This window comes from Photinus pyralis, unplaced genomic scaffold, assembly GCF_008802855.1.
Source record: "Photinus pyralis isolate 1611_PpyrPB1 unplaced genomic scaffold, Ppyr1.3 Ppyr1.4_LG8, whole genome shotgun sequence".
NCBI classification, from domain to species: domain Eukaryota; kingdom Metazoa; phylum Arthropoda; class Insecta; order Coleoptera; family Lampyridae; genus Photinus; species Photinus pyralis.
Genome location: NW_022170819.1, coordinates 10,798,821 through 10,862,768, shown reverse-complemented (window position 1 = coordinate 10,862,768; position 63,948 = coordinate 10,798,821). Strand labels below are relative to the sequence as shown.

At 35.8% G+C, this 63,948-nt stretch overlaps 3 protein-coding genes across 5 annotated transcripts in view; 2 read left to right on the top strand and 1 right to left on the bottom strand.

The window, feature by feature from the left end:
- The window catches only part of LOC116178417, a 3,137-nt gene extending 550 nt beyond the window's left edge, over positions 1-2,587 (top strand). The window contains exons 2-3 of the mRNA XM_031497903.1: positions 747-1,439; positions 1,490-2,587. Coding sequence (XP_031353763.1) covers positions 747-1,439; positions 1,490-2,434 — 1,638 coding nt within the window. The 3' untranslated portion in view covers positions 2,435-2,587. The remainder of the gene's footprint in view (positions 1-746; positions 1,440-1,489) is intronic.
- A 6,215-nt stretch (positions 2,588-8,802) lies between these two features.
- On the bottom strand, positions 8,803-11,192 carry LOC116179202 (insulin-like growth factor-binding protein complex acid labile subunit). Its single transcript, XM_031498922.1, has 2 exons — positions 11,039-11,192; positions 8,803-10,886 (listed from the first exon to the last, which is right to left on the bottom strand). Exon 2 carries the CDS (start codon positions 10,847-10,849, stop codon positions 8,915-8,917), a length of 1,935 nt encoding a protein of 644 aa, XP_031354782.1. The 5' UTR covers positions 10,850-10,886; positions 11,039-11,192; the 3' UTR covers positions 8,803-8,914.
- A 5,446-nt stretch (positions 11,193-16,638) lies between these two features.
- LOC116179770 (venom carboxylesterase-6-like) lies at positions 16,639-19,438 on the top strand. 3 transcript variants are annotated; one of them, XM_031499602.1, is made up of 9 exons: positions 16,639-16,755; positions 16,808-16,965; positions 17,112-17,214; positions 17,259-17,990; positions 18,037-18,221; positions 18,269-18,425; positions 18,470-18,599; positions 18,800-19,014; positions 19,069-19,438. In XM_031499602.1, exons 1-8 carry the CDS (start codon positions 16,722-16,724, stop codon positions 18,996-18,998), a joined length of 1,698 nt encoding a protein of 565 aa, XP_031355462.1. In that variant the 5' UTR covers positions 16,639-16,721; the 3' UTR covers positions 18,999-19,014; positions 19,069-19,438. The 3 variants fall into 3 exon arrangements, with proteins under 3 accessions (XP_031355462.1, XP_031355461.1, XP_031355463.1); XM_031499601.1 differs by lacking the exon at positions 19,069-19,438 and having other exon boundaries at positions 18,800-19,055; XM_031499603.1 differs by lacking the exon at positions 19,069-19,438 and having other exon boundaries at positions 16,640-16,755; positions 16,801-16,965; positions 18,800-19,055.
- The last annotated feature ends 44,510 nt before the right edge of the window (positions 19,439-63,948 follow it).

Here is a 63,948-nt window from a genome sequence, read left to right as displayed (position 1 = left end):
ATCAAGGTGAGAATCTAGCGGTTAAAAATGCGAATTAATGTGGTTTTAGTGTAAACAATTTCGCAACATAGGTATTGTAATGAGTATGTGACCAAGACAAACATATTTTGAACTGAAACCAGTTTGTCTTGCATTAGATCAAGGTAAACCTCACCCTTTCCTTGAACGTCCGGAAGCTTTTTCTCTTATGCATCAGCAATGAAACTATGAGTCACGTTGATTCAATCATCTGCGGGTGAACCATTTTTGTGCAAAACCGAATTTTACGCTTCCAAGTCAAAGCAAAAGAAAGATCAGCCCAGGAGCTGGCGTGGGGGAGCTTTTTTTAAATATTGCATCATAAAATATTTTTATTCCACGTCAAAAAATTTCAAATTTAATGTTGTTTATTACCCTCATTTATGCACACTTCTCTAATTAAAATAAATTGATATTCCTATGATATAATCCAAACTACCTTCATTAATTTATGCCATAATAATTTTAATAATTTGACCAGAAGACCTACAAGTGGAACACAACTAATGATACCAATCTGTTTACGTATGAGATACGGAATGTGTTACGAATTGCATATATTATGGTATACTTGACAGCCGGTGGCACTTTCTACTTTTTAACCAAGTGATCTATAATTTGAATTTATGTTTCAAGCAAATTTCTGGTCTGATCTAGATTAATGAACGATCAAAATATTAGTGCGTTGTCATAATCGTCTGAACTAATTTTTTTCCTTCTCGTTTTAGTTGTGGTTGTTTTTTTCAATCGCCATCGCCTTGGTGTGCTGTGAAGGGCGGAGAATTCGCGTTCGTCCCGAGCCCCAAGAAGATGAAACAGTGGAGTATTACGCAGCCGAAGCGAGGGACGGAGAGGACGCCAGAGTTGTCTACGTTTCGTCCGCTGATCAGTACAATGGACTTTTTGGACAATCCACGGCGCCGGCTAGAAACGTCCAGGACAATTACATACCTCAAGGCAGAGTTTCGTCTTCTCATCTGAAATCTAGAGGCAAAGAACCGGCGAAGGCGCCGCCGGTGCAAACCATCAGAAATTATAATAAAGTCAACGATGATGGTTCGTTCACTTTCGGTTATGAGGCTGCCGATGGTAGTTTCAAGGAAGAAACGCGAGGTACCGATTGCGTTGTGCGAGGAAAGTATGGTTATGTAGATCCTGATGGCAACAAACGAGAATTTACGTACGTTTCCGGAAATCCTTGTGATCCCAACGCGCCTAAGGAGGAGGAGGATGACCTTCCGGAAGAAGACAGCAACGAGCCTGAGAATATACCGGCTAATTACCCCACAAAACCCGTTCGTCCCCTGAGGCCAGTGACGCCTGCCCCAAAACCCGCAGTAACTCTCTTCCATAACACTTATAGTCAGCAAGAGGATGAAGAACCCGAACCTGAACAGGTGCTGAAACCGCACCCAATTCAAGTAAGCTTGGGATTTGCGCGTACGTGTGTTTTAATACGTCTTTGTTTCAGTCACTGCCCGTGCGGCCCCAGTATATAACTCGTCCTCAAATTTACCAACAGCAAATAAATTCGGAAGAGGAGATCGCGTCCTATCATCATCCACGAGGTTCAGCACATACCACCCCTGCATCAGTAGTATACAAACAAAGCGCGACGCCTATTAATATAACCCCGCGACCAGTTCCTTCCGTGACGCCTCGTTCGGAATTGCCAGCGACCACCTACCGGCCCCAGTTATTGCAAGTCGCTGTAACTCCACGACCGGCACTACTCTACACCAAGGAGCTAACGCAAACAGCGCGACCGTCCTTTATCTCTTCAACCCCGTCCTCGATTCCTCTATCTGTGACAAGGGGCGGAATAGACTTTGAATCCGAATTTCAGCGCTTCCAACACGACAATCACGTCTCACCGTCTCCAAGTCCGATATCAGCGCTAGCGAGAACCACTCCAAAAACCCACAAAACCTCAGCAGCACCACCACCAAACTCCTCTCCCGTATACTCATCGGAATTAGTCTACGACCCCGTATCTGGTTTATATAACACCCAGCTCTATCAGACCTTACCTCAGACCGAAGGCGAATTCTCGTTGAGCCACAGAATACAGCCGTACGTGCACCAACCCCAGCATCAGTTACTAAACATTCAGCAACTACAGCAGCAGAGCCCATTATACAGAGCGCTCAGACCTCAACCCACTCAAACGATTTACCAACAGCAACAAGCCGATTTGCAATTCCAAAACTCCGCGCAACTGTTCGCTCATCAGCAACAGCAACGCGCCAGAGCGCAACAAGCGTCGCAGAGCAGAATACAGCTAAGGCAATCGAGCCCTCCACCCCAACCTCAACAGTTTTACTACATTCAGCCATCGTCGTTTCAACACCCCCAAGCACTAGTCCAGGGAAGTCCGATCGACGCGTTTTTAAGGGGGCAGAATATTCAATTTTAGTGTTATAAAATGTGATAGAACAATGGGTGAACGTTAACGAAGAACGTTTAATAAACGTGACGCGTTCCGGATAGTGAAAGTGTTCGTGTTTTGATTATCCTTAAGCGTATCACACCCAATTTATGCAACACGCAGGCTAAGAGGCAATTTTTTAAGTCAACAATTTCGTTTCACGTTACAAAAGAAGCCGATTGTTGATATACCGTTAACCACAAAAATATAGAGTGACATTCGCAAGGTCGATTTTAATTTCCGTTATGAACGTCCTTGTTTTCCAATATCATGATTCACCCATTTTCTTACCTTTAATTCGATTGAACTAAAAATGTGCCGTAAGTTGATAATTAAAATTGCGAAATGTGCGATATGTCATTTAAAAATATGTCTATTTATACGTAGTATAGGTGATGTATATACATTTTTGTAAGTTAATTGTTTATTAATTTTGTATGAGTTATAACCACTACACTTATTAATAAAAATGTAAACAAAACTACGAAACGATCCCAATGTTCTCCAATTCCATTTAGAATTTTAAGTACGGCTACTTTCAGTTTCATTTTCTTGTAACTTTCATTAAACTAGCCATAGACGGAGTGAAATGTATTAACGGTTATGAGTGCATTAACATGTTTTAACCAATTAGATCGAATTACGCATGAACCACCTGTTCGTTCATTACATGCTCGGAATTTTCAAGCTTCATGGAGCGTTACCGTTATCGAGAAAATTGATTAACTTACGTAACGAAATGGGATTAGAAAATGTAGTTTTTGCGAATTTAAGGAACTCGATCTAATAGCCGCATCTTTAATGCTAACTCACGTTTATTGTTTAAAATAAAATAATTTATCAATAGCGTTTTGAAGCGAAAGTGATTAGAAATTTATTTTTTAAATGGCCGCTTATGGGTTGGTTAAGTGACATAATAAAACTTTCATTCTTTATTTTTTTTTGCAAAATTACGGTAATACATGCGTTATTTCTAGATTAGAATTATACGGTAGCAATAAGTACTTATTATATTACGTTTCCTGTCTTTTACCAGTCAGTCAAAATGTCAGCTTTGAGTAGGTTTTTTTTATTGAAATGATACCGTTTTTCTTAAAATCTATAACAATACCGTAATTATTTCGCATTTATAGCAATTTCACCGAAAAATTTAACCTAAGCTTAGCTTATATGTATAGCTTAAACCTACAATGGTTACTTTGGACTTTAAGTTGCGCTTACGCTAAGCCTTAGCTTGAATTTTTCGTTACAAATGATCATTAGGGATATTCTTCGAATGGCACTTTGCGAGATTTTCCTTTATAGGACACAATCAATATTCCCCGGGTATCTATTTAGTGTTTGATCTAATATACGAGAAAATAATTAGATCTAACCGATCGGAATTAGAGGCATTCCCCTGCAATAGTGCAAAATTCCAAAAGGTCTAAACAGTGAAATAAAGCGGGGTGCCTCAAGGCTCGGTTTTGGGTCCCATTCTATTCTTATTTTTTGTGGACGACCTAATCTCTGGGTTTGTTACATTCTTTGACGGTGATTTACTTTTTTTAATTTATTGTCCCTCTTGTTCTAGGCCCTCAACAAGCTTACGCCCAATTACAGAGTGACACAGAGTGGCTTTTTAAAGGTTCCCCTGCAGAAGGTCTTAAGTTGTTCTATACGACTCCTGTATTTACCTTACGAATTAGGAAAACTGCAGGAAAACCTAATTCGGAGTAGCCGGCAGAATGCTCGAAACTGATCGAAGGATATTCCCATCTCTGCCACAGATGAAAAATTCACCTCAACTCAGGTTCGAACAAGGAATTGACGAGGGTTTTAATTTGTTTAACCCTCATATCTTCCACGATATCTTTGGATAAAATAAGATTAGATGTCACTGTGCAAAGCTAAACGGAACAAATTCTATTAAATACTTAGCCGTTTGCTTTGATAGTGGATTATATAGGGGGTTAAACAACTCCTTCTATCATTTAATATCTGTTTGTGCCGTAGTAATATTGAAACACGTATATTTTGCGCTCTCTATACCCTTATGACCTAGCCTTTTGGGGAGGTGGGTACTGGGAGATACTCCCACCTTCATTTTATTCTGGCACTGCAGAAATGGTACATGAGATTTACGGTAAAAGTCATTTTTTCCTTTCCTTTATTGTTTCTCTTCGTGGGCTACCTCTACGTTATTTATATTTTCAAAAACCTTGACCTTTTTTATCAGATGAGTGATGGTTTTGGCACTTTTGAAAAAAGAGCTAGAGTATTTTTATCCACTAATCCACCTACTCAGTTAGAAGACCAGATTCTAAGTTAATTCTACATTTTGTTTAATTTTGATTGGTTTGTATTCTACATCTGAATTTATACCAGTGGTACATTCTTTTTAATTATTTGAACAATCCTATAATTTTAAGAAATGCAATTAGCTTTCTTATGCTTTATTTCGGTCGTCTCCCAGTACTTACTTCTTTCATATTTCTCCCTAATAGATGATGTCTTTATTAAATGCTGTACTTACAGGGTGAGTCAACGATTGCGCGGAGTAACTTAATACTGTGAAGATAAGATTTTTCGATAGAGCGTTTTTGTATTATGATATGGTTAAATATTTTCCACATTTGAAGCATATTTGGAATTATACAGGGTGCGCTCACAAAGTAAGACGGTAAAATGGTACATTTTAAATTAATTTTTCAAACAATTCATTTTAATTCTACAAACTGGAGTATATATAAAAACACTTGACTACAAAACAAAGTTTACTCTTAATGTCATCCAGTCAGTGACATTAGTTTCATTTTTTTCCTAGTTATTACGTAAATTATAACCTATTTAAGAATAAAATATAAAAACTAGGAAAATCAAAATATGTATAATATAATGTTTTCACTATCAAATTTATTCTGCAGTTTTTAAACTTAAAAGAATTATTTGAAAAACGAATTAATCGATATGATTTTTGGTTTGGACGAGGCGGAAAAAAAATGTCTTTTTTTGCATGGCCACTTTGTTATTATGTACTCGTAACTTACATATAACTAATAACTTATTTAAGATTAGAATTTAAAACCAGGAAAACCAGGATATATCGAATACTATCAGAGATGACAGAAAAATATACAGGGTGTTCCATTTAAAAAAGTGAGATTTTTAATATGAAGTTTTGTAACTTTGGACCTACGTAAAAAATACCCTCTGTAAGCTATTTTTTTATGTTTCATTGTAGATCAATTTATTCGACGTTTACTTTACCCAGGATAAAAGATATAGAGCCTGGAATCAAAACTTAAGTAATAATTTTGAGAAGAAACTGATGCCAAATTTTTCTTACAAATCGAATTATCTTTAACTAGTTTTTCGGATATTCACCATGTAAAAAATGTTCTACAATTACACGTAGAATTAAAAAACACATTTATATACGGGTGGTTCCATTTAAAAAAATGCACCATTTTGGTGCCCTACTTTGTGAGCACACTTTGTATAATTCCAAATATGTTTAAAATGTGGAGAATATTCAACCATATCATAATACAACAGCACTCTATTGGAAAATCTTATTTTCAAAGCATTAAGTTACTCCGCGCAATCGTTGACTCACCCTGTACTGTATATGGAGCATCGCATGTGGTTTTCCTAGTACCTACAATCACGGTTTTTCCTATACATAGTCGTATATATTCCTTCTTCCCTCTTATCAATGTTGGAGTCGTTCTTCTATCCCTTGTAGTCTTGGTCTTGTGGTTGACGGAGAGTACGGCCAACAGATCTGACAGTTTAAAAATAAAAACAACACAAAAATTAAAAGTGGTTAGTACCAATTGTTGATGTTAATGTAAATGAATGAAAATAACATCAGAACAACCGATTTCCTCCGTTAAGGTCTGAAGATAATGCCCTTTAAATGATATCCTTTTTTGAATAAGCATTCTTCCAGTTTTGGACTGAAAATGTCAAACACTTTCTTTGCAGACAGAGACAGGTTGGCGATTTCTTTGCATATGTCCTCTTTCAGTTCGTCCAATGTAAACTTTTTCCTTAAGGAACCCCCAAAGGAAAAAAAAATGACAAACGCTAAATTCTTGAGAGCGAGCCGGCGATGCAATGTCCCGAAAACGCGAGATGACTCGGCCACGGAACTTGCTTCTCAAAAAGTCCATCACCCCATTGGCTGTATGGGCAGTCGCTCCATCCTGCTGGACTCACAAGCTCCTGCGCACTAAACGATTGCTCTGAAGATCAGGGATCAGGAAGCTCTCCAACAAGTATGCTACAGCACACAATATAGTAACCTCGGGACTATGCAGAGGACGTTCATGTAGTTCTTTAGGATTTGTAGCCGATTAATATCGAAAGTTAGGTTTACATATGGTTTGAGAACCATAAAAGGAGGCGCTACACCTGGAAAGCACCAGGATAAAGATAAACTATTTAGGAAACATATAGATTTTATATTGGTAGAAAGTACATACATATAGTAATGGAGTAAAAATCGTTTGTGGGCTACCAGGAGCTGATATATTCAGCGAGCACATTGCAGATTTAGGGATAAGACTGAAAAGAATGAGGAAAGCTGTGACGAAATAGGATGTAGCATGGAAAGCGAAATAAAGGCGTGGGATAGAGCATCAAGGACGGAAGAAAGTTAGGAGAAAAATTGGGAGAGGATAAAGGAAGGTGTAAAAAAATTGACAAGGGGGAGCAGAATAAAGAAACCTTAAATAACAACAGAAATGATATAAGGTGGAGAAAAGGAAGAAAGTTAAACATCCTAAGGACAGACGAGGGAGAAAAACTGTGGTACTATGACAGGGATACAAATAAGTTTTTGACAGAAGAAAGAGTATTGGGAAAGATTATATGAAGGAATTGTATCGAGCAAAGGATAATAAGTGGAGAAGGACAACATTGGGGAAGGCATTCTAGCAACGGAAGTGATGGTAGCAATAGAAGAAATGGAGGATGGGAAGGCAGCAGGAGTCGATAATATCCTCATAGATTTATTGAAATGTCTGAAAGAAAAATGTCTCAAAGAAGTCACATCTCTTTGTCATATAATCTACGAAAGTGGGCTGTGGGCAGAGAACTTCCTCTGTTGGGAAATAGTGGCTCTACTTAAAAAACAAGGTACAAAAAATGTTCAGAATGTAGAACAATCGGCCTAGGGATCCACAGAGCAAGATCTTATTGAGAATATTGGATGAAGGCTAAGCAAAGTTGTGGAGGCTAATATAGAAGAGGATTAGTTTGGTTTCAGGAGAGAAATGGGCACGAGAGACACGATAGGAGTAGTGAGAACGATTTGAGAAAGGTACCTCGAAGAAAAAAAGACCTTCTGTGTAACTTTTGTGGACATACGATTCGGTTTGATCTAAAATGAGTTCAACAAAGATGCTGTTTATCACCGACTTCGTTATATGTATTGTGGAAATATGTTGGAAAAGGAGAAAATGTGGTCTCAACATCGGAGGGATGAGGATTGTTAGTATACCATTTGCGGAAGACATGATTGATTGATTGTGTTTACTTAGAGGGAGAAAAACTTGAGATAAAGCTAGAAAAACTGGAGGAAAGTATTTAGGTACAGAGATAACAGAGAGATGGAAAAGCGAAAGAGACATTGAGACCAGGATAGCGATGGCAAAACAAACATTTAATGGAAAGGGGTGAGTAACGTACGCTAGTGAAACGTGACAACAATGAAAAGGGATCAGAAAAGGTTGGAAGCTTTTGAAAAGTGGATATGCTGTAGAATGATGAACATCAAATGGACGGATAACGTAGAGGTATTAAAGAATTGGAAAAGATGTATGTTAAAGATCCTAAAGCGCAGGAAAATGAACTCGATTGGACAAGTACTAAGAAAGAACTTCAAGAGAAGAAACTAATTGAGAGAAAGGAAGAAGAAGAAGAAGAAGAAGAAGAAGGAAATTGACTGACGACCTGAAGAAGGAAGAAGTAAAGATATGAGCAGAGGATAGAGGGTCATGGAGAACAGCCATCAGGGATCCGCTTTAACAGTAAAATACCAATGATGAGTATGACTAGGGTTTATTCTTCAAAGTGAGTTTCGGGTATGGCGTGTAATGTTTCCTCCGAAAGAGATTGTGAGGAAACCTTTCCGAGAATGTCGGTTATTAGGAGTAGACACTAAACGAGCTTTCGCACCTTTCAACTTAAAACCTTTATAAAGAATCACCATTTACACGAAGCATAAGTTTTCTAACTGAAAACGCTCGCACTAATTGAAAGATCTATACTTACTCCGATAGAAACCAGTACGGATTTATTGCTCATCTAGAATTCAGGGCTAATGATAAACCTATGGTGCTTACCGTAGGTGCAGCAAACTACACATGTGTCAGTAACGTGACTTAAATTTGATTTTATTAGACTATAAAACAACATAAGCAGTAAAATAGTAACGAAGTTAAAACGACAACAAAACGAATTTTTAAGTTACGTTTACAGCTACAAAACCACTTTTCGAGATTTCGTTCTTGAACTACAAAAAACAGAGCTTCGCCGTCGAACCCCGCGACTCTTCAACGCTTGAAGTATGTCTTGCGACTTTTCGTTTCCAATTTTATCTTCATCAAACAAAAATTCAACAATCGGTGACGATTTAATAACATCGGAATCAATATCCGAAATTTCATTACCGTTAATATGAAGCTTATTCAAATTTTTAAACTTGTTTAAGATGTCATAGTCCAGGACGTTCAGGCAGTTGCAGCTGAGCACCAGTTTTCCTAGCTCGATCAAATGTCCCAGAGCGGAGGGAATCACTCCTAGTCCGTTATAACCCAAATCTAACGTCGTTAAATTCTGTACGCCACTAAAGGCCAGCTCGTCAACTTCGGTTATTTTGTTCTCGGATAAGTCGAGGTAGATTAAACTGTCCAAGTGTCCTAAGGAACTCGCATCGATTCGTTGAATTAGATTATTTCCGACGGCCAAGGCTCGCATGGAAGTTAGGTGCTTCAGAACGTCCGCCGTTAAGCGGGAGATTTGATTGTCAGACAAATTTAGGTTGGTTAAGTTGGTCAAACCAGAAAACGCGCCCTCTTCGATTTCCTCAATTTTATTTCCGCTCAAATTGAGCGAACGCAATGCAACGAGCGCGGAAAAAGTATCCTTGGATAGTTTTCTCAAACTATTTCCACTCAAATTTAAATACTTTAGAGATGTGAGTCCTGTAGACCATCCTGTTTCTAGGTCTTCTAAGTTAGATTCGTTGAGATCTAAGTTGAGGAGAGCAGAAAACCCGACGAATACCGATGAGACTAATCGAGGTATGTTGTTGCCCTCGAGGTGGAGATGCTGCAAACTTTTGGAGCCCGTTTGGCTGTGATTGGTGATGGTTTTTATGTTGGAGGAATGAAGGAAGATATTTTCTATCGATGAGAGTGGTTCAAAACTATCAACCGATAACTCCTCAATGTTGTTGTTGTTCAAGTACAATATCTTCAGAAATCCAAAGTTCTTAAACATATCCTTGCTCAAAGACGTGAGCTTGTTGCACTGTAATTGAAGGACGCGGAGAGATTTTAGGTCTTCGAAAGCTTCTGGTTCAACGCCGAATATTTTATTGTTACTCAAACTTAAGTAGTCTAATTTGTGCAGTCCTCCAAATGCTTTATTGTTTACGATCGACAAATTGTTGTCATCCAAATTCAGCTGCAACAACGAAGACAGGGTGCTAAAGTAGTTTGAAATCAATTCATCTAGTTTATTGTGGTTTAATCTCAAGTGAGTAATATTGTTATTTTCTTGCGCAACGGAACACCATTGGTTTAAATTGTTGTGGCTTAAGTCAACTTTGCTCAGCGAAAAGAGGCTATCGAACACATTTGCGGGTAGGAACTCAATTTTATTTCTTCCCAAACTAATTCGAGTCAACTTCGGCAGCTCGCATAGGAATTTGGGCTTAATGTTCCTAATGTTGTTTTCTTGCAAGTCAAGATCTTCTAAAAACGGTAGTCGCTTGAAGATTTCAGGTTCGATCGTATCTAAATTGCTGTGGCTTATGACTAATTTCTTCAAAACTCTCAGTTTCTCAAATGTACCGGCGGGGATGGAGCGTAAGTTTCTATTGCAACGCACGTACAAACCGAGCAAATTTTGGCATTCTTCAAAGGCTTCGGTAGCAAACGATTCCCAGTTGCAAATGATGTAGAGATGTTGCAGATTATGGAATTGTTCGATTAGCATTCGTTCGAGTGTTTTATCTGATTTTAATATTAGATTTTGGATGTCTCCCAAGCATACCGGCGAGGAAGTCGTGTTTGTGTTTTCTATTTTTTCCATTTCCTCCTTTATATTATCGCCGGTTATCTCCACAAGCTTAATTGTGTCTTTATCCAAACTGGTGTTGTAATAATACCAGGGGTAGATGTTGTACATGGTATGTGCTACAATAGCTTCAGGCACATTCCCGCACCTGAAAAACACAGTCGCGTAAATACAAGCGATGCACATTTAATTTCAGTAAACAAACACTTGGCAGAATGCCCTAGAGGTTTTCGAACTTTAGTATATAGAGTAGTTAATGCAAAATGATTAGTACGTAAATTCATATTAATTAAATATTACCTTAACACAACCTCACTATCTTCCACAGCAGTTGGATGTTGACTATATGGCAAAAAGCGAGCCACACTTACATTTATTTATTGCACGGAAATAGAAACACATTCCAACATTTGACATTTGTTTCGTTGAAAATAATTATTTGCGCTTATAAAACAGGCTAACAGGTAATGGCGTGCTATTAATTTCTATGCATAAATTGAATATTTTCGGCTGTAGCGCTTACTCAAAAATTCATTATTCAAGATGCCTTGTGACAACAAAAAAAAGATTCCAGGTAGGTAGGCTAAGTTAGTATCTGAATCGGCACTCCACCACGACAAATTCTTGAGCCAATTCCGCCCCTCATACCAAGAATAACTTTTAACCATATATACACGGTGTCCATTTTTCGAGTGCCACTATGGGGATCTCGCTTACCTGAAGAGATAGAGAGTTAGTTAAATGGGGGCAAAGTTGCGAATTTTCGTGCTGATTAATAATCTGAAAAGAAATTAAAAATATCTTTAGTAGTTTTGAAAATATCGCAAAAAAACATTATTCAGACACATTTTTCTGGAAGAGTGCTTTGGAAAAACAAAACGTTCTTTTATCGTGAACAAAAGTATGACAGTTTGATCCATCTGTCTGGTTAGAGCGTTGGCAGGGAACTAGTTGAGTTGAGATTTTCATCTGAATATAATTGAACCTTCGTTTTGCAAGAAAATTATAATTCAAATTAGAACAAAATACTTAAGAAGAAATAATATTTTCGCAATAAATCTAGCACAAACGTAAATTACACTACTTGAAATAAGTCAACCTTTTGTTCACAACAAAAGAACGTTTTGTTTTTCCAAAGCACTCTTTGCAGAAAATTAAAATTGTAATTTTAGGAAAAATGTGTTACTGAACCACCATGTGTGATATATCGTTGTAAAGAGAAAAAAAGACGTAATCTCAAAATGTCAAAATCCAAAGCGGCGCCCATAAGAAAAATTAAAGTTACCACCTGTTTCTCCGTCATCTTAAAAGTTATTGAAAACGGGATGCCATATTCGAAATCTCCATTAAAAAGTGTCTGAATAATGTGTTAATTAGAAATGTCTAGAACGATTAGTTTACTATGAAAAAATTAAAAACGAAAATCAGAAATTTTCTTTTTTTTTGCGATATTTTCAAAACTATTGAAGATATTTTAAATTTCTTTTCAGATTATTATTCAACACGAAAATTCGCAACTTTGCCCTCATTTAACCAAATGTCTAGCTCTTAAGATAAGCGAGATCCCCATAGTGGCACTCGAAAAATGGACACCGTGTATAGTACGTCGGGTACATGGTTAGAATGGGGAAAATACTGCACTTTTTGATTGGAATATGCCACTTGCTGTGGTAATAGTTAATACCATAAGGCACCTTTTGAGATAGAGAGCCACTCGAAAATCGGCGCAGGAAACCAAAATGGTGGCCTTCAAAATGGCGCCATTAGCCGCAATATATTTTTTTGTTTTGCTCCTAATAGTCCGATTTTAATTTTCTTTTTTTTTTATTGAAAGCTCTTGTGACGAGGAAACTTTTTTGCTATATAACATTTAGCTCTAAAACTTAAGGATTTAGCACAATTATAAAAAAGTGTCTTTTTACGAATTTGAATCACAAGTAAGCTCTTAATTGTGCAATATCCCGGTCTTTTCGACAAAAAAGGCCGTTTAGAAATTCAATCAATTCAACCCCAAAACTCCTTGTTTTTCCCCTCAAATTCGGAAAATTTCAATCCGCCATGTTTTTTTTTTAAAATGCGCAATATTTGTTTCATCAGACACGAGATCAAGCATTATGAAAATTGAAAGGAAAAGCCTCGTCAATTTTTTTCTCTGAAAAACAGAAAATACACTCTGCTTTTAAAGTAATTAAAGAAACACTCAGTATATCAACTTTAACTCTTCTATTCTATTCGCAGGGGAGCCCGACCGGGCAGCACTTAGGCACACCAGAGGCCCATTGTGCGTACCCCCTTTCTTCGCAACTGAGTTCAGAGCCCGTTCCTCTCAATGAAGGATAGGACCCTGTTTAGCCTAAGTTGCTTCACCCTCATCGGTTCCAGATACTTTAACTCGTACTCTCGCTCTTACTTATCCTATTTTATTTAACTAGTTGGTTTAAGATACGACGAATGTGAAATTTGGAGTGCTTATTTATCAGATCATGGGTTTTTTCGAGTGTTTTCTCTCGGGTTTTCTTTAAGAATATTAACGGAATATTATGATTTCCAAGTTTTAGATACCTATTCATATAAGTTGAATCATTTCATTTTTATTATACAAGGAATTCACCTTCTGTAAGCGGACGATAGAGCCTCAATGGTTGAGATTAATGGTAACGGTTTGTTGGTGCGAGAAGCCTGAGGGGAAGCCTAAAACGTATTTTTAGGTGTATAGGGTGTTTTCAGCCTATATACATTTTGATATTTTTTATAGGTATCCCCGGGTATCCGTTAACAAAAGAATTATTTTTGTAGGTCTAATCGGTTTTTAGCGCATTTTTGAAAAAAATACGCTATTATATTCGTTATGGCTGGCAGGCCGGCTGTCCGCGTGAGATCTCCACAACTACAATAGCTAGAGAATTCAAATTTTCGCTAAAAGCTTTCTGCTATAGTGTAGATGTGCAGGCACTAGTCTATTTTGAGTTAGATTACTTGTGAGATCGATAATTGAAGAAAATAGTTTCGATATGGGTTTCGGAGGTGCTATAATTTTACCGTTAGATAGCGCTACCAGTATAAACACTTATTATTTACTTTGTGATTTGTTTTACAAAATGAAGACGTACCGTCAATTGAAATTAAATAAAATTAATTATTTAACGCAGCCAAAATTACTCGTAAGATCGATAATTTTAAACTTCGTTAATAAAATACTGACCTGCATTACCAAAAATGCGCTTTAATCATGCATATGCTGATTTACAACTTGTTTTTCGTATTGCTAACCGCGAGGCTAACGGTTTTCCGGATATGCTTTTTATACAGGGTAAAAATGTTATCTTCAAAACATTTTTTAAAGAAGCTTTTTATGACATCCATAATTATAAAAAGTTTGCTACCAATCCACGTACATTCAATTTGGGGTCAGTAGCATGCATACACGGTCAAAAGGGGTATACTGTTTTAGCAACCACTATTTTCGAGACTATTTTCTTGACGTAGTGAATTATTTGTCGATACAAATTGATACAATAAAACTCGTTTTTCAAATAATTGAATTTTAGTATTTCTTTAGCTAATCGACTTCGAATCGTATAGACCGATTCATCATCAGACCTTAAGAGTCAGAATATTGTGCTGAATAATACAAATCCTTACATATTAACATTTGACGTGGACAAGTTACACATAAAAATCGGGTTGAGCTTACTTGTGATTCAAATTCGTAAAAAAAAACACTTTTTAAAATTGTTCTAAATCCTTAAGCTTAAGAGATTATATTCGGCGGTGAATATACTGAGAACACACTATCAATATATTCCTTAATCTTTCTGTATTGAATATTCCCTGGATGTGCGGGGAATATTCGTTTTGTCACAATCACGTGTCAATTTCAAACTAAATGTGTGTTTTAGGTAAGTAGTTCGTTAGACACTCATTTTTAATTAAAAATTATTTTGAATGAACGGTATTCCTTTCATCTTAATATTCTTAGATTGGCCCATAACTACTCTACATATGCAATTTGAAAGTATAAATATTTACAGGACATTAATAAGGTTATTAGAACAAATATGTAGTATACAATACAATATTCACATAGCATTTAACTGATCGGCATGTTATAAGTATAAGGCGTGTTAGGGACTACGTTCTTATAAGGACGGCACATCACATATTCCCAATTATTATTTATCCTGGAGTTGATATACACATACACTACATAATGTCGTACTAAATGGAAAATTTTGCAGTGGCAACATTTAAGTAAAGTTCTCCGAAGTTTAGCAGATGAGATCTGTAAACTGCATATAAGTCACTTTTTTTCCATTACAAGTGTATATTTCACGACCTAAGTATAATAAAGTTTATCTTCAGAATATCCAACTATGCAAAAGAATATTCTGAATAAACTGAAAATATTCTGTAAGTTTATTCTCAGAATATCCCAAGTGGTACATGTACATTATGTTCTAAACATATCCAGATAAATAGAGAATATTCTTTTATGTTTATTCTCATAATGTTTGAGGTATTTGCAATCGCATGTCCCTAATATATCTTACAAAGTACGTATATATTCTAGGTATACTTAATACATGTTCAAATATACCTTTTTGAAGGTTTTTGAAGCTTTCTGGTAGATTACAGAAATATTCAATATTATGTGGGTACACATTCAGGTATAGACGTCAAGGCAAACAAAACCTTGATTTGCTTTACGTTTTTAGAGGTTTTAGAACAGGAATCCACGCGATAAACAGAACGATTATGAATTATTCAGTTTTTTGAAAGTTTACAATTTTGTTTGTTGCTAATGGTATATATGTTTCAGTTCGAAAGAGGAGGGTAAGCTATTTCAACGCTACTAGGTCATCAAGAAGACTGGAACACCTTTTATACTCTATGCTTAGACTAGGATCGGGAATGCGCTGAATACTGGGGCCCTTAGCTTTGCCTTAGCTGATTATCCTTTAAAGGTCTCAAAACCTTTTCAAGCCCTAGGAAAAACGGCCAGATTTTAGAAGCTTAATAAGAAGGGTTTATTGCGACCATTGGCGGTTCTTACAGACACTGAAAAGCTCTGAAACAGCATCAAACGTTTTAAAGGCTCAGATCTTAAAGGTCCTTAAAGAGTATCAAAAACTTTTAACCAAAAGCCCCGTAAATCGTTTAGAAGGCTGGCTTTCTAGACTATTAGAGACTTTAAAAGACCTTTAAAAGCTCTTAACGACTCCTAAAACCATACAAGTTCGTCAAGGTTTGGTTTTCAGATATTATACTAAGACCTTTTAAAACTTTTGGGAGCAATTTCATTTATGTCCTAATCGTTCCAACTGAAATGTCACTTTCTTTGATGACTTGAGTATGTTCATTCTTTTTTTATTATCGAAAATTAGAACAACCTTACCAACCTAGCAGAGTAAAAGATAATGAGATCTGTAATTTGGAAACTTCCTACAAAAAACATTTTTCCATGGTATTCCCAGTAGGTTTTATACATTTTCTTGTAGTGCGCTTTGCTATTTCCTCAATGAAACTGGTACATAAATGTTTTTAATCGAATATTACCATTACCCGTAAGCTACCTACTCCTACTGCACCCTTATTGCCACGAATAGGCCAAATTTCAAAAGTATCGTTAAATTCACACATCTTACTTCAGTGGTCGGATCAAATTTGACTCAATCATTCAATCTAGTTTTTAAATTCATTAATATTTCTTTAGTTAATACATACAGGTTGTGTCCAAAATACTTTAGAATTGTCTACACAATCTCAAAAATGATGTTTTCATTCATGATTTCAATTGGCATATGAGATTTTTTAACAGTTCATGGTTCAAGTCGCTTGTTATCGCTTATGAAGATAAATTAACCTTAATACATAACTGACAGTAGCATAAAGTAGTACATTATTTGTTTGGTGGCTTAATAAGCACTGATAAAAGAATCGAGTACCTTATCTACGCAGTGTGTAGAGAGTCTAGTTAGCGGTTATGAACGTTTGTCTCTTTCTTCTGGCACTTTTCAGTGAGATAATTATATGCCATACTTCTACGGCGTTAATTTGTTTAGCTTATAGTGTGCCCGTTAGTATTTTGTGCTAATTTGTACCCAAAAGTAAAAACAAGCTTCGGATTAATAGTAGGAAAGTATTCAACGTCATATTCAGGACGAAGGTACGCCGAATATTTGAGTGTACCATACGCTCAGCCACCTTTGAATGATTTGCGTTTTAAGGTAAGCGCATATTTTGATGATCCAATTTAAATTTTTATCGGTTTCTTTTGTCACGTAATAAGCGGAATGATTGAGCGGAACTTCCCTCATTGGTGAAGCAGTTAGTGAGTTTTGGGTATTTTCAAACGCATTTTTAATCTTTGTAGGAGCCACAACCACTAAAACCTTGGCTAGGAGTTTGGCACGCAAATTTCAGCACAAAGTGTGCCCAACTGAAACATGACGCAGCAACGGGTGGCATTTTCATGGGTAATGATAAATTTGACGAAACTATTAACTCCATACAACCATAGGACAAGAAGATTGTTTGTATATCAGTATCTTTGTGCCAGAAGTCCAACACAAAAAAGAGCTCGATGTTATCTTCAACATTCATGGCGGCGGTTTCAGCTTCGGAGGAGGCAATAATTACGCAAATCCCGTTTATCTGATGGATAGGGATGTTATTTTTATTACGGTGAATTATCGTTTAGGAGTATTGGGGTTCATGAGCACCGAAGATGAGGTACTGCCGGGTAATAACGGTATGAAAGACCAAGTTCAAGCAATAAAGTGGGTGAAGGATAATATAAGAAGGTTTGGGGGAAATCCCAACTCAATTACCTTAAGTGGACTGTCTGCTGGAGGAGCAAGCGTTCAGTTTCACTTTTTGTCACCACTGTCCAAGGGTTTGTTTAAAGGTGGAATCTCTGGAAGTGGAAACGTGTTATGCCCCTGGGTGATGCAAGAGAATCCCTTGAGGAGAGCCCGGGAAACTGGGGCAGCGGTAGGGTGCAACCAAAAGTCGACCGTGGAGCTAATAAAATGCATGGAACAAAGGTCAGTAGCTCAACTGGTTGAAACGTCGCGTATTCATCGTGCTTGGTTGTACAACCCATTCACTACATTCGGTCTCGTTGTGGAAAAGTTTGGTAACAACCCTTTTTTACCCGAACACCCCTACGCACTGTTGCGGAGGAACGCAATCCAAGATCTGCCTTGGTTAACATCAACTGTAAGTCACGAAGGTCTTTACCCAGTTGCTGGTAAGGCGCGTACTTTGAAAGTTACATTTCAATCAGATTTTTTTAGATTTCTTAACGCAGGATAAATATTTAGAAGAATTGAAGGAAAAGTGGACGAAAGTGTTGCCGTCCATTCTTCACTATGAAGATACAATTCCTCGCGATCGGCTAGAAGCAGTTTCAATAAAAATTAGAGAATTTTATTTCAAGAACAAACCGGTCAGTAGAGAGATGTCTCAAGAATTGATTAAAGTGAGTTTGAATACCACACCCTTCAACTTACCGTAATCAATTTTTAGATTGCGAGTGACCGTCTATTTTTTGTAGATACGGACAAGTCCATAAGGTTACAAGCCCGTGCAAACAAATCTCCAACTTATTACTACTATTTTGCATATACGGGAGAAATTACTCACACATTTACGGATTTTTGGGCACCCGGCGGCGTTCGGCATGGTAAAGACCCCTTATAGTGCGAAATGTTCATTCTTAAATTGCAGGTGTCTGCCATGGAGATGATCTTGCTTTTATATTCCCTTTTCCCACTAATCCCTATAGAAGAATAGCACCCGGAGATGAGCACATGAAAGAGACGCTTCTGAACATTTGGACAACATTTGCCAGTACAGGGTGAGTGCGGGTTTATGACTAGTTAGTTATCAATTGTATTCCGCATACGCTCTCTTCCGAGTGATAAACATGTAGTAGCTCATTAAGGCCATTAGTAAGGGAGTCAATATTGATGTTATTAAATTAAAGAAAGGAAGACATCTTCATACAATTATGATTGAATTTCACTAAGCTAAGTTCGTTAAATAATTTAATTTTAGTGTACCCAAAGTGGATGGTGTGGAATGGACTCCGATTTCTTCAAATGAAGATGATCCCATTAATTATTTACACATTAAATCTCCTAACGAGATACAAATGAAAAGTGTGGATTCAATAGGAAATCGAGCATTTTGGGATTCGCTCAACTTTGAAGAAAATGAGCGACTGTTTGTAAGCAACAGAAGAAATGAATTGTAATAGATAATTCAGCTAGGTAATCTGTTTGATTTTAAATAAAGGGTCATAGTTTAAATAAATAAATTATTAGTATTCGGAAGAATGGAATATCCGATTTTGCCACCTCATCATCTAATAGCACTCTGGTTATGGTTATTTGGTATTTGGAATTTTTTTCGAGCACCAGACAACACAACGAGGAAATAAAAAATCCTAGGAAAATTCCACTCACTTATTCTTGTCCAATAACATTTCTTTACTAGAAATTGCTACTTTAATGGTTTTTAGGATTTGCAAAAATCATTCGTTATCTATGCTTGAAAAAGCTTCCTGCAATTAAATTGACACTAACTAATGAGCTTGCGCGAGCTTGTGCCCAATCATGTGTAGACATCTGCCTAAATTTTTGATTAACTATTATTGTCTTTGGTGTACGATTTTCTTCAAACTGGTATAATCGTGCCTTGTAACAAAGATACAATAGAATTGAATTAAACATTCTACAATACTTTAATTAAGTAAATAAATTACGGAAAAATGTATTGTTAAATTGTAATTTAATGACACGTTCTTGTTTGCGAAAGGACTATATACTTGTTTAGCAAACAGCAGGGTGAATTGCATACAATTTCGGTATTGAATGGCATATTAAGCACTTACGAACTTAGGCAAGGTTAAAAGTGTTGGTAAACGTTAGTAAGGCACGCTTAACAATATTTTCTCACTAGACTACTTTGCTATTGTTTAAATTGTGTAACGGGTGGTATTGTTATAGATTGAGATCTGGGTCTTCAACACATGCGGTACTTAATTTGAGTCAATTTTGCAAGTTTAAAAAAAGTGCACTACAATTACGGGTTAATCTATCTTCAGAATCTGTAAAAAAGCAACTTTTCTATATGCAGCTGATCCGAACAAATTTTTCGGTAAGCGTGTAATACAATAATGACGTAAAAAATTCGGGGGAATTATTAAGATTTGTCAGTATCCATTCAGACGTTGAGTGAACGATTCAGGGGAATAGCTTCACAGAAGTACCCCAAAATACTTCCTGTTCTTTTCTTTATATAGGACTTTCATTTCAAAACGAACCATCCGCATTTTAATTAGTAATTTTGATTAAAAAATCAGGAAATGTGTCCTTTCAGCAAGGTGGGGTTCCGCCACATTATGCTCTGGTTATTAGCATTGAATAAAAATTGTTTTTATTCAATGCTATTAGGCTGAATCTTCGGTAATCTTTAGTTAGATATTTGTCAAAATTTATAAATTCATAACATTGCATTTTATATTTGTACAGGTGAATTAAGATAGCACTCATGAATCGCTACTCCATTTTGCTAAATTTCTAAAACATTGTGATCATCTTGTGCGCCAATCCAAAGTTTTGTGGTTCTTTCGTTTTGGATAAATTCAGAATTTTCCGTTAGGGGCCCTCCTGACACTAATACCTACTATAGTTTTGTGCCGATTTGTACCTAATACTAAGGTTTTGTGTGTCGTTCATTAAGCGAGCATTAAGTGAGTATAGATAAGCACACTGAATGTGTCACAAAAAGTTCACAATGGTTTTCCCAGGGAAAAGTTCTAAGAGAATTGAGAATGCATAGGAATTAGGAAAAGGTGAACAAGTTAAAAAGTAATCGTAAACGATTTACATAAAACGCATTTCCACTTTCAGTTTATGAGAAGAATTTCATTTCAATGCTTTTCTAAATAAGAAAGTTAGAACTGCGCATGCGCAAACCTAAATTTTGAAACTAATGTTAGATTTTCCTTTGTTCCATGTGCCTATGTATCAAATTTCATTTAAATTCTTCCATAAATAAAAAAGTTGGCACTGCGCATGCGCAAAACCAAATTTTGAAATTGGCGTTTGATTTTCCTTTATTCGAAGTGCCTATGTATCAAATTTCGTTTAAATTCTTCCATTAAATAAAAAAGTTGGCACTGCGCATGCGCAAAACCAAATTTTGAAATTGGCGTTTGATTTTCCTTTATTCCAAGTGCCTATGTATCAAATTTCATTCAAATACTTTTATAAGTAACAAAGTTTGCAATTCGGTTTATAAATGGTCGAGATGCGAAAAGGGCACTGTGAATTTTGAATCGATTCGATTCAACTTTTGGCATTGCGTATTATATGGTTAAAGCTATGCCCATATTGAATTTCATGCAATTCAGTTCATAACTAATGGAGATGTAAAAGCGATCGAACATTTCTAAACAAAGTTATCGTTCACACGGACAGAGAGATGAACAGACAGACAAAGGAACAGACGGAGAGACCAACCGGCAGGCGACAGATAGCAATGCAAAATTATAAACGATCTCTAGGATCGTTAATAAACGGCAAAAGTGTAAAATTATGGAACATGTAAAAAACGTTTTTTTGTTTTTTTTACAATAACTTTTTTTGTAAGCGGTACAGAAAAAATTCCTTCCTTGGTACAAGACTCGACACCATAACGAACCAAATAGCGAAAAAAGTAGAACAATAGTTCTTAAGATAAAAAACTAGTAGCGTCGCAAAGTTAGCGGACGGACGGACGGACGGACGGACAAAGTGGCCACAATAGCGCATTTTTTTTTTTATTTTTGTGGAAATGCGCTAAAAATGAGTTTAAAGACTTAGATAGCTTCGATACAACATAGTCAATGTGATTGATCCACGTCAACCTATCGTCGACACAAATACCTAACACTTTGGCGCAAAGGCCTGACGAAATCTTGTTGCTGGCAGAGAATGTCAGTATATGCGTCTTATCCTTATTAAGCATTGAGTTATTATTTGCAAACCAATTAGTCGCTTCTGGCAACGTGATTTTGGCTTTATTGCATAATGATTTAAAAGTTTTATCTTTAACAATTATGGAAGTATCGTCAGCAAAGGCTATACAAGTACTGGGGTATACAAATTGAAAAAAATCGTTTACATAAATAATAAAAAATAGAGGCCCTAAAATAGAGCCTTGTGGAACACCATGTTTCGTAGCAAGTAGCCTTGAATACTCTCCATTAACAACAACGCATTGCTTACGATTGTAGAGATAAGCCGAGAAGAATGTAGCCGCTAAGCCTCTGATGCCACATTGAATCATTTTATTTAATAAAATTTCAAAAGAAACGCAGTCAAATGCTTTTAAAAGGTCGCATAATATCAATGCAGCTAGTTCACCCTCCTCCAGAGCATTGATGATTGTAGAAGTAAGTTTAGTAACAGCTTGAATAGTGGAGTGTTTTTTCCGGAAACCATACTGAAAACAGCTTAAGATATTGTAATTATGCAAATAACTATATAGCCTCTTGTTTAAAATGATTTCAAAGATCTTAGCAAACATTGGTATTATCGTAATGGGTCTGTAATTTCCCAGATCTCCACAATCTCCTTTTTTAAATAATGGCAGTACCACGCTGACCTTAAATGACTCTGGGAAGTTACCTTCACGTATGCAAAGGTTAAACAGGTTGACCAAATAAACTAGATATATGTCAACTGTTGCTTTAATGATTCTCGCATTAATTCCGTAATAATCGGCACAGAGGGAATTTCTAAGCTTACTGACTGCTTGAAGAACATCTATTTCGGTAATTGGATGCAAGAAAAAGGAGCCGTTTTTAGAGTTTAATTGAGCGGTAACAGTTAAATTGTTAATGTTGCCAGACAAGTTTTGAATTATGTCATTAGCAACATTCACAAAGTAATTATTAAAATTCTCAGCAGCGAATGGGGGCTGTATTGTTTTAGAATGGGCCTTGTTTCTTTCAAAGTTAACTAAATTCCACATATCCTTAATTTTATTATTTGAGTTATTTCAGAAATCATCGTATGCTTTCTTTTACAGAAATTGCACTACGATATCGCTTCTTATAGATATTGTATGCATGGTAGTCTTTATTGACATCACAAATAGTTTTGATGCATCGGAGAGTGTTACGCATATCTTTTAATATTTTAGTAAACCAGTTAACCGGATTTTTCTTTCCACTACATTTTAGCAAGCGAAAGGGGTTGTACAGGTGTTAATGCAGTGACAGTTTGCCATTTCACACAGCAATATACGAGTATCTGGAACGGATTGTGCTGCTGGATAAAAATATTAAACAAGGACACTGTCAGCAACACGATTAGATTAACCTTGATTCGTGGCTGTTGCTGACTTGCGTTATGGAAACATGCATACCTCTTAAGCGATTCGCGCTGTGGCGCTGAAATGTAGAACATAAGCAGGATAGAGTCTAGACGATCCTGTTTCCAAAGATATAAGAAAGCATCAGCAGGAAAATTTTAAAAACTCGCGTCTTTGAAGTACTAGTGGTGCTCACCTAGAATATGAAGTAGGAAGAGGCAGAGAGCAGAAGCAGTACAAGATATAGCCGGTTCAGTTAAAGCTGAACTGTGGTGCTAAGGGTCCCTGGTTCGAATCCGGGTTCGGGCATGGATAAATGTATAGTTATGATTGGATTGGTACAGCAGCCTTGGCTGAAACCCCGCCTACTAAAAAATAAAGGCAACATAAAATATGAGCAATCCTATCAAAGTCCTCCTGCAAACTGACTATGCTAAATGTACGGGACGCAGTCTGAATTTAGGTAAGTGTTCAGCTGCATTTTAAAACAAAGCAGAAATAAGGGAAAAGCCTCAAACTGCCATCTGTAATTTATTATTCGTATCCTACTTTGGTATTAGAGGTAGAGTTAGAGCGGTATTTGTCAAAATTATTGTATTTCCCCTCTTGTTACTATTATTAATTACAACATTTTATGCTCCAATCACAACACATTAGTAATATAAAACCGAGTTAAGTACATAATGGACAGTTCCTGTTTAACATTAATCCGTAGCAAAGCTCCATTAGGAAAAATAGTTTGCAAAGGAATTATAAAAGCAATCCACTGTACCATTTCGGCTTTCACAAACACCTATTAACAGACCTAATAATCCCCTTACAGATTTTACTATAACCGACAATTTTCGTAAATGGTAAACGAAAACTTAATAAGCTTCTCAAGTTAGAAAAAAAAACGAAACTTCGATTACTTGCAATGAACCAAATTACATCCTAGCGATGTTGCCTGTTCAAACCGTTCCAGGAGTACAGCAAGCTGGTATCGACATAATTAACCGCAGAAGCACTATCAACGCCTTGTGTTGCCGTAATCTGTAAAACAATGCTATTCCGCGAGCTATTCAACTTAATCGAGTCGGAACGCCCTTTTAGATTGGCAAGAACTACGAAATTATCTCGTTCGGAAAACTTTAACCTTGCTTATTTTGTGGAAAACTCTAAACATTTCTATTGTAATGAGTAAATTTCCAATGACACGTTTAGTATCGAAAATACCTCTCATCACAATGGCGCCGTGAACTTGTGAACAAGTATCTGCATAGTTGAGTTCGTACTTGTTTCACTTTGTAATTAGTTAATTACATAATCTGCTAATTAGTGCTACCCATCACGTGTTGAAATGTGTGGCAGTACCTTCAAGTATTTGGAGTATAATTATATATTTATTAACCCGTGCTTATTGGCCCTTGAAGGATTTAGACACGCATCCCCGATATATAATGGTGCGCGTGAGTTTTTAAACACTGTAGCTAAGTTCTGAGCAAAGAAAGGTTGTAATATAAATATAAAGATGTGTATGAGGTCAGCACCAATAGAAAAAGAATAAGGGTCGATTTCTTCACTTAGGAAACTTATCTAATAGTTAATTTCTGTGGAAACAAATGTATTTACATAGGACGCTTCTGTAGGTTAAAGAGATTGAAATAATGTGCAAAAAAACATTTGGCAACGATGTTAAAGGCTTTCGAAGTCACTCCAGAAGTAATCTACGCCCTTAAAACCAATTTGAAAAATGTAAAATTTCATGTTTCAAAAAATTCGTAAGCGGTTTCAAAAATTAATTGGAACAAAACGTCTCACCTTCGATTTTGCACGCACCAGAAGGCTTTCTGCCTGGGAAAAATTGTAATAACTTCTCCTTTAGTCGTAACTTCACATGAAAAATTGTTAGTGTTATAGCGTTGCGATGTCGGTGACATGGATCACGTATTTTGTTCCGTATGTGAAAACAGTACCAAAATCAGCTCACCAAAAGCGGAGGTTGAAATTTTATAAAATATTAGTTCGGGTCCACCAAGAAATAACCACGTAGTTTTAGGAACTAAGTAAATTTGTGTAGAATTAAAAGATTAAGGGACTGTCAATTATTGCACCACCAAGGGAATTATTGTACAATCAGACGACGTTAAAACCTCATTGTGAAATACGTGCGTTTTCATCGCATAAATTGCAGTCGTGTTTGGTCAAGGACAGATTAATTAACCGCGCTGATTTCATATCTACCGTTACACTCCTTTCACACTATCAGGTTTGACCGGTCAAGTTTCGGATCGGATGAAAAACTGATGAGCAGTAGTAGTGATTAGGACTCTTCACACTGTCGGGTTCCAAGCAAACTCCTTGAATTCCAAAACGGTCTTTACCAAATTTTGAAAGCACTTGAAATGAGCTTTGGGCGCGGATAAACAAAATTAATTGTAATTAAACACGAGATTTCTCTCTTCGTCGTTAAAGGGTTCGAATAAATACACGACTTGCATGATATTTCGATAATAAAATTTATTCTACGACGACAAATGCACTTAAACATGAAATCCTTATTAACAAACTTGGACCACAGCGTCCGAATAAACAAACATAAAAAGGGTTTAATCTAACTTATAGTTTTTCGCGTGACAATATCCCAAAACGAAAAAGTCCCGCTTCTTCTAATTAAAAATATTTGAAAAATGTAAAGGTTCATACCTCCACTTATTTAGGTTATTTCCCTTTCAGAAAACGTGGAATCTCCCCAATTTTTTGGAATTCTTTGTCTCTCTCGAAAGACCATACATACCTTTTGTCATTCGGCGGTTCTGTTTAAATATTCCTTTGTTTTGATTAACTTTTGGCAACCTGTCCCTATGGTTCACGGAATTTGGTTAATAACTTGCAAATGTTAATTTCGAATTTGATGCATATTAAGTTTTTAAATCAATTGATTGAAACTTTATAGTTTTAGAAAGATATTGCGTATCATCCTTTTCATTTTCAAGGGAGGGGGTGTTGTGATATTATACTCAACGGTAAAATACGCGTGGATATACGAAATAGGAGAAAGAAAAATGGAAACATTTTTAACGCCAAAATTAAGAAACAAAAGACGCTGGTTTTTAAATTCTACTTCAAAATGTATAATGTGTCGTGTTGTCGAGTTTAGAAGTGACCAATTAGATAAGGACATTGTAAGAACGATGACGCGCACCTGTTATCTACGGTCACAACGTATAATTTAAGTTCGATCAGTTGCAAACGGGTCGCCTGTGAGTAGTGAAATGCAAGTGTCGTTTTTGGTGTTTTTACTTTTCGGATAAAACTGATTTCTCGTGGGGCTAAACACCAGTAGAAGGTAAGATTAACGTAGTGTGGGTTACACTATTGTAACGGTTCCATTGATTTAGAGTTCATGAATCATCTGATTCCACTTTGAAAGGTTCATTATTTCCTTCTAGAGTATACTACGCAATCTGCTTTATAATAATTTGCATACTACTGTAGAAAATAGATAAAACGCAAACGCAGAAATTTTATAGAACGCCAGTAACAAAAAAGATCCGATTGAAATTTTTTTCTTCATGGCGTGTCATTTTTGTGGTACGTCCAATATCTGTGTGACATTCATATGCAAATTCAGATTCATTTAGTCATTGTTACTTTACACAGTTTATAGAAAGTAGGCCATGCTACGCTTTTAATACATAATTATGTCTATATATACAGGGTACGACAGGGTGTAGATCTCTCGGATCACAATTCTTTTACTGAAAAAGACCAAAATTATGCATTTACCTTCGAAATGGTCCCAAAATATTTTAGGTTACCAGTGGCGTACTGTATTCCAGTGGCGTATCTAACTTACCTTTTGCGTTTCGAATTGATGCACGCCCTTTTCCACTTTCACATAATTTTTTTAGTTATTTTATCGAAAAAAGACCTTCGCCAAATGTTATATGTTTAACATTCCAAGTGCCCCCCCCCACCCCCAAGCAAATTATCGCTCTTGATAGCCAAAGCTATAAAATTGCCACTGGTGGCAAAAAATATACCTAAGAACATTTCAGAGAAAACGCCAATTTGTAGAAAACGTCCTTTTCTGAGTCTGGCATTTAAAAAAATAAAAAAATATTTGTTTATTGAAACAGTGTTGGTTAGATTAACAACACTACTAAAGTGAAAATGATGAGCAGAAGGGTTAGCACATCTAGCAACTTAAAATAAGTGTTCGATGCATACATTTTGTAGTATCGGTTATCCAGAGCTATAATTTATTTAGGAGGATGCCACTTCAGATTTTCAAAACATGACATTTCACGGAAGTCAATAAAAAATTGTCGTTTTTTGATAATGAACCTTAAAAAAATTGTGCAAGTGGGCGAGTTTTTAGCCGGTGCCTCAATTCAAAAGGTACGTTTGGTACGCCACTGAAATGCAGCACGCCACTGGTAACTAGAAATGTTTACAAACAATTTTGGTCCTACATTTATAAAAAAAAATTTATTAATAATGATAGAAAAGGATACAGAATAAAACATTAAATAGTTGTATGTACATTGTACAAGTAAAGCTTATAATGTAATTTCAATTTCCTATATTTATTATCATTCTAGTTAATGTGGAAACAATTATATGCAATTCTATGAACGTTAATGCGACAATCGTTTGAAGGGCATTATCAACCAATGAGAAACAAGAAAACAAAAACAACTCAGTTAACATTAATTAGCTTCTAAATTACTTGAATTAATTTAATAAGAGAAGAATTTTCGAAAATGTTCCAGATATTTTAACATTCGCTTCTTGGATTAGAAACAAAATTCGTTTTGTTACACCTACCTAATGCAATAGCTCTCATATCGCGCCGCCAATGGGAGTATCGCAGTTTAAATTTCAAATACGCATTTTTCCGGTAGCCAGCTGATGTTTTGAAGTCTAAAGAAACACAGTTAAATTGAGAATAAATGATACAGGAATAGGTTTCGAATGCTGTCCAAAATCAGTGTTCACGCAATTAGTTTCAAGTTATAGAAGCGGTGTCTTCAATTTAAAATTTTTGTCTTCGTCTAAAGTGTGTATCCGAGCTGCCAGTTCAATAATATCAATCGTTACGGAACCAGTGTTGGTGATTTAAAAAAAAAAAGTTGTGTACACGTTTGTGTCATTTGTTTTTAAATAATTGTGTGCAAGGTGTTTGTTTTCGTACAGGTGGAATCGGACAAAAATTTGGATAATTACAACAAAGTATTTGCTATTGAAAAAAATTTAATTGTTTTTCGTTACTCAAGGAAATAACTCTTTTGTCACATTCGCTGGAGGCAGATGAACATTTCGCCGAAAACGAATGTAAATCTCCAAAGGTACTAAGGGTCTAAATAAGCGATACACCCGAATTGCAATGCACCGTTGACACTTTTCGCTGAGGAATTCCCACATAACATCGCCCATAGAAACGAAAACCTACCTCTTAAACCTTTCGCGCGGTCTCTACACAACTAATATTCAACTGAATAATAAATTATCTGAAAATGTAAAGGTAGATGAAAAATGAAAATTTTATAACTTTGTAGGGAGAATAACACTAGTTTTCGCAGTCAACATAGCAATGGGGTACTGAAACATTAAAGAGGTCATCTAACAAAAAAGGTATCATAAACTTTTACGCTTCTCTATTAAACCTTAATATTTATTATGGCAGGAAAATGAAACGATATTTTTATTCTTTTTTTCGCAGATGGTAAGTTGAGCAGTTCGCTCTGTTTAATTTATCTACCTCCGTTTTGTAAATATCAGGTTGGACACCAATCACATTATTCCGTATTTTGTTTACGCCATACAAAATATCCAAACAAACATTTTGCTTCTCGAACAAATACGCGAAGTAGAACGCCGGTGTTATTGCAATGAGCTGCATGAACGAATTTAAAACTCTAAAATGAATGGAAAAGCAAATAGCTTTTCATTAATGTAGTCTATATTACTTTTGGCTTGAGATTTGAATAATGGAATTGTCAAAATGCTTTCCTCCCACTGTGTCCTCTGAAATACGAAATATTGCAGACACCTGCAATTCCGTATTTAATTTTGAACGGCACGCTTCAAAGAACTGGAGAATCGTTTATTTCATATACCTACTGTTTTACTTATTTGTGCATTTTCGCCTGACAGATTTCGTTCACAGTTGCGTACAACCATTGTGATTGTCAATTACGAAAGGATGCTTTATTTTGGGGTGCTAATTTGACCTGGGAGTTACTCTATTTACTGTAGAATAATGTAGAAGTTTTAGTTATTTTTGTTTTAAAGAGAAATTGATGGTTAAACTAGATTCACCTCTGTAACTTTGATAGAATTGATGGTACGGATATAAGATATTATGAAAATATAAATTCAACACTCTCAATAGTATTTTCCTGGCACTTCCGGTCGACCGAAAACATTAGAAACCTCTCAAATATGTTATATAAAATGGTAAAATACGTACCTTATATATGGCGACTCCTCTCGTAAGAATAATGTTGCTCCAGAAGTAATTTGGACGCCTGCCTTTAACAATAACGATCCCTAAACGCTAAGCTACGGCTGATGCCCTTGTAACTCACGATATTCAGCAACTGAGTTCTTCCTTGAAATTTAATCGATTGTAAAAGTTCTGAACTTCGTTGATTTCTGGTACGTCTTCGTGTTTAGAGGTACTAACAAACCACAAATGGTAATTAAAGTAACTGTTGTAATGAAGTAATTTAAACAAACAATGGTACATTTTTGTTATTATATCGTTGCGAAATGGGAGAGAACTCCTCTGAATTACTGAGTAAAATTTTGCTAGCCCATAATGCCGGATCGCTTAAAATGGCGACGTCTAAATTTTCTTTGGTTAGTGTCTTTCTTGCTACTAATTTCAGATGGTTCCAAAGGTCGTTAATCATTCCCATCTTCACCAAAATAATCTGAATCAAAGGTTTTCAAGGTCCGAGCTTATCTTACGCTTACTAAGAAATGTAATCTTCTATTCCTCTTAAGAAAAACTTGCGACCGATCACCGCAATCTTGACTCCAAAAGTTATTAAAAAGAACAAACGCCCATTGAAAACTGGATATCTGAAAATGACACATAAGTATTCCGTTGACCGCAATCGACCAGGTAAATTCTTTGCATCAGCAAGACAATAGTATATTAAAGTACAAGTGTCATTTGACGAAGACAAGTAGACAAATGACACGTGTGCTTTATACTATTTTTTCTATTTCGACTTTTAAATAATATATACAAATTATAAATATTGCCTTTAGGCGTTGTTAGGTAATTTTAAACCTGGTTTTAAACTATCATTCAGTGTATGTTGGTAATAGACACAGTTCATTTATTTTCACGTTGGCTAACCTGATTCCTGTATTTTCAAACTTCAAACTTTTAATTATTTGGTCATAATTCCATTTTGCGGCAGTTATGATGAATACGGATGACAAACACGTCTCTTGTACAATAAATTGTCATACCTTTGTTTATTTGAAATTTAGTAAAAAATTCCTCTCTCGTACTTTATTTACACGTTACAGGTTATGTTTAGTTTTGATTTGACCGATACCGATGACGGCAAAAAAGCGAGGGGTACCAATCCAACAAAATAAAAAAAATAATACGTTTCTATTTCTTTCAGCATCATTTCTGTCTAGAAACGCACGCAAACTGGACCAATCAAGTACGGTTTCGGTATTGTTTCCACATCGAAATAGAAAAAATATTGTTTGGGACACTGCAGAAGCTTAACACTTTTTACGCTCTACTTTACTTATTTCTGCGGGAAAATCGAGGGGAAAATTCAAAAAATTAAATTCAAACCTAATGCTCACGTTACTACTAATGAGCGATATTCAGCCCTGTGATGTATCACTGATGTTAAACTGCACGCTAAGTTTGACGTTTCTGATACAACACAGGGCTGATTGTGTTAGTTTTTTGGTTAAATTTTTGAGTTTAATTTTATACAGTTCCGGTTATCTCGAAATACATAACCGAAGGATAAAAACGATTGATCTCACAGAAAGATTTTAAATTAATTAGAAAGTGGATGATGATTCCCTACGCTTTACAATTGGGATATCGCCCCGAGTAATTACCCGATCCTAGTACTTGCAGGATGTGGCGGTGTTGGATCTTGAACAATATTTTGAGGCGCACAGGACACCACTTTTTTCAAGATTGTAGGGGCAGGAACAATAATCAAAGTTTTAATATACCAGCGACTGCCAAACAATAATATACAGTGAACATAAAACAAATGCAAATGTTTATACAGGGTGTTTCATGAGAAATGGTACATACGTTAATATGTTATAGATTTGTTTATTTTAAGCAGAACAGGTCCTAAAACACGTGCTCAATTCTCAAAGGTAACATAGTCAGTTAATGCATAAACTGATATCAGGCATCGCCTTTACAGTCGAGAGGGGTAGGAATATTCAATCAATCAATCAATCTATCTACTCTATTCTCGCATTTTACATGAATCGCCTCTTTGTTAGCGATCGCCGATTAACTTGGAACACCTCCACCGCCTTAGACAGTCGAGAGGGCAAGGAATATCTCATAATAATAATAATAATAATAATAAATTTATTGCCCAACAGCAAAAGCCAATTATAGGACAACTTAACAATATATATATATATAATAATAACATTTAAATACACTATTAATTAACATCGAGACTAACATTTAAGCACACGCAACAGTAATAATATAATCAAGATTAACATTTAAACACACACAACAGTAATAATATAACAAAGTAAGTAGATATAAAGATATATAAATAAATAAATAAATATAAATAGGTCTGTTACAAAACACGGATATAGTTATTAATTAAGGATTTTAACGAACAATTGAAGATATCACAATCAATGTTGATATTATTATATGCAGCACTCATCACTGCAGTCGGAGACCTTAGCATTAAGTTAGTTCTCGCAAAAGGAAGTCGAAACGTGAAGTTATGTCTTCCTTCTATTCGAGGTACATGTAAACTGATTTTTCCCAATAAATATATGCAATCGATATTGTTATGCAGTAGATTGTACAAGAATGTTATTGCAATTATCATTCGTCTGTTGTTCAAGGAAACTGTATTAAAAGTATTGAGTAAAATTGAGGTGGGAATACCTTGAGGCGGGTAAACGTTATTCTTTTTAAACCACAAGTACTTCAAAAACTTGCGCTGGACGCCCTCTATTAATTGCTTGTAGCGAGCATAATAAGGGGACCACACTAGGGCACCGTATTCTAAGCGAGATCGAACAAATGTAAAAAATAAAAGATGCAATGTTGAGACATTTGTAAATTGTTTCTCATTATAAAACCTATCATTTTGTTTGCAGCCAAAACCAGCCCACAAATATGTTGATTAAAAGATAATTCGTAATCAAAGGTAACTCCTAGGTCCTTGAATTGATTGCAACGTATTAAAGTTATCGCATCAATCTTGTAATTATAAATTAGAGGATACCTTTTTCTAGAAAAACTCATTGTTCTACATTTGTTTATGTTTAGATTGAGTTTGTTAATGCGACACCATTCATGTAAACGCACCAAACTCTTTTGAACAAAAATAACAATGGGCCTAAATTGGAACCTTGTGGCACTCCTGTCTTTGCTTCGTAAGCAATTGAAGAGTAGCCATTGTACACTACCACCTGCTGTCTGTTTTTCAAATAAGACTCCAATAGTGCAAGGAGACAATCGCTTAGTCCAAATATCCGTAATTTTGTTAATAATAAGGAGTGACTGATGCAGTCAAATGCTTTTGACAGATCTGTGTAAATTACGTCTACTTGCCCATGATTGTCAAGAATTTCCACAGCAAATTGATAAAAAGAGCACAGATTCGTGCTCGTTGATCGTTTATGAATAAACTCATGTTGACATATTGATATGCGACTTTTTAAAGAGTTATAATATCTGTTCGTATATAATTATCTCAAGGATTTTTGATAAATTTGATAAGACCGCAATTGGTCTATAATTACAAACACGTTTGCGGGGTCATTACCTTTAAAGACCGGACATATACGAGAGGTTTCCCAGTTACTTGAAAAAGTAGAAGTCCTTAGGCATAAATTAAATAACCAATTAATGGATACAAGAAAACGTAAATACAATCCTATCAGAAAGCTCGGTATTTGATCAAAACCAGCTGTCGGTTTTATTTTTTAGCTTAGCTACTGCTGACTGGATGCACTCAACAGATATGTACTTAATATGAACAGTGAATGTTAAGGACGGCGTTATTACTGTAAAAGATCATCTTGCTATCAGAAAAATGCCAGTGTGATAAACCGATTCAAAAATGTTCAGCAAAGGCGTTAACAATGTGGAGAGGGTCATCAACGATGTTTCACCCTTCCAATATCTTTCCTGGTATTCTAGACAAACCTTTCCTTAGCATTTATAAATGACCAGAAGTTTCTGCTGTCACACCTTATTGAGCTCTCAATTGTGACAAATGTAAATCATTATAAGCAAGACCTAATCTGTTTCTTAATTACGCACGCAAATGTAATATTGATATAAACTGTACATGCATCCCATGTTTTTGTGTTTACGATGAATAAGCATTTTTTGTCTAATATTACTAATGATTTCATTTGTGAACCAAGATGGAAATTTATGATCACCCCCTATTACTATAACAAGTGTACATACAGATCAAATAGTTCATACAAAATACTACATTGACATTTGTGCACTCGTTGACAGGCGACCAATCAACCCATCCTAGTGCATTGTAAAGTTCTACAAAATTTGCTTTTTTGAAGTTATATTTTTTAACATCTGGCAGCCGCGGGAATTTTTTAGCCGACGTGTTACACAACTGGAATGAGACTGCAAGAGCTGGATGGTATAAATCTTCCTTCACTAGTGGATGATCATCCCGACTAACTGTACAGTTAAAATTGGCAAATACCAGATCTAACAACTTGTCACGATTGTTGTACACTTGATTCCATTGACAGATGGATAACAGCTCAGTGAAATTGGACATCATAGAAAACAATGTATCAGACATATTAGCATCACAGAAGGTAGGAATATTATAATCTCCTAATATAAGCAAGTTATTCACGTATAAATAATTGTGTAAGAAGTAATTATTTAATAATTCAAGTTCAGTAGAGGAAGGTGTGCGTGGGATATATATAACAAAGACATATAGGCTGCATCCACCCCATGTGCACTTGCACCCAACAATGTCGCACGTAGGTAGACAATCTAATAGTGTTGACAGATTTAAGTTTTCCACTAAAATGTTGTGCCCAACCGCGAGTAGCACACCACCACCACGCGAAGTATTGGTGATGGCAAAGTTTCTGTCACATCTGAAGACCCAGTAACTATCACTTGGGAAATATTCTGAATCCAAAATATATCTCATGTAGAGAACTTCTTACTGCTATTATTGTATAATTAAAAACACATGTATAATAGTTTTATATCAATGTGTGGAAAAATAACATAACCTTTTAAGACATTAAAGTTGGCACTCAGGAATGCTAGAAACACCACTAAACTGAAAAGCAATCATGAAATTTGGAGTAATATAACCTCACTTTCGACGAAATGAATTGAACTTTTAATTAAGATTGTGGGAAATTTAGGGCTTCTTCCGCAAATTTTTTAATTGAAAACGTGTTATTAAGGTCCATTTCTATCAATTTCATGGTCGTATCTTATTAGCGTCACGTAACCAAAATGCATTTAAAACTTACACAGTAGGGTGTTAAATGACAATATTCATTTCGAAAAATAGAGATTGATCTCATATCTAGCACTAAAAAATTGGCATTAATTTAGCGACCCGCTATTGGTGGAATCGGCACTTCAAGTATAAAAAAAATCCATTTAGTACCCGTACAGAAAAGTGTTCGAACTGTTATTGATAATAATAATAATATCATTTATTACCATAGATCGTAAAAAAAACATATAGGCATGGTCAGGTATAAACAACAAGTTAACAAATAATAAAATAGATAGGTACTTTACAGGAAAAATCAGCATTTTTTATACTGTCCGGCAAAATATTAACATTTTTTAGCCCTATTATGTCAGGGGCCGTGGAAGTAGATTTACACCTTGCAAATGGTACGTAATACATATTTTTGACTCTGGTATCTGTACCACTACCAAAATCGTCTTTGTACACTCCTCAGGAATAAATAAAAATCACTTTAGTACCCTCGCAAAAGGTTTCGAAATACTAATAGTACATGTGAATGCTATCTTGGGAGTTACCGTGCTTAGAAGGTATGGTCACCCTTCCAGGATTGTTTTTTCGAGTGTGGGAATCAGTACACAATAGGCAGGGCTGCAAAGCCAAGCATTATTATATACATTTATTATATTTATGTATTATCTTCGAATTAAAATTATGGGTAATTCGAAGACAACCTTGGCCACGAACTTCTTTTGTTTATTTTGGAAATTATACCGGAAATTACCATTAAGAACAATTTTGTGCAGGAAATGGCGTTTAATTTTACAAGCAAGAAATTTTCAGAAATTCAGAATTTGAAGTCAATTTTCAGAGAAATCTAGGCTAGGAATTGCTGGTACTTGTTCGTTTAATATAATTTTCAGATAAAGAAAAACAAAAAATCATATCCCAGACCGATAAGAATGAGGTCCGCATCCTTGCGTCTATGTTTTTCCAAACAAACGCACAGATGCCGCTCTCGAAAGAGCATAATAAAACTTCCAAAATTCCAAAAAGCTCTTGCAATCATCTAAAAGGCTCTGAAAGGACGTTGGAATGCAATGAATAGCACGCAGAAGGATTTTGTAAAATGTCCAGTAGGTGCTTCCCTCTATATTTGAAAAATGTTAGACCAAAAATAAGGAAGCGTAACACGTGTAACACTATTTTTGTGTCAGCCTCTTCGTGGTCGATCTTTTCCGTCATTTCATTCCCAGGGCCAACATGACGTACGAAATCTTCGCTTGTCATTTCTCGCCTTGAAATTGTTGCTTCCGATAGATAATTAAACAAGTCTAATTTATTCGCTACATTTTCAAGAAAAACGGACCAATTTTTCGGCATTGGTAGATTCGGGGCAACTTTGAGGAACCTCTATCCATTCTTGTCTCCCCGTATATCAACGATTCAAAGTAAGAGTCCCAAACTATGTCAACTCTGAGCTGAATTGGTTTATTTTATTGCAGCTCCCATCATAAGAATTTGAAATTTTTTTTAATGCACTCAGCAAAATGCAACAATTTTTTCTATTAGGCCAAATAAACTTAAACCGACTTAATTTCGCCACTGAGATATAGTTGGACCAGTGGTGATAGAGCTACAGTAGTTTAACCGACGCCATTTTCCAAGATGGTGGCCAATATGGCGACCTCCAAGTTTGGTTCCCTCAAAAAAACTGATCCCCTCACCCCAAATAACAATCCAGGAGGGGTGCCAAACTCTTACAAGCACGGTAACTCCCAAAAAATTACATATATTGAATTCACGTGCGCTATAATTCCAAGTAACGATTCCGCTATTAAAAGGTTGCTATCCACTTAGGAGTCATCTATGGGGGTGGAATCCACTATTTTCGAATCTGAATAGGGTATTTCACACCACTAGGACACGTGAATTCCAATTTGAATAAGCTTGTAACAATTTATTTCAAAAGGTATCGCAATGTTAGTTACTTCTGAGTGTAGCAGCCAATTTTTTTAACATCTTTACTATATTTCCATTTATATTTTCAATAAAATATCCTCCGATAATTTAATATCGTGCTTCAAATGGAAGAAGTTAGGGTGAAAGTTGGTTAATTTTGCATGTATGCCGAATTTCCAAACGTAACGTGCAAATACATGAACAGGAAATAAATACGTATAGCGCAAACACATTTCTGGAGGTAAATATCAGTATTTCAGCAAAGCATAAATTAATAATAACAGCGCCATTAAGACAACATTAACACCGAAACGCTTAAATACCTGCAACTAACCTTCCCTTACACAACTCGTGTCAAGGTAAGTAACCAAAATATCAAACTGTTATCAAGAGACATATACATTTGTATTAAGTTGATTAAATGGGCAGATCCTCATGAGGCAAGACGTTAAACTTTTACCTCACTAAAGTACTAGACTGTAAGTTTGCTACATCGTTCGTTAACGAGTGGAGCAGATATTTTATAAAGTATGAATTACCAAACTCAGCACCATGGAGAAAAGTGCAATTTTCGCAAGTACAACCCGGAATCGTAAACTTTCCGTGGCTAATCAATTTAATATTCATGTCGTTTCTGGAACAAGCGCGTTACACGTACTTCAGTTTTACTTTAAAAATTTACTTTTTCAGTCTGAATTCCGACTTCTAAAACAGCCGGAAAGTTAAATGCACCCTTGAGAATTGGACAGAAATTATCAATTTTTCCGAGGACAACAATTCACGTTTAGCGTGCGAGTCACGTATTATCAATGGTTCAAATCAATCTCCTTCCAGTTTATTTTAAAACTCGCTGACTGTATGTTCCGAGTGTTTAGAACAGTAGAAAAAGAAAGGAATAAATCACGATTGGCTGTAACTATGAAGCGCCCATAAATCATTCTGGAGTTTTACATCGATTGTTTTGTAATGCAAATTATTTCGTATATAAGTTCTTTTGAGCTGCCATCTCAAGATTAAAATCGCTACCTTTCACTCAATGAACGATATTTTCGCAAAGATTATATACCAATTTAAAATTTTTCGAGCAGATAAGTGCAAGAAACATTACCTCTTAGATACATCAAACACAAAGTTTTAATTTTTCAGAAATACCGACTAAATCAAAGAGTTGAAAAAGTTGTGCAGTGCATATAATACACCGCCTTAAATCAATGAAATCATTTAATGGGAAAACGTTTAAAAATAATGTTTGGTTTATTACACCAAACCAGCTTCAATACAAAGTACACAGTATTGCAGTATTAACAAGAAAAATAGATCATCAAAGGGCTGTTACTATCAAACAATAAGGATCTCAGTGTCACACGTATTTTCAGATAGGATGAGGGCAAGTAAATTCCGATTGTGATCTCAATTTCCTTTTCCCATTTCAAACGTCAACTAAGAATGAAATTAAGGAATGTTGTTGTAGGCCCTCTTTAGGCCGAGCTCATTTTTCAATTAACTCCAGCACTGCACGTTTATGAAAAGCCATTTATTAGAGCCGAATCCAAATTGCTCGAATCTCGTCGTGCAGTTATAAAATAAAAATTGATAAACCGAGCAATGTTACAGAAAATTTTGTTCACTATTGATCATCCGAAAAGGGAATGTATGTGTGGATATCATCAATCTAGTGTGCTTTCAGGTTTGAGTCGTGAAATCCTTTGACCTCCTCTAATGCTCGATCAGTTTCTTGCGTTCGGGTTTTGTACGACACTAGTCATTGTAATGAAATTATAGGTGCGATTGACAGCTCTTTTAATGGATCTTTCGACTTTTTTGGGGACGTTTCTACTCTATACAAAATTATATTTTCGAGAGCGCGAGAGTGTGCACGATTTATACGTTTTTTGCCAGTTATAGCTGGGGAGCCCAATAGGGAATTTCACCAATAAATATATTTCTTCCAGACTTTCCAATTTCCCTTTGTGAGTATCCTCTTTCGACAATCTGTTATTGAGATTGAAGGAATTATTTCTATTCGACCACGATACGGGTACGACGAGGAGGGCTATGGTTGATAGAAATTAATGGCTTTCGTTGAGACCTTGAACCTTGACCATGAAGGATGTGGTAGAAAACAATTCTTTTGGTAGAAAACAGTTCAGACCTTTAATTAGAATACCATGAAAGATAAAAATTAATTTCTACTCCCTCTTCCCTCCTCCCGTTATAGTTTGTTATGCACGTGTTACTTTCTGAAAAAAATGCGTATAGACGCGCCCCCCCGCCCGGATTTACATTATATAACTTTTGTTCTTTCATCTAACACACAGTTCAATATGTCCCTACAACGCTCGAGTAAATCCCCATTTAGTATCGTGGGTTTCCCTACTATTACTGCTGTTTGGATGTGCGAGTAAATACCTAATTGTGCTAAGAGATTTAATTTACGACCTCACGAAGTGAGAAAGCGTTTCATCAGTATTCGGAACAATCAATAATTTGAGTGTGTGTGCGCCGATCAAGCTTTTATTCAGGGTTCCTTTTTCATTCAAAGAAACTTGTTTCACTGCCCGGAAATCCGCAAGATTTAAGCATCAAATTCAATGCAATCAGTTCGGTTATCAAGATCAAGTGTTGTTACGTTTTTTTCTTACCGACTTAAATTCTATTTGAGTAACTTTCGATTTGTGCTCTTATATAAATTCTTGCTTTGATGTATAGGTATTTGATATTCTTACGCTATCCCGGCATTCACTCCACTAGTTTAAATGTAAATTATTCTTATAGCAGGTTCTTTTACCTAGTCCTTTGTTTTGCCGTTAGAGATTATCCAAGTGTTATAGATTTCTTATTACAATAGTTCCTTGTTTTGCCGCCCGAGGTCGTACAGAGGTTTTTTAAATTTTTTTCGGCGCACGCACTTCTTTGTACAAAACCAGATTCAACCATTATTTGTATAAAGAACGTACACGTCATATTGGTTACTCGACATTCTTGTCTACAACAAGATTTCTCGCGCGAGTTGTGTAAATACCACGCCGTACGCCGAATTATGGAGGTATGTACACCTCGACAGTGCTTTTAGACAGCAACTCGCGAGTAACCTTGCTAGAGTATTCCCGCCTTTAGGTAGCGCTCATGAAGTCTGTTGAACGTAAGCAATTCAAGCACGCTATAGATGAGTTTCTACATTACCGGCTTGGAAAATGCTATTTGCCATTTGTAAAATTTTGCGATCATTTATAAATTACCTACCCTCGATTACGATGTCAATTTTTCTTTATGTTCTATCCCTATCACTAAGTATTTTATTTCTTTAGCTTGTCAAGACCAGATCAAGGATCTCTTAGTCAGCCTTCTTTCCCCCTTTTGGTAAGTATTCTCCTTTCCTTTTGCTTCGTTTTTGCTAGTGTAGAACCCCGATATTCTTCCCGACATCTTTGCCTGAACTTACTGTGTGCTTATCTCAAGGTAATTTTGCTACATTTACCCAAAGTGAACGTAACAGTAATAGAAAAGGAGTGGCGTTTTTCAAGTTGCCAGTGAGTGCTTGTTTAGTTCTTTGTGTACCAGAATATCGCAGTTAACGACCAGTTGTTGGATTATAAAAGTATTTGATATTTTCTTTAATTAATTGTCGATCGATCGCTTGCATCGGTGGTATGTGTAAAACAGGCTCTGAAAGCTTCTCTTCCTTTCAGATTTGTCAACTTCTTTGTAGTCCGAACGTTAGATTTTCCTTTGTTCCAAGCGCCTATGATTAAATTTCATTTAAATACTTTTATAAATAAAAAAGTTTGCAATTCGGTTTATAAATGGTCGAGATGCGAAAAGGGCACTGTTAATTTTGAATCGATTCCACTGAACTTTTGGCATTGCGTATTATATGGCTAAAGCTATGCCCATATTGAATTTCATGTAATTCAGTTCATAACTAACGGAGAATCAAAGCGATCGGACATTTCTAAACAAAGTTATCGTTCACACAATCACACGGACAGATAGAGGGACTGACAGACAAAGGAACAGACGGACAGACCAACAGACAGACGGCAGACAGCAATACAAAATTATAAACGATCTCTAGGGTCGTTAATAAACGACAAAAGTGTAAAATTATGGAACATGTAAAAAACGGGTTTTTTGGTTTTTTTACAATAACTTTTTTGGCAATGAACGCAGAAAAAATCCTTTCTTGGTGCAAGCCTCGACACCATAACGAACCAAATAGCGAAAAAAGTAGAACAGTAGCTCTTAAGATAAAGAACTAGTAGCGTCTCAACGAACGAGCGGACGGACGGACGGACGGACGGACGGATAAAGTGGCCACAATAGCGCATTTTTTTTTATTTTTGTGGAAATGCGTTAAAAAATGACAGGATCTTTTTGTGTGATAGCTACCCTACTCGTTAAAATATCATGTCATCGCCCCTTACGTTTACGTTTCAACAGAGGAAACTGCCATACATAAAAACGTTGAACGTAAAATTCAGTGCGACACGTAAAACAATTTTATTATTGCTTTATCCACTTCTTGGAAACAATTCTCTAGTTTACCGAGCCATGAAACCTACAAGAAAGTGACGCCCTTGTTGACTGTTGAAAAAATCCCTTTCGCTTGATATATTTAGTAATCAATTCGAAAACATCCCTTCAAGTTTTATCGGGTCGATCTTTGATGTCGGGTTGAAAGGGAAATCTTAATACTATCGCCTTGCTGCCTTACAAATTAAATCAAACATCAGATTAAGTACGTTGTTTATTGGGCTGATTGGAAATACACGTGTGTACGCGTGCAATTGCAGCTCTTTACAGGTGTCAGTAGTAAAAAAGCTACGAAATTGAATCCCAAAACAATAATATTAAAAACGAAATGGCATACTTATCCTTTTTTGAGTGCACATTCTGTTATACGGTCGTGCCCATATTTCGGTCGGGGGTTTCCTTTCAAATATCAATTGTACATTCTAAATTCTCTGTAAGATAGGGTTACAAAACGCGCCACAATAAAGTTGAACCCTTGCTGTTTATAACCAGCCGGAAGCATTTACTCGCGCGATGCTGAAATTTGGTTGTGGTCGATTTATGCCTAAAAGGTTTAATTTAATTTAAAATCGTATGCTCAAACAACTCACCCAAAGTCGGTACTGTTACAATATGAACCTATTTCAATTTCTTTATGCCCCAAAGCCATTTTAATAACGATGATCTTTAATATTGCAGGTAAGACAAATAATTATATATTGTTTTCGAGTTGCCCGCATATTTTGCATTGTTTCTTCGAAGTTTTATTTACATAAAGGAAAAAGTTGGGATTTTAATCATAAAGGCGAGGGTTTCTCAGTTGATTTTCAACTTAAGATTAATACAGCAAGATTGGGAATGTGACAGATTTGATTTAGCTGTTTCGTGGATTGCTTTCCTTGTTTTCGTCAAAATCACAATACATACTAAACATGACCATAGAAAAGTGTAATCTATAGAAGTTATAATGACTTTTAGACTACGCAAACTCGGAATCTGTAACCCTTATAGTTATTGTTAAGTCCTGCCCTACATGAAAAATAGAAATGTTCAAAATGTTTTTTCGTAAGGGTCTCAAATTTCATGAAAACTTCAAGTACCTATATAACTATCGAAATTAAATAATGGTTTTTCTGGGGTTGGTAGACCTAAAAATCTTAACCAATGAAAATTAATTAATGGGCGCCTTCATTACCAATCCGCCATTTTTGAGCGATCTTACTTAGCTAAAGATTGAGCTTTGACCGCACAGTTTCGGTCCCGAATAATTAAAAATAGTTGCGAGTTAGTTTACAAAAGCGGACGTCCCAGGGGAATTATTTAATTCGGTATTTTTCTGCAGAAAGATAAGTTTGCGCGATATTTGTATGTGGAATCAGTTGAACAGCAGTTTAAATAAAGAAGTAAAACCACGTTTGCAAGTAATTAAAACCAGAAAAAACATTAACGCATAAAAGATTAGGTGACATCATAAACCGAACGGGAAGTTTGAGTAAGTTCCGTAGGCGGAAAGTTACACACGTAAATAAACAAAGACTGTTTTCATTGAGTAAACAGTAAATCTGACAATTAATTGGTACGCAAGAAAGAACTTTGCGTCTCCGTTTTTTGTTATATATTTGAGCTAGTTAAGGGCAATTAATAATCAGTTTTATTTCCTATAAAAAGTTGCAATTTTTTCTAAGAAAAAACAAATTTTTAATCGAAGAGAAGTTTCTACGAAGACGGTGAAGGGACATTAAATAAAATATTTTTTTCTGATCACAATTTCGTGTTATATCTCGAAATTAGAAATAAATGTTACTTTCGAAATATAACACGAAATGAATATTAATATCGAAATAATAACAAGAAATAAATATTAATTTGTGATAACAAAACATAATTTAAGTGATGTGCCTTCGTAAGTTTCAATTCTTACTTATGTAATAGCCCATTACATCTTTTCATTTTTCAAAAAAGTATGACAAGAACACGTTTTCAGTTAAATTTACGGTTTCCTTTCCACACCACTTCAGAAATTAATCAAAATTCCAATAAAAATTCCAATTTAACAGCCCAAGGACACGAGAAAAAATCTGACGCGAAACCTCTATCCGGGTCGCACGATGAGTTCGAATAAACACCCAATGACAAAATTTTATTCCGAAACACATGAAATGAATGATAAACAAAATTCCTGAAAGAAAGAGAAGCTTGCAAAGTTTGTTTGGACAAATTACCCCGCACACAGGTGTCAAAAGAAATAACAAAATCTTAAAATTACAGACATTTGTTTTTCTCTTTTAATAATAATCTTTTAATAATCCAAACAATATGGTCGTACAACGGTTTGCGATACACAAGGCGCACATAAACGCTGCCAGCTTCTGAACTTTACTTTTTTTAGGGCACAAATCAAAACTATGACAAGACAACCTTGACAGAAGGCCTCAAGGTGCACTAGAACACTAGCTTCCATTACTTCAACTTGACTAACTTTTTCCGAATACGGGAAACGCGTGTTGAATTTCTCACAACTTTGTAACTTTCTTCTGTACAGATTATGAAAATGACGAATTGCATGTTTAATCAATAAAATACAGCGAAACGTCTGAATAAAAATACAGTAACGTACGCGTTCCTACCCTTTCGAACCAGCTAGCTTGCATTATCCTGCTTGCAGTATTTAATGAAACACCACTCCCATAATAAAAAAATCTCCTTCCGGTTTTTACAAATAAAACCCATTCATAATTAGCCTTGATAACGACAGAACGCGTCCTCACTTACGCCGAATGTGGCACATGGTTGAACACCTGCATACACCGTTTTCTCTTTTAACAGCGATAAAAAAACCACGTGCGTTAATTAAAACTCATCCGATTACAAGAATTCGTTTTGCAAACGACCAGATGTTCCTACATTTTAACACGCAATTTCACGTTAAACTATTAAATAAACAATGTGCAATTACAAACGATTCTAAAACGAAAAATAGCACTACAGAAATACAAATTTTAATGAAATAAACCAATTTTAAAATACTTCTCATATACAGGGCCTTCCGTCATTGCTTTAGGTACCCCATTTAAACTGAAATAACGTCTAGAAGTAGTTTACACAACAGTAACAATAGTGTTTCCTAATAGATTATCATCTGTAGATACATGTTTGATGCGTTTCTGTTTATACATGGTGTCTCAACGAAAATCTATACCCTCCTAAAACTCGGCAAAATAAGTGTTTTGATAAAAACTAAAAAATCTGCCGATTTGTTATCGACGGGCCAAATTTTTATACCAATTTTGATTCCATTTGATTGTAGTTTCAGAAAAAATTATGCGTACAACTTTAGAAGAGAGTGTTTTTCAACCCTCGTTCAATTGATACACTCGCTACGCTCATGTGTAAGGTGGAAGTGCACTTTTCGTAAATCGTCATTATCAGCAGGTGGAAAATATGTCAAAGCTGTTGGGACTCGTCAGCAAATGGTGGGCTTAATCCAAGGTTATCTATCCACTTCAACCTCGTACGTTTTGTAGAATTGTAGGTAATACGTCTGCGAAACTTAAGCTGGCCCTTACAGTTGAATTAAATTGAATTTGTACTGGTCCGTTAAACTGGTAACAATTAAAATAGGGCTTGGCCCCTAAAATTAAAATCCTAAAAGAAAATCAAAGGTAACCCCTCCTACTTGACGAAGTAAAATGCAACAATCGTCGATGGACTCAGAAATGGTACACTTCAATTACGAAAAATGCAAATGGCGTACTTACGATAAAGAAGAAAAACTCATTTATAACCTCCCTATTGGAGTTTTTAGGCGAATCCGTTCACTCCACATTCCAGAATCCCTAATTTAATGAATCCAATTGTCAGAGATTAATAAAATATGGAGGATGACAATTAATATTCCGTGCGATTTCAACTAACAACAAATGGAGACTCAAAATGTTTTTACTGCGTTTCTATAGGCGACCGATTTTGACGTACCATGTCATCATCAGGTCGAGCTGAAAAGTTTACATTTTACTGAAGCGTATAGAACATTATAAAATAGTTACCGTCGGTTACGAAAAGTACAAAAATATAAATATAACGGTGCGGAGACAGGTAACTCTCATTTTCTCCTATAAAAATTTAGCACAACCGAGATAGTAAGTAACCGATCGCGAATTTAGTTCGTCTCTCTTATTTGAATTTTAACCGCTACATTTTTTCACCAATCCTCGTTTATCTCGAAAGATAGAACCTAGACACATTTGATTGAAACTATACCGGTTGTTATTGCCTTTATTTCCAGACTCAATTTTTTGTTTGTTCACTATAAAGCGGTACAAGTGTAAATCTTTTATGCTTACCAAAATATAAATATAAATTTTCTATGAATCTTTTCAAAAATGAGTAAATATCGAAGTATGATTTCAAACAGATTTCAAGAAGTTCTAGGAGGGTTCCGAAGAATGATTTCTACGAATTCTATGTATAAGGTTTTAATTTGCACTTCTAGGATGACTTCGTAAAAATTACTAAGGATTTTATAAAGATTTATTATGGATAAGCCAAATTCATTATGACAAGTAAAGAGATGAAATTAATTACTTCCAAAAAGCTAAAATAAAGTCTTATTACTATTATTAATTCCGCAATTCTATGCTATCAAATGTCTGGGGTTATTATCTGTCTTTAAATCCAGACAATAATGGCAAAATGTAATTATGTCTTATTGCTGTATATACCGTCAAAGAGGCTTGAGCACCCCGACTCTCATTAATTCGTCTCGCCTGCTTATTGGCCGAAGCACAAAAGTAACTAGTTACAATTATAGTACCTACCTTGTGTACCTTATGCTTTAATTGAAAATCTCTTAGTGACTTGGAATAAGAGCAAACTCGCCACAATGCAATAACATGAACTGTTTTCAGTACACTTTCGCTTTATTAAGGGTGAAAGTGCCGTGACCGTTTAAGCGTTCTAAAGATTCTCTTCGTCAGCGAATTTGAAAGTAGTTAGTCGAAAAACAACACGCAGAGTGATCTCGGTAGCTTTAGTAAAACATGTGCAAAACAAAGCCTGCCAATTAGCCTTTCCTAATAAGTAGGTATTTGTGAATACAGCACAACCCACGTTCAAAGCAAACCGACAAATTGAGCTTCCGAGAAAAATATTCACAAAGGGTAGTCCTACAAATGTATACGGTGGTGGTTACTGAATATGCATAGGTTGTAGTTACAACATTTCCATTGCTGCAACAAAATAAGGCCGAGGCATTGCGACAGAAGGGCCCCCCCTACAGCTATCTGGCATTTATTAACCTGGTCCCAAAATCATTAGAGGTGGTTAAACGGAACGGGTGTTTAGCGATTAACAGATTAGTCTCTGTATAGCTCCGATTACTTAGACAGCACAATTTGCCTTCGAATCAATGAATGCAACTAATCAAGCCATTACAAGACATAGGGTTTTATGAGCACCTTTGGAACGTTAATGAATTTGAATTTTTATCGATCATTCAATTTACATCTTATTCTCAAAACGCTGCACGCGACAACGAGGCATTGTACTGGCTTTTATTTCCCCGGGCAGAGATTTTATTTTGGATACATGCTTACTTTGGCTCGGATGTTTTAACGATTCTTTCTAAAAAAAAATAAGGACACTGATGAGATATTTCATATACCTGCCAACCCAATTCTTCTTTCTCTCGGAAAATGTGTGTATTCACGTTGACAATTAATTTCTGCGGGAAAACCAGATGAAATTTATTTACCTACCGATTTTTATAAATCTGACATTACGTAAATTGTGAGAGGAGAAATGGGTTTTCTTGGAATGTACCTTCGTGTCTTAGGGTTTTAACGGCAAACAAAAGCCTAAATTAATTCTCTTTAATCTTTTTACCGGTAGCCGTTTTGTCCGTAAATTTGTTGCATCTCATATAAACAAATCGGATGCACAACTTTGTTTAATAAATTAGTTTTGCACAACGGAATGTTTTGCACCTTGGACCCCAAACGTGTTCGTAGTAATATTTTTGTAGCTTAATTTTTCACTCATTTGTAGTTTAAGGCACTCTACATTTACCCTACGTGTTAATAGTATATTAAGATACAAGTGTATAATCAAGTCTTTAAAGCACGCGCAACGAGTTTAAGGGCACGACGCAAAGCGGAGTGCCTTTAACGTTGCAAGTGCTTTAAAGACCAATTATACACGTGTATCTTATAGTATTTTTTATTATACCTGCAGTATAATTTAAAAATAGGAAATACAATGAAGTCATATTGACGTTATACTCGAATACATGTCTAATTAAGTGGGCTGGGTGTTCGAAATTTCACGATTGCCATGGAAATGTCACTTGACGTTTGCTTATAATCATCATCATCTTTGTAAATAAAACGATTTCCGTTGAAAAAGATAATACATCGTCCATTAAATCGCTTGTAAAATCTAAACAAACGTTGGTAGGTGTAAAATCCAAATCCAGTAAAGCCTATTATAAAGAATATGAAAAGTTGTTTCCATGGACGAATAGGAAGTTACTTACGAATACAGTCTTAAATGCATCCATAATGCTGGCATATATGAAGGAAATGTCAAAGGTATTTAAATCTTCTATATTTTGGTGCATTCATTCAAAACTTTAAAACAATGCTGCGATTAAAAAGTGGAACAGATTTGGAAGCATACTCTAAATTACGCACGTTTGTGAAAGCTTCAACCAAAGGATAGGTACAAAAGCCAAAGAAATGTTCTGTATTTACAGAAAGCGACCTACGAGGATTTTTTATTTCATCCAGATGACAGTTTCAAAAGTCATACTTGAAGTATCGTTACTTAGCAACTTTAAAGCACGTGTGTTTTAAAGGCCCTTTTTCGCACGCATTTGAGTGTTTAAAACGGAGATTGTGATTCAGGTATAATAAAAAATGTATTAAATAAAAAACTACATATTACTATGTGGTTTACGTACTCCCAAACCGTCCGATGAACGGATGGAAATTTCTCAGAGTCTGCACTTTCTTCCGGAGATCTTAGGATCCTTCAAACTTAGAGAAATTTTAGAACCGAATTTTTATAGAGTGTTTGTAGAATCTTCTTGGGAATTTCTTAGAACCCTCCGTTTTTCAGAATATTTAGATCCTCCAGAATCATTAGAATCTTTACATTCCTCTTAGTGCATGAGTAGAATCTTTTAAAATCCTCTTTTTAACATTTTCTTAAAACCTCCCTGGAGCTTCGAGTGTTTGTAAAATCTTCGGACCGTAGAAGTATCTTAAAATGTTATAATAATATGTTTCAAATTTTCTAAGAATTTTTTGGAACATTGTTTAGAATCTTCGGGACTTCTAGAACTTTTACAACTTATAATGAATGCATGGTCTTAAAATCTTGTTAGAATCCCCCCACTTCCATCCCTCGCTACGACGAAAATTCAGCAGCCTTAACCGCCTCCAAAATTCCAAAGGATTAATTTACACATTTTTAATTGCTGGACCTAATTCTGGGAACAAAATAAAAAAAATTAATATAAAAACTCTTACGTTGGTCGTAATTCGGGCTAATCACAAAACTAATTATTTACAGATGAGACAAATTTATTCGACATAAAACAATCAGGTTGAAAGCAAATAGGCACTCAGGGCCAACCAACAAGTACCGCGCGAACAAGCGATCGATTAATGCAAATGTTAATTACTTCAGTGTTAGTAATCCAAAATCTCCAGTAAATTGCGGTTTTTCTTATCAGAGGCATAATAACAATCAATACAAACACCAACTTTTCTCTAAAAATAATTTTTAATTGGCAAGATGGACTGTCTTGCAAAATACGTTCAAATGCGGCTGCGTTTCAGCGGCTGAAAGAACTCGATTCACGTCTTCTACCAAAAAGAGTCACGATTAAATAAACTCAATCAGCCTCATTTAACGTTCGTCTCTTCTATTTAACAACTTTTCTCTTCTTAAGTTCTGCCTCTCCTTCCGAAACGAAATACTGCCCGTGTTCGAAAAATCAGAGCCGCACCTGTGCTTTCTTAACGGCGATAACACGTTCTAATCTCGAAATTTAATTAGCGTACGCAGCGATAGCAGATTGTATCGTAACGACCGGAGAAAAACAAGCGATAAACTTACCTAGGAATCTTTAAGAATGGGGATTTTCGTAATTACTTTTAACAAATATGTCTCCAAGGTCTTTATCTAAGTTTGCGTAGAGAAATTTAGTAAAATTAAAATGGATCTTAGAAACTTTAATTTATCTAGAGGTCGAAATCCGAGTAAAACTGATAATTTTCTAGCATCGTAAAGTTAGTAATAGCATCGTCTCTTAATTCGAAACTAATTGGGTGGTTTATTAAAAAATAAGAAAACATTCTAGAAATTCTGATAGACATCGAGGCGCCTTCAAAGATTAGTCATCGGTGATAAGAAACGAAAGCGGATGTGAAGCATTCTTTCCGGGAAATATGACATGTTTGTTCGAGCACAATTGTGGCTATGTTGTAAATTATGAGGTATAAATAATAATAACTGTTATAAATGTATTGTTATTTAATTGTAATTAAATTTACGTTAAGGAGAATGAGTGCGGGCATACACGTAGACGTATACCGAAGAAATAAAATGAAAAGTACACCCTTAATCAATCTTTTTTGACGTTCTACATTATTACCTAATATTGCAAAAATTGCAAGCTAATATTTGAGCTAAAGCAAAGTTATGGTAATTTTAGTATAAGAAAGTAGGTACACGCAACAATGTTTGGTTTATCGCGTCAGTCCTAAAATGCGTGCCTCGAATTTTTTACATATCTCAGAAAACCTGCGCGAAGTTTATTATTATTACTATCGATATCATAAAGGCTAGGGGTTAGTGAAATCCTTACTCCTCTACAGTCCTAGAATTAGTGCAATGTTGATGCTTCGATTACAGTTAGCTCGATTAGAACCAATCACTGTTGGTTTAGGTCGCATAAGTAATAAGCAAGTAGCTTTTTCAAAGAAGCTGTACGGGAAAGGGAAATTTATTCAGGACAACTGTAAGTCTCCCGGTACTAAATTAAATTTAACTTCGTACGCCCGTCAACTATTGTTCCATTATTGACATACATGACTGTAATACCAAATTAATCTTTTGAAAATTTAATTTCGAGTCGAACCTAATCTAGGAGAGTTTAGTTTAATTTAGTTTCGAAGACATCGATCAATTTTAACAATATTAGTCCGAAGAAATTACGAAGATTACATACCGGATATACGTAATCGCCCTCCTTTTTTTTTGTAAATCCGTTGCAATTCGAAAAGGTAAGAGGACGAAAACCCAATTATTGCCTTTTAAGGGAGTACCGTTGAAGTAATATAAAATACCGGAAATTAAAGTCAGGATCGAAGGGGTAGTTCCGTTTGCAATGCTCTTTTACTGTATTGTTCCTTTGTATTGAAATGAATGTAGATTGACTGTTTATCTTTTTTTTCAAACACGTTTTCTTAAATAATATCTAATCTAGAATAGCTATTTTTGGCAACGGGGCAGCATTTTCAAATGCGTGCACTATGTTTAGTTACCTACTTGGAGGAAAAAAGTACAAATCCCTCTATTTCATGTCAGTTGCCTAATTATTAGACCGTTGTAATCTCAAGAAGGGTAGTAACGCCAGAAACGAATATGGCAAAGTCACAGCTAATTATAAAGGAAGGTTACCGTTTGGGAGACAGGCACAACCCTACAAAAGCACGAAAAGAGAATTGAAGAGAGATGATATAATCACTTGTGGATAAAAACGGAGATGAGCTAATGAATGAAATAAAAGAACTGAGAGTGAACAAAGTATAAAGTAACAAAAAAAAGCTTCATTCAACAGGAAACGCATATCAACTTAAAGCACAAAAAATACTCGAGGTGCCATAATTACTGGCACCCTTTTAAGGCTTTTCTGAATCCGCCACTTTCTCTAAAAAGCATTTATTTTCTTTTACTTGTGTCTTTTAAAATGAGTAACTAATACATTTTAATTTTTTTGTACTAACCAGAAAGGAGGCAGTGTGCATTATCATAAATTCGCCCAGGCAGCACGCCTCGGTCAATTCAACCTCCAAATATTCGATTTCGTAAAATTTAGCCTTAAAGTATTTGTCCCCATAAAACTTAATTTACAAAACTCACCCCGGAGTTGTGAACCTGTAAATGCTCGACAACCATTTAATGTGGATAAATTTTCCCGGTAAATTGTGTTGTACGGCATTCGTCTTTAACATATCCCGCCTCACCAGAAATTTGATTGATACCGCGTACTTCACAGATGGCGGCACTTATGATTTAAAGACCTGTAAACGACACTTGACACTATCGAATGGGTCTATAATGGCGGCCGTCACTTGCCCACAGATGTAGAAATGTGATGCGCATGCGCGGGACCCCATTCTTCGCAGACAAGAAATTTCAAAACGGCCCTTACTTAAAAAACATGCCATGTATTAATTGACTAATTCACAACAATTCCCAACATATAAAATGATCACAAACAGAAATCGTAATCGCAATTCCGCTTAAGTAACTTTCAATTTTTGCTTCTTACTTTAATGTGTATAGGTATACAATATTCTTATGCCATTTAGGTATTTCGTTTGTAATCCACTAGTTTAGATGTAAGTTGTTCCTATAGTAAATTTGTTCCAAGTGTTATGATTGCTTCTTTGTTTCGTCGACGGAGGTCGTGCAGAGTTTTCTTTAATTCTTTTCGGTGCTCGCACTTCTTTGTACAAATCCAGATTCCTCCCCTCCCTTGTGAGTACACGCCATAGTTAATGTTGTCTGCCTTTTGTGATTTATTGTAAAAGTGTAGTGAAGTTTTTCTCGTTATTTTGCTCGATACTTCGCTCACGCTATTTTTCGGATATATTTTCGGCGTTTAACAAAATTACGCATTACCTTTTGACTTTGTATAATTATTTTTACGCTTATTACTTCTGCCTCACTTTCTTCTTCATAATTGCCTACCTGACTTTCCGCATCAACATTCCTGGGTGGAAAGGTGATCACTCTTACTCTTGAAACCCATCACACCTATAGAGATGCATACTGCCATTGAATAAGAGTTACTAATTTAATTCAATGATACTGCTTTCATTCAGAGATCTGTCCTTTTTTCTCCTAGTTTTGCTGTTAAAACCGAAAGGTGTATTAATTTTTATGGATTGAGAAAGAAAAGTGTATAATAAAATCGAACGTATTACATGTTCGAAATGTTTTCTATTAATAGGAAGACGATAATGTGTACAAAAACCGTCGTACTGACCTGATTAGAACAAAGGATACGTGTATTGAAGTAGCACAAATGTTGCCGGATTTCGTAGGAAATTAGGTTTATACCTAAGACCGAATGATATTGTCTTTTCGAACATTTAATTGTATTTTAGAATTTCCTTTTTCAATCAATAATAATTAATGCTTTCAAACCGTTAACTTCGACCCCTTGAAAACTTCAGTATTGAAATGTGTAAAAAGATTGTCAACTAACTGTTATTTAAAACATTTTTCTATATAACGGCTGGTTAAACCTGCAGAAAAGTTATTCCATATAGTTAGGGCACTCTGTATATCATCTTGTTACATTCAAATCAAATCAAATCATTTATTGTCAGAGTACCAAATGTGGCTGAAGATGAACATGAACATGAACATGATTCATGAGTTTTTAAACCCGTACGGATTCCTAACTAAATGAAGGTAATTGATCTACTATACAATTTAATACACTGTTGAAAAATGACTCAATTCTACAATTTATCTGACAATACAAGGTCCCATCCTTACCAATTTGTCCGATAGTTAAACTGCCTTTTTACCACTGAATGCTCTCTAACAATGAGCATGAGATGCGTAAAAAAGTATAGTATAGATATATAAGGTGTTACGAAATTTACGCCGACGGACAATGAGGGCTTAATTGTGAGACCCTATTACACCTTTGCGATCAGACCAATACCAGGTTGAAAAAAAATGAACTATTTTTTGTTTTAATTGATAAAGAAATTGTGGCACTAAACTTAATTTACGTTGATGATTCCTTATTCTTATTCCATGTGGGTTCCCATTATCCTAGATTAAGTTTATAATGATAATTCAAAATCCAAGCAATACATGAAATAACACTAGAAAGAATAAATAATTCGTACCAACCGAATATGTTGAAAAGTATTTTTCTGCTCGCTAAAATATAATAGGGTTACAAGCTTAATAGGGTAAGAATTGATTTTATAGCTCTTCTAAAATTATTTAATGTTTTCTGATCGAGGAAGGGCATTATATATTTTAATTCCCATGGATGTAGGTGAACATTGAGCTAGTGTGAGCCTTATCGTGGTAGTTACACTACACAGTGATCTTATATGACTGTAAATTGAATCATAGTAATTTATTTTTTTTTATCGAAAACGCAAATTTATGCCATTAGGACAGGCGCGAATTACCCTTTATGATCGCTGTTGGAATTTAAAGTAGGGCAGTTTCTGGGATTATATGCTTTTCTGTCTAAATTTCGATATTGAATGTTGATTTTTGTTAGAAACCATGCAATAAATTTAAAGAACATTTGAGGTCATTAGAAGCAAGGGTAAATAAATAGTTGCCGGAAGTAAAAGTAGGGTAATTACTTGTATAGATTAGTTTTTTTATTTTTAAACTGGGTCTTTCAATATTGTGAATCGATTTCTATTACAAACCGCGAAATGGTAACTTTAGGTAAACTTCTGGAATTTGGAGTAGGGGATGAATTCTTGTAATATCAAAAAGCGATTTGCTATTAAAAACCGCGTAGGGATAGAGGTAAACCATCGGTATCTTATATAGATATCAACGAGGCTTAATATTTCATGTTCAGTGGCGTAATTAGGTATTTTTCGAAGCGGTGCCGAATCAGGTTTTGGCGCCCTACCAGATTTTGGCGCCTTATCACTTACCATTGAACACTAATGAATAAAACACTGTACATGTTTGAGAGAAACTTTACACGAAATTTTAAAAGCACTGCACCCTTTCGAATTTACACACAAATTTTGCATACTTACATTTTAAAAAGATGAATAACGAAATCTTTCACTGAATGAAAAATAGAAATACATTTATTTATAATGTTTCCAATTCTCGCGTCAAATTTAACTATGGCCTGGGGCACAAGTCCTAAAAATGATTGCGTGCAAATGCTGGTCACACTAATACATAAAGTATTATTATTATTATTATTATTTTAACTCTGCAGCCTTTTCCTACCGCTGTAACTTTGTACTACAAGGGCCATCCAGAAAGTAACAGACGTTTTGAAATAAAAAATTAAGGAAGTGTAAGAAACCACTTTTATTATATACATTTGGAAGCTACACTCTTAGGCTATTTTTCAACACAGTCGCCATTCATAGTAAGGCACTTAACATAGTGTGGCACAAGTTTTTTGATTCAAACTTTGTATACATCCGCCGTCTGTGGGGGCGTGAAGTAGGTACCGACAAAGGGAGTGTGGTAGCCCTCGACACGATGTTACTGATGGTGGAGTCAACACTTCAAACGCGAATTCCGGGCGAACGGGATGTTGGAGGTGGGTATCGACAAAAGGAATATGGTAGCCCCCGACAAGATCTTATTGATTGTGGAGTCAAAACTGGCTAATAAAAGAACTGATCTGCCAGTTTCTGCGCTGATATCCCTTGGATCTAACACGAATACTGGTAATTTTTTCATTTTTTAACAATGTTCGGTTCATCCTAAAAGAGCGTAAATTTAGTTTTAATTATATTTCAGTGCACCCTGTATTCGACTTTAGCAAAGTATTAGAATTTAACTGCCGTTCTTGTCTTTTATGACTGGCCTATACGGTATACCACGTACTGCCCATCCCGACTTAGTGCCCTCGGTGCTTCAGCGCCTCTGACGCGCCCTCCCGCCTTCAGAGCGCGGTGCCGCGGCACCTTTGGCACCTACCTAGTTACGCCACTGTTCATGTTGTCAATTAATTTTGCCAATCAAGTCGTTGGCTTTCCTCGAACACGAGGTGAAAACTGGATAGAACTGGATAGTTGTATCTTCTTGGCTATTGTGGAAGCAGAGAGGTTTAATTGTGCATTTTCGTGTCCACAGAAAAATGTCTTATTATTGACCGGAATTTAGATTTTTGCCGCGGCCCCTTTTAAGTCGGGGCCCGCCTTCATTGCGTATCTTTGAGGCATTGTGATAGTAGCAGTCAATTTAATTCCATCGACGGCAAGATGATCGGTTTCTGTTGACATTGGTACAATTAGATGATTTGGTGAACAATTGCCCCACTTGCATTAAAGAAACTACGAATCGACACGAGTCTCTGATACCATCTACGTTTCCTGTGCGCCATTGGCAACGAGTCGCGATGGATCATGTAGTAGGTGGAGTTCCGAATCGCTGCTTGTGTGAAACCATCAACATCGCTGACGGTTTCTTACGTTGCCTTGTTTTTAGGACTTTCTAGAGGTTTGATCCTGGGTTTGACCGATTGAGAAAGTTGTGAAATAAAAGTCACTGTTCCCAGGCTAATATTTAATGCATCCGCAACTCTCTGTGAAATGAAACTTGATACGTATACGAATTCTACTCACCTCTCTTACTGGCGCGAGTGGTAAAAGTGGACCATCCTTATCTCTTTCTCTTTCAAAATAGCAAATAAGATAAGTTCCTTACTTTCCCTTGGTAAACCCGATGGCATTTTTAGATTATACAACCTTTGGCGTAGGATCTTTCTTTTTAAGTAACGCATAACTCTGCCTCAAGAACCTATACTTTGTGAAATACATTGATCAGTATAAACACGTGTTTCACCGTCTATTGTGCCTTAAAATGATTTTTTTTAACTTTGTTAATGCGTTGGTATTAAAATATTCCCCAAAAACAGAAGACGTGCGCAAACTATACGAAAAATCCTACTTTACAATATTATTATTCCGATTTCTTGATATAACGCTTTAGCTGCATAACATTAATAATCCGAGCCTAAAGCTCTAGAAATGATATATCGGCGCCATCGTGGTGCCAAACAAAATTTTCGGTTAATCGCGAAGGCAGCGGAGTTAGATCCGAGTCAACCACCGAATGTGTAATCTATAATCAATAAATACGAGACTCGTTAACATTTGTTTTAGAATACGTGAATATCTGCAATTGTTACAGCTGTCTTCATTGGTTGGAGGAAGAAGCGGCGATAGGTTTGGATTTGTCTGACAATAAACATGGAACACATGTTTGTGCACGCAACACGCTTATACTAGATACACCAAGAATTATACTTCATTATTTAGAGCCTACACAATATGTAAATTTGACATGGTAACCATTCAGAAGTAGATGTAAATATAATGTTTACTTTAAGCTTTATTAACAAGTGCTGAATTACATGCACAAACAACAACCCCACGAAATTTATCCTGATAAACTATTGTTGCCTCAGAGGTGCGTTGCAAGCACAAACAATAACAACTACCCACCAACATTTTGGCATTATCTAAAGTGGAATTGGTAATTGCGCGAAAGTAATTCAGTTAAGGTTCTGGACGGAATAGCTACTGTTTCAGTGGCGCAGGTCCGCAATGCCAGACAGTCAGGACTTTCAGGATGAAGGATAATTCAGTAGTTCGCCGCGTGCAGCTTGATATGCTAGATGTCATACACCCTTTCGAGGAAGCGCGTTCGAACGTTCTAGTGGGTGACACGGACTTGGGATGGTCCCGTAATATGTAAATTGTTACAAAATTAGATTATTGTTAAAATATGTGTAGAAAATTAATTGCTGTTATTTGTCTACTAATTAATCAAGGTTTGTGCCATTTTTGCAATTTAATTATAGTAATCTTCAAAGTTGTTTTATTGGGCATTGAGAAGTTGTTACGTCAATTTCTGCAAACTTTTCCGGGATATGCAAAAATCGGGACGTGGAATCGCATATGCAAGAAAACTATTTCAAACTTTTCCTTGCAATGCTTACTGACGGAAGTATCTACATAAAATGTAACATTTTTAAATTGGGTTGCCGTTGATTATAACTAATTTTGTTAGCTCGCTTCCGCATTACGCCGTAATTTACTATTGAGTATGCTGCAGTGAAATGAACAACTTAGGAAAGGATAATAAAACGAGAAACTCTGCGTTTGTAGTTAACGATCGACTGTGTCATTTCTTATTGACTAACAATTAACATCCGTGAGATTTCTTGGGTGGTGGCATTGTTGGTGAAGCTATACGGCTCATTGTCTACTGAAGACAATGACATAACAGTCAAAGTACAGCTTATAATACAGCATCTCCTTCAGTAATGCCCAAAACTATTTTGGGGATGGCTGGTGGATTGAAACCTCGATACTTGGAGCAAACCACCCTTTAAACTTTAAATGGTAATCACCTATGCATACAGTATTGGTCATTTTGCTCTTCATTTGTGTGCGATTATAAACTAGTAAAGAGAAAAATACCCAAGAAAATAATAGATTGAACCAAAAATTTATTAATTAATTTACCGAGACAACAGAACAGTATTTTTAAACTCGAGAAACGTCAATAAATACTGCAGTGAATGTTTGGTCGAATAGGACATCGTCATCGTAAGCTGACATCGATCCGCTGTTGCAAGAATACAATATCTAATTGTGCTTATTTTTCGAAAATGGTGGTGAGGTTCTTTCTCACGGCGATTTTATACTTCTGACCCCCCTCGAAACGGTTTCTGGAATTTGTTGACATTATTTTACTTTACCATACATGTCCACTGGTGCACTGTATGACTTTTCGCCCACTTCTTCAGAAGGGCTTGAGACCAGAGACTTGTTATAACTAAACCGCGCGTAAAGTAGATTTTACTATAAACGCCTGCTGTCAAGATAGGATAGGCAACCAACTGTTCATCGCGGAGCAGACGTACGTTCTGCAGCTTGCTTTAGCCATGTTTATTCTAAATTTTAGTAGCAAAAAAACATAACATACCTATAGCTGTTAACTGTTTTAATCGAATTTATTGGTATTTTATTTGAACTAAATTGGTATATAACTGCCTTACTCTAGTCCTAATTTGATTTATATGTGTATTTTGGTGGTGAACACGTATGGGAAAATAAAGATGTAAGTAGTAAGATATGATTATTTAGCGGATTTTGATTCAATATATGCCTATCCAAAAACCCAAATGGGCTGTAACTGTTATTTATTTTTCTTAGACTGCTGATAACCATTTTGTTTACAACGCGGTGTCGTGTGGATTGAATGAAAAACCTGAACACATTTTCAGCAATTTGGCAAATTTTTAATGCATCGCTTGATACGTGCAACAATCCTCCACGATTTTTTCTACTTAAAAGCTTTGAATGACTCTCTGATGCGAATATCGCATCTGCACATATGGAACATTTAACAGACTTAGCTATTTTTCTTGTAACAAAACCTGAAATATACTTAGTACCAGTAAGTACTTAGTTACGTCTATACCTAATAGGCAAATAGGTATTGCCGTTGTCTTGCTGGTAAAGGATGTCGAATAATAGTTCTACGTTATTTTAAGTGAATGGGAAAGTCGAAAACGCTCGGTATTGCATTATTGTTTAACACCTTTCTAAAATCGGCTTCATTCCCCGCAAATGCACTATGGTGGGAGTAAATTTTTCTCTTCGAATGGCTCTGATCCATTGGCCCTTTAAACTTTTATCCGTTGAAAATCAGCATATTATTTTTCTGTTTCTCTTATACATAAATGATTTACCGCGAGTGATAAAAAACTCGAAAGCACTACTATTTGCGGACGACCTAAAACTTTTTAATAAAGTCCAATCCCCAAGTGACTGTTTAAATATTCAAGAGGACATTAACTCAGTAATTAAGTGGTGTATCAAAAATAAACTAAAACTAAATATCAATAAGTGTAAAGTCCTTACTTTTACTAGATCGAAAAATCCCTTACTTTTTGACTATAAGATGAATGGAAAGGTCTTACTACGAGTCACCTCCGTTAAGGACCTGGGCGTGTTTTTCAATACCAACCTTAACTTTAACTTACACATTGAATACCTAACAAATGAGTGTTACAAACTTCTTGGTTTCGTTATCAGGCATACACTCAATTTCACGAATATACAGACAATGCTAACCTTATATAATGCGTTTATTAGATCCAAGCTTGAGTATGCTGCATGTATCTGGTCTCCTCAAACTCTCAAATACTCAGACATGATCGAAAAAGTGCAGAAAAAGTTCATCCGAGTAATGTTTTTTAGGTCAACCCAAAATTATCCACATTTGATCTCTTACGGTACCCAGCTTAATTACTTAAATAGTACTTTCGGCTTAAATATAACGAAGTTAGAAACCCGACGGTACATTGCCTCCACAATTTTTGTCTTCAAAATTTTACACAACTTGTTATACTCTTCCGAATTACTTCAAGAAATTAAGCTTAAGGTACCATTTGTTAAGCTAAGGCAAAATAATACTATTTTTGTAGTTAACAACACAACTTCCCCACTTATTAAGATCTTGATCGCTTTAAATAAGTTATCCTCAGTTAATGATATCGACTTTTTTCACGATCCCCGAAATTCAATAATAAATAAAATTAGATCCTAGTCCTAATATTTGTTCAGAGCCCCAGTGCCATGTAATTGGAATTTTTATTCTGTATGGTTTCTGGTTAAATAAATAAATAAATAAATTTAAAAATTTATTGACAGAGTACATGTTGATAGGCTCAAGTTAACCTAAGTTTATTGGTTTATTCTCAACAGAAACTTATCTGTTGACTAATTCGAGCTAATCACGAGAATGATTAATGAATGGAACATCTAAAATAACAGCTTATTTCATTATATTGCATATCATCTCAGCGATTTTTGCCCCGCGGTGCATTGTGTGTTGCATACTGTGTCGACAACACCTTAGATACTATATAGTTATAGCAAGTCTCTGCTTGAGACCCGCTTAATGGGGACCCCGACACGTCACTTTGACGTGCATAAAGTTGTTCCCGCACATTTAAGAAACGAAAGTATTAATTTGTGCTCGTTTTATATTGATTTGTAGGCCGACGTTTTATACGTTAATATTAACGGAGACGTGGGATTTTCAGTCTGGGGTTACAATTTGGTCCTAAGAACGAAGGCATTCGATCGCGATTAAAGTTCTCATCTATATTGTGCGGGGAGTGAATATACACAACATCACAAAATGAGCACAATTCAGTTGCAAACTTTGATCAACATCAGGTTCATTGTTCTAACCCAAAATTTAACAATTTCGTATGGCCGTAATTTTGAGGCACAAAGCGTGGAAGATATCTCAACAGTCAGCACCAAACGAGCACAAAGTAATGTGTCCGAGAGCTGGTAGACATTTTTGGGTAGGTACTTGAGGCACGCTGATAAATTGTCCAATACTTCTCCAATAATACCCAAACACAGAATTGCAGATCTAGCTGAGGAATAGCGGGGCCTTATATTTTTAAAGATAAGAATTTTTTTGCAAAAAATTTTCCTAAATGATCTGGATTATTGATTTTTTTGCGCTTTAAATTTTCAAATTTAAAGGTAGGTAATAACAATTTCGAAATGCCTCAAGAACAATGTTTGAAAAAAAAATTCGTATCTTTAAAAGTATAAACCCAAAAATGTCTACCAGCTCTCCTACTACATATGGGCTTCATGACATTTGAATGTGACGTAACAACTTGCGGAAGAAGTTAATTTTGAGTTCCAGGGGACATCGTTTACTTAAAAAAACCTAATGGATGTTTTATCCCTTACCGCCAATGTTGCAACGCTTAGAATTTAAATTGTGACATTGTGACTAAGAAATTCAGAAAATTTTTCAACCATTATCAGGAATCCGAATCAAACAAAATCTTGATAACGTCGGTCTGTCTGTCTGTACTCCCCTTTCCGGTTAAACGGCTGAACCGATTTGAACCGAATTTGGTATTTATTTATTTCTTATTTCTTGTTCCTCTTGTTCTGGGCCCTCAACAGGTTTTCGCTCAAATACAGAGTGACCCGCATCATGCTTTTTAGAGGTGCGCCCTGCAGAAGGTCTTAAGTTGTATTTACCTTGCGTATTAGGAAAACTGCCTGAAAACCTAATTCGGAGTAACCGGCAGAGTGCTCGAAATTGGTCTAAGGTAATTTACATCTCTGCCACAGATGAAAAATTCACCTAAACCCAGGTTCGAACACCCGACCTCCGGATTTATAGTCCAACGCTCTACCACTGAATCATAAAGTCGGTTCTCTCAGCTCTTCCTGCTTATAGGTGTTTGGAGCCTGGTTCCCAATTCAATCGGCTTACTGTAATGGATGGTTACAAATAAAAGGGTGGTTTCCCTGCAGAAGAGTTTGCAATTTTATTATTTATCAATCATGAATACACCATTATTTTATGACGACGCGAACCATTTATTACTTCGGTGTTCTAATTGCAATCGAACTGTAACACAATCCGATTTGCTTATATAGTAACGTCGAAGGTTCCCGAGGGTCGCGAACATTCGAGAATAAAATACGTCACACTTCTCGCAAAGATTACGCCACTGCCGCTCTCGTACTTTATCGCCGACGACTAATCTTTTATGGCGCCTCCATGTTTATGGAAATTTCCGGAACATTCGCTACAATACTTTCTCCGAAATTTTTCATTCTTCTGGCAATTCCTTCGTCTTCTTGTGTTAAAGTGATACCTTTTGGTACTTTTAATTTCCAGTAAAAGTGGTACAAAATTAGGGAAGAAATCAATTCATTCCGCTTTCACTGATATCTCATTAATTGTCAATAAGTTGGAATCAAAATTAGGTACTGAATTGCATTCGTTCGTTCTTTCTTGGATTATGGGCAGCTCGTTGAATATCTTCGCCTGGAGGATCAACTGTAAAATGGATCTTTCCGTCGGATACCTTTTCTTCTACGAATTTGCAAAGGAGTCGTTCCTCTGGATGAAGTTTTTTAGGAGGTTACCCTCCAATGTTTATAGTTCGCAAGCAAGCACAATTTTTAACTACCGTAATTCTAACTGTTCTTTAATGATTTGAAACGTCTTTTGTATTAATTTAATAGGAGATCGTGCACTTTTGTCGTCGATTTTTGGTAAAAAAGGAAGGTTATACACTGCCTTTTTTTGAGGCCCGCAAAAAAAATTGTCTCAGATCGACCCCGAAAAAAAATTTACTTATAGAATGTGGCCTGTAGAATCCATAATTTCAAACAGTTCCAAGATTGGGCAACTAGATCAAAAGTTACAGCCATTTGAATTTTCTTTCGAAATTGGTTTCTAGTCTATAACTTTTGATTGAGAAGTCTGATCGAAAAAGTACGAATTGTTTTGGATTCTAAGCACCAAAATTAATAAGAAAAAGTGTTTTCCCGAGAAATTTTGGTGCAGTCGATTTTTGGTAAAAAAGGAAGGTTATACACTGCCTTTTTTTGAGGCCCCGAAAAAAAAATTGTCTCAGATCGACCCGGAAAAAAAATTTTCTTATAGAATGTGGCCTGTAGAATCCATAATTTCAAACAGTTCCAAGATTGGGCTACTAGTTCAAAAGTTACAGCCCTTTGAAATTTTCTTTCGAAATTGGTTTCTAGTCTATAACTTTTGATTGAGAAGTCTGATCGAAAAAGTACGAATTGTTTTGGATTCTACGCACCAAAATTAATAAGAAAAAGTGTTTTCCCGAGAAATTTTGGTGCAGTCGATTTTTGGTAAAAAAGGAAGGTTATACACTGCCTTTTTTTGAGGCCCGCAAAAAAAATTGTCTCAGATCGACCCGGCAAACAAATTTTCTTATAGAATGTGGCCTGTAGAATCCATAATTTCAAACAGTTCCAAGATTGGGCTACTAGTTCAAAAGTTACAGCCCTTTGATTTTTTTTTCGAAATTGGTTTCTAGTCTATAACTTTTGATTGAGAAGTCTGATCGAAAAAGTACGAATTGATTTGGATTCTACGCACCCAAATTAATAAGAAGAAGTGTTTTCCCGAGAAATTTTGGTGTAGTCGATTTTTGGTAAAAAAGGAAGGTAATACACTGCCTTTTTTTGAGCCCCAAAGAAAAAATTGTCTCAGATCGACCCGGAAAAAAATGTTCTTACAGAATGTGGCCTGTAGAATCCATAATTTCAAACAGTTCCAAGATTGGGCTACTAGTTCAAAAGTTACAGCCCTTTGAATTTTTTTCCGAAATTGGTTTCTAGTCTATAACTTTTGATTGAGAAGTCTGATCGAAAAAGTACGAATTGATTTGGATTCTACGCACCAAAATTAATAAGAAAAAGTGTTTTCCCGAGAAATTTTGGTGTAGTCGATTTTTGGTAAAAAAGGAAGGTTATACACTGCCTTTTTTTGAGCCCCGAAAAAAAAATTGTCTCAGATCGACCCGGAAAAAAATTTTTTTATAGAATGTGGCCTGTAGAATCCATAATTTCAAACAGTTCCAAGATTGGGCTACTAGTTCAAAAGTTACAGCCCTTTGAATTTTTTTTTTCGAAATTGGTTTCTAGTCTATAACTTTTGATTGAGAAGTCTGATCGAAAAAGTACGAATTGATTTGGATTCTGCCCACCCAAATTAATAAGAAAAAGTGTTTTCTCGAGAAATTTTGGTGCAGTCGATTTTTGGTAAAAAAGGAAGGTTATACACTGCCTTTTTTTGAGGCCCGAA

Bases quoted from the DNA above. Each gene is read 5' to 3' on its own strand.
- LOC116179770 (XM_031499602.1), top strand. From the start codon at position 16,722: ATGAACGTTTGTCTCTTTCTTCTGGCACTTTTCA. The intron at 16,756-16,807 runs GTGAGATAATTA...TTTAGCTTATAG, and splicing joins CTTTCTTCTGGCACTTTTCA to TGTGCCCGTTAGTATTTTGT. The intron at 17,215-17,258 runs GTAATGATAAAT...ATACAACCATAG, and splicing joins AACGGGTGGCATTTTCATGG to GACAAGAAGATTGTTTGTAT.
- LOC116179202 (XM_031498922.1), bottom strand. From the start codon at position 10,849: ATGTACAACATCTACCCCTGGTATTATTACAACACCAGTTTGGATAAA.